Below are 72,089 nucleotides of genomic sequence, written 5' to 3'. Positions count from 1 at the left end.
CCCAATGATCCAGATATTTGAAACCCTCCCTCCTACACCAGCTGTTTAGCCACATATAGAGCTATATTATCTTTCTATTTCTAGCCCCCTTGGCACGTGACACAGCGAATAATCCTGAGATTACAACCCTTGAGGTCCTGCTTTTTAACTTTCTGCCTAATTCCTTAAACTGCTGCTGCACGACCTCATCACTCTTCCTACCTATGTCATTCATACCAATATGTACCATGACCTCTGGTGCTGCTCCTTAACACCACATCTTCCACTTCCCACTTCTTAGTAAATGTTGCTGGGCTGACTTCTCCCAGAATGCTCCAGTGAAGTCCTTCAACTGCCTCTACCAACCACTTAAAGGCAAGGTGGCACTGCTGCTTCACAGCGCCAGGGACCTGGGTTCATTTCTGGCCTTGGATGACTGTCTGTGTGTAGTTTGCATGTTCTCCTCGTGTCTGCATGGGTTTCGTTCAGATGCTCCGGTTTTCTCCCACAGTCCAAAGATATGCAGGTTAGATGGATTGGCCATTGCTAAATTGCCCCTTAGTGTCCCAAGATGTGTAGGTTAGGGAATAAATGGGATAAATATGTAGTCTTATGCGGATAGGATGGGGGCAGTTCTTGGTAAGATCTGAAAGAGAGATGGTGCAGACTTAATGGGCCGAATGGCCTTCTTCTGCACTGTTGAGATTCTATGATCACTTTAAATGCTATGGTTGCTAATTCAATTGGAATTTTTAAGACCAAGATCAGAATATTTCTGTTGGGTAAAGTGAATCCAGGAATACAAAGAATAGGCAGGTTAACAGGAATTGAATCTAATTGAATGGTGGTACAGGAATGAAGGGCTGAATGGTCTATTACTGTTCCTATGTCCCTCACAGTGGTCAATAAATGATCAAAAATGATGCTACTCTTCTCACCATTTTGCCAACAAAGTATTCATGCATAAAGTATACCAGTAAGGACACTGGATACATGATGGATTCCTAATTAACCTGATGAGGATAAGGGCAAATGTATTGGACATTACAATGTTTGTAGAGTCTTTCTCTACACCCTAACTTTGATTGTAACATCTTGAACTGTCTCATTTCCTTCTTTATGAACGGTATGCTTTGTCTGTATAGCACACAAGAAACAATACTTTTCGCTATATGTAAATACATATGACAATAATAAATCAAACCAAGTCAAATCAAATCAAATCTTGCAGGAGAAATTCATTCATTGAATCTGGGGACAAAGAGTAGTAATTCTACCTACCAAACTGAGTAGAGCATTAGTCCTGCTCACATTGCTCTATGTATGCGAGACTTGTGAATGGGCATCATGCCAAGATGCTCAACGCCTTTCACTTGAGCTACTTTTGTGTTCATCTGAAGATCAGATGGCAGAGCAAAAAAATCAGAGCTGCCATACCAACAATTAGAACTACATTGGGCTGGCCAAGTAGCCAGAATGCCCAACTCTGGTTTACCAAAGTGAATCTTCTATGGAGAGCTTGAGACTGCGTGCACTCTCATGGTAATTCAAAGAAGTGTTACAATGACACTTTAAAGGCTTCAATTAGTAGTTTTGATATTAACTCTACGCTAGGAGAAGCTTGTCCAGGATTGCTGCATCCAAATAAAATGGTTCAGCCTTCTTCGAAAACAAGCTCAGATCAGAGGCTGGAGAGAAAATGCAGAGAGGGCAAACTCCAAGCCAACAAGTCATCCAGTCTCAATTTGCCTACAGTAGCCTGTCCTGTTTGCTGCAGGTCACAGATTGGCCTTAGCAGTCACCTATGTTCCCATTGCAACTCTTCCAAACACCACAGTTGATGAACATGATCATTTTTACCTCAAAGGATGAACAAGACTTTGACAAAGTATGTGGATTTGCCTCAATTTACTGAGGACCAACTGGTGAAGTGTGTCACCAAATGTTTCTCAGTGATGGTGTGCAAGAAACAATACTTTTCACTGTATACTAATACATGTTACAATAATAAATCAAATCAAATCAAAATATCAGTTCAGATTACTGTATCAACCACAGAGGGAATACCTATAGCCTGGGGCCAATTGCTGCGCCCCAGGTATACTATTGTAGGACTTGCCAATAGACTTGGCTCCAATGAGTGAACCTGTGATACATGTTCATCAGTCCTGCACTAAAATTGGCTGAAAAAATCTGTACAAGTGTATTCAGGAGTAAGTGAAATGTTTGACAGTGTAATATGTGATAATTAATACTGATCAGACTCTCTGATGCTAAAAAGAAAAATTTTACAATTTTCGAATAGCATTCCTTCAAATGAAAATTAATATTGGAAACTTTTTAAAAATATATTTTTTAATTTTTTCAGTCTGTCTCTTTATCTCTCTTCCTGAAACCTACCTTATTTCCAATCTTTATTTTGTGTACATCAATTAAATTTAATTTACCTTCCTAGCTTTATATTTCCTGGTTTAAATTCTATAAAATGTTATTCTTCGGCCGGAATGTTACCACTGTTCACATTAATGGATTTTCCCATCCTGCTGCAGTGAATGGAGATTTGGCTGGGCGCCAAATTCTCTGACCTCACTGCAGCAGGAGTGTGGCATGAATAGCAGGTAAGATCGCGCCCTTCATACCTCACTTCAATCTGATTGTTAAAGTGGCTCACAGTTGTTTGACTGTCTATGGGTGCCATCGATTCACTGTTGGGGCACCCAATTCAAGGGATCTCTCCTGACACGCCCATGAGAGGTCTGTGGGCAGTTGTCAGCGAGGTGACAATCTCATCGGGATTGATTGCATTGGCCCCTTCAGCCTGTACTTGAAGGAGATCTGAACTTGCACTGATGTTTACTGACCAGCAGGATCTGCAGCCATGGTAAAAGGAATGGCAGATTTGCAACTCCTTTCTCACTGGAATAGGGAAAGCAAGGCCTCACGGCTAATGCATATCGTTGCAAAACTCAAGTCAACGATTTTTAATCCTCATCTTGAATGTGGCAAGAAGTCCATTTGTTTGGATGCAGCAGGAGGAAGATTTCCAATTGATCTGGCCAAATGCAACTTCTGAGACCAGAGAGAGTATTAGGGACGGGACAAATGATGCTGCTGCGGTACAGCTGTGTAGAATAGGCATATAGAATTGCCTACTGAATGGCATGCCAGTATAACAGTGGCAACCTCTGTTCTGTTTCCTATCACACTGTGAACAGAAGGAAGCAGCTGCAAGATGAAGGAAGGAAATACAAACCTAAATACCAGATTTGGAGAATAGTCACGAGATTGATTCTCATTAGTATAACAGTCAACCAAAATTTATTTTTATCTCACAGATTTAGATGGTAAGTTGGGGAGAATGGTTGGGAGGAATTCTGTGCCCAGACAGGATGAGTGTTCTCATGATCTGTCAATACCAGGAAGCAAGTAAATAACTTTCAAACTAATTATCAAAAAACACAGGATTGGAAAATAGTGGAGAGGGATTACCGGCTGGAATTATCCTATGTCACATGCCCTGCCGCCACTGCGAGTGAGAACGGTGAATTTGGCGCTTGGCCTAATCACCATTTACTGCAGCGGGACTGGAGAATCCCAGCCATGGGCGAGACTGGAGAATTCCAGTTACTATTCCGGGAAAGAACGGCAAAATTTTGTTCCTGTTTTAAATGTTTAATCTGTTTGGAAGGAAATGATGTTTCTTTAAAAAAAAGCTAAATATAAAAATAAATTCCAATTTCCAAATTATGCAATAACAAACTTTACTGTAAATTTCTAGTGAAAGTCACTGGAAACTTGAATTAGGTGAGCCCTCAGACTAAAGACACATCTTTAACTTGCAGTAATCTAAGACTCAATATTTAAAATAAAACACTAACATTTTAAGATATTTAAAACAAAGGAAAGTTTCCATTTATGTAATGCCTTTCACAAGGTCACATGTTCCAAAGTATATCGCAACAATAAAGTACTTTTGAAGTGTTGCCACTGTTATTAGTAAGCAATGGTTCAGAAGTGCACCCATAGTAAAAGAATTTTGACAGGAGACTTTCTCGAAAGCTGTTGAAGGACAACGTGGTTTAACAAAAGGAAAAATCTAAAAGAAAGCAATAATGATACCAAATTCCAGAAGTAGCCACAAGCTTAAGGACTCAAAATTGAAGTATTTCATTAATTTGATTTGATTAATATCGCCAGGGAGGCACAATGTGATTAACATAAATTGCATTATTTGCAAATCAACAATTAATAGGCGTTAGATAGAGGTAGACTCCAGCAGCCGCATGGTGGCACGGAGGTTAGCACTGCTGCCCCACAGTGCCAGGGACCTGGGTCTGATTCCCGACTTGGGTCACTGTCTGTGTGGAGTTTGTATGTCCTCCCCATGACTGCATGGGTTTCCTCCGAGTGCTTAAATTTCCTCCCACAGTCCAAAGACATGCTGGTTAGGTGCATTGGCCATGCTAAATTCTCCCCTCAATGTACCCAAACAGACGCCAGAGTGTGGCGACCAGGGGATTTTCACAGTAAATTCATTGCAGTGTTAATGTAAGCCTACTTGTGACTGATAAATAAACTAAAACTTTAAATTCTTTAGCCTCTAAAATTCTTTTTACAGACAGGACCCGGTGGTTTACAGCATTTCTGGTTTAAATTCTTCATTGCTGAGGTGGCTTATGTTACAACAGAAGTCAAGAAATGTTTTGTGCTGCTTTGATAAAACATGGCACGAGTCCAGAGACACATGCATAACAGGCTAGCAACTGGTCCGTGCTGCACTTTCAATGTGAGGTCACAATTTGTGATCTGTCCTGCCTGTAGCCATCAAGCACACAAACCTGGTGCTGTTTCCTCATTTACCTGACTGTAACATTAGTTCAAGTGACGCCTGTGCTGCTAGCTGTCCTGCATTCAGCAGGGAGACAAACAGAGCACACAGACAGCACTTGGTGCGGCCAACCTTCTCTTCAATGAAAACAGACAATGCTGGATAAACGCAGAAGGTCTCACAGCACCCTTGGAGAGACAAACAAGGTTAACATTTCTTGCACTCCAATATGACTTCTTCAGAAACCATCCACAGTATTTTGCTTCTATTTTACTGCTCCACTTAAAGGCAGCTTGTCTTCTTTAGGGGAGTTCTGCTGAATTACAGGAGGCTGTTGCTGAATGATGTTGCTGCATTTCAGAAGAAGGAACATGAAATAGCAGCACAAGGAGTGGGCTCCCAGATTCATGAATATGGTGTTTGAGACCTCATGGTTGTAGGGTTGTGGGTGGTGTTGGGTTGGCAAAGAGGCACTCCAGGATGACCCTCAGAAGGGAGGGGGAGCAATTTTGTTTTCGTTCATCCATGGGACATGAGCATCGCTGGCTGGCTAGAATTTATTGCCCATCCCTTGTTGTCCGAGGGCAGTTGGGAGTCAACCACATTGCTGCGGCTCTGGAGTCAAATGTTGGCCAGACCAGGAAAGGAGGGCAAATTTCCTTTCCTAAAGGACATTAATGAACCAGAGGTTTTTTTTCTGGCAATCAACAACGGTTTCATGGTCATCCAGAGATTCTTAATTCCTGATTTTGTTTATTGAATTCAAACTCCACCATCTGCCGTGGTGGGATTCGAAACCAGGTCCCCAGAACATTAGCTGAGTTTCTGGATTATTAGGCTAGTGATAATATCACTGGGCCGTCATCTCCTTCCTTTCCAGTGTCCAGTCCTCAGAACCCAACAGCAGTGCCACAAGAAGTCCAATGACCTCACACAGATACCATATCTTATTGTGATTTTATTTTATCTAAATGTGATGTCATTTTAAGGCATCTTAAAATAACACCTTCAACCCACTACCCACCAACTTCTCATGGTGCCCAATGTACCACATCCTCATCACTCAGACAGCACCTCTCCTGGGCTCACAGGCTTAACATCCAAGTGTGCAACTCAGCCGTGCAAAAAAAAATCTGGAATTAAGAATCTGCTGATGACCATGAAATGAAAGTTGATTGTCGAAAACACCCATCTGGTTCGCTGATGTCCTTTAGGGAAGGGAATCTGTTGTTCTTACTTGGTCTGACCTACATGTGACTGCAGAGCCACACCAATGTGGTTGACTCTGAAAGCACAGAACCTCTGGAAAGGCCCAGCAAGCCGCTCGGTACATGGGCAACTAGGGATGGGTAATAAATGCTGGCCAGCCAGTGATGCCCATATCTTACGAAAGAATAAATACACCATTTCCAATGCTTGTGCTGCTTCGATATACCTCCAGTTATTTATTTGAATCAGGCACATCACCCAAACAGAGTGTAACAGAAACACTGACATTATGCCCTCCCTCTTACAGTGCAAGGTAACACAAAATAGAAGACATTTGAGTAGAACTGAGGGACAAAGGCACCTCCTGAGCCCTGTATAGAACATGGTTCTCTATGTTATGAGATTGATTGCTCATAGCGTCCAAAGTCACAGAATACTGAAGGTGAAAGTATGTTACTGTGTTATACCCCTCCTCAACTTGGAGCTTACCTACTACTCACCTGGCATGATGAGTGAAGGGAGAGACAGAAAGCTGCAACACTGACAAAGAGGACCCACCACTTCATCTAACATTAACAGCGGATAGCACTGAATGGTACGGGCACAGTACACACCCGGATTTTAGTATAAAGTTAGAATCAGCATGTGATAAGTTGCCAGACATGAATAGGCTGTAGCCAGATTGGGGTTAAAAAGGATGATTTGTGTACCAGTCCACCACATAGTAAGAGTGCAGTTGATTACTGCTCAGCTGAGAACCTGGATGGAGAAGCACACAGGGTGGTGTGGTGGCACAGTGGTTAGCAGGGACCTGGGTTCAATTCTGGCCTTGGGTCACTGCCTGTGTGGAGTTTGCATGTTCTCCTCGTGTCTGCATGGATTTCTTCTGGGTGCCCTGATTTCCTCCCACAGATAAGAACATAAGAACATAAGAAATAGGAGCAGGAGTAGGCCATCCAGCCCTTCGAGCCTGCCCCGCCATTCAATAAGATCATGGCTGATCTGTCGCTGCTCAGTTCCACTTTCCCGCCCTCTCCCCATAACCCTTAATCCCCTCTCCTATCAAAAACCCATCAACCCGCGTCTTAAAAATATTTAGCGAGGCAGCCTCCACCACTTCAACGGGCAGAGAATTCCAGAGATTCACCACCCTTTGAGTGAAGAAGTTCTTCCTCAACTCCGTTCTAAACCGCCCCCCTTTTATCTTGAGGCTGTGCCCCCTAGTCCTATTGTCTTTTTTGAGCGGGAAGAGTCTTTCCACCTCTATCCTATCCATCCCATTCATCATCTTATACGTCTCAATGAGATCTCCTCTCATTCTTCTAAACTCTAACGAGTACAAGCCTAGTTTATTCAGCCTCTCCTCATAGCTCATAGATGTGCTGGTTAGGTGATTTGGCCATGCTAAATTGCCTCTTACTGTCAGGGGACTAGCTAGGGTAAATGCATGGGGTTATGGTTGGTGCAGACTCGATGGGCGAAATGGCCTCCTTTTGCTCTGTAGGAATCTATGATAATGTTGATGAGGATGCACATAGAAGTTCTGGATGCATTGTCTGACCCATCAAGGAGCATGGAGGAATCAACTTTCAACTTGCCACAGGGCATCACATGGAATTTGCAGTCTCTGCAGTCTCTGCTCCACTTCTCTGTCGTGCTGTAGAGCCAGAGGCACAACAGCTGCTGCCCCTAGACATGTTGCAGCCTTTGTGTGGACAGGTCATCCAATCCTGTGTCCTCCCCGATGAGGATGCAGCAACACTCTGTCAAATCCAGGGCACTTCCAGAGACATTGCAATATTATTTTGAAGGGCCTTATCTGCAAGTTGGATGCCTAACTGTAGTGAATGTCCCCGTTTAGGGCAACACAGCAGAGTAAGGGTCATCTGGTCTGGGTGACCAATCGGGACTCAGATTCTGGGAATCATCCCCTTGCTGAAAGAGGCATTTTGGGAGTTAGATACAGTCATTTGATTTGATCTGATTTGATTTATTATTGTCATATGTGTTACATGTATGCAGTGGAAAATATTGTTTCTTGCGTGTTATAGAGACAAAGCACACCATTCATAGAGGAGGAAATGAGAGAGTGCAGAATGTGGTGTTATAGTCATAGCTAGAGTGTAGAGAGAGTTTAAAAGAGTTAGAATGAAGTTTTAGAAGCATGAGAGTAAAAGATGGAATTAGAAGGTATGCTAGGCACAGCTTGCAAGAAGCTGCCTTGCTCCAGCACCATGAGGCCACTATACAATTCTTATTAACAAATACCTTTTGTGTTCATTAATGAACTCTGTGAAGGTGCATCTTCAAACCAGCCCTTTTCTGGGTTCCTCTTGTAGCTGAAAGGCCTGTTCGTAGGTGAGTGACAAGTGAATACATTGAGTGGACCCATTGTGGCCATTGTGGCTGAGTGGCATCATGATGATACCGGTTCAGGGGTTCTGGGGCAGGCAGTCAATATCCGTGCGGATGTCCTTCCCAGCATGGAGCACCATGCAGGCACTGTGGAGGCCTGGTTTATCCCACTGGGGCAATCTCTGGCATCAGTAGCACTGTCCCCAATACAGTTTCAGTGTCTGAAAATGTAACCCTACAAAGAGTTTTCTTGTAAAAGTCAACTGTAAATCTGAGCCAGGGCTTGAGGCTAAAGCTGAGCAATGATCAGGGAAAATTGGACTTAACTGAGCAGGCTTTGCAGTTTGGAAGCTGGAAGAGTGAACCAGACCATGTATATGATTTTTTTCTTTGTTATTTAACTGTATAATCTGACCTATTTTAGACTCTAATCTCAGAGGATTAAGTAGATAATTCAACCCAAGAAGAGACAATCGTGTTTTTAATAACATCTATTCATGGGAGTCTAAAAGGTACTTCAGCCACGCAAATTAAAATAGAAGATAATAATTTAGGTTAAGCTTTAAATCTCCATTATATTGCTTAATTATTTATGCAAGCTTATTACTGCCATCCAGTGGTAATATTAAGAAGTCTCATTAGAAAATAGAGAGGCGATGGCCTCGTGGTATTATCGCTAGACTATTAATTCAGAAACTCAGCTAATGTTCTGGGGACATGAGTTCGAATCCTGCCACAGCAGGTGTTGGAATTTGAATTCAATAAAAAAAAATCTGGAATTAAGAATCTACTGGTGACAATGAAACCATTATTGGAAAAACCCATCTGGTTCACTGATGTCCGTGAGGGAAGGAAATCTACTGTCCTTACCTGCTCTGGCCTACATGTGACTCCAGAGCCACAGCAATGTGGTTGATTCTCAGCTGCTCTCCATGGGCAACAAGCAATGGGCAATAAATGGTGGCCAGCCAGCGATGCCCATATCCCACAGATAAATAAGAAAAAGATTTGTATTTATTTTTCATCTTTCATGGATTTTGATTGTCCCAAGAAACTCAACACCTTCCAGGGCTAAGCAGCTCTCTTGATTGGCATTCAATCATTCATTCCCTCCACCACTGACGATGGTGTGTACCATCTACAAGGTACTCCAGCAATTTACCAAGGTTCCTTATGCAATACCTTCCAAACCCACAAACAGGCAGACAGCATTTGGAAGGGAGAGGGTGAACAGCTAGAGGTCGTGGTATGTATTGGTACGAACAACATAGATAGGAAGAGCGATGAGATCCTGCAGCAGCAGTTTAGGGAGTTGGATAGAAAGTTAAGAAGCAGGACTTTTGGGCTGCAATTGCAGGATTGCTCCCTATGCCACGTGCTAGTGAGGCTAGAAATAGGAAGTTGGTACAGCTCAATACATAGCTAAACAGCTGGTATAGGGTTTCAGGGTGGGACCTATACAAGAAGGATGGGTTGCATCTAAACTGGAAGGGCATAAATATTTTGGATGGGAGATTTGCTTGTGTCACACGAGAGGATTTAAATTAGTTTGGCAGAGGGGTGGGAACCAAAGGTGAATTAACTGAAGGGGAACTAGAGAATAGGGCCAATAAGGCTCAGAGAAAGAGCAGGTAGGGTGAGGTTGCTAATCAAAGAGGTTCTGGTGGACTGAAGGGCATTTGTTTCAATGTGAGAAGTGTAACAGGGAAGGCTGATGAACTTAGAGCTTGGATTAGTACTTGGAACAATGATGCTGTTGCCACCATAGAGACTTGGTTAAGGGAGGGACAGGATTGGTAGCTTAACATTCCAGGATACAGATGTTTCAGGCAGGATAGAGGGAATATAAAAGGGGAGGGGGAGTTGCACTACTGGTTAAGGAGAATATCACAGCTGTACAGTGGAGGACACCTCAGCAATATGAGGTGAGACAATATGGGTAAAACTCAGGAATCAGAAGGGTGTGGTCACAACATTGGAGGCTTGTGTGGGTTTTCTCCGGGTGCTCCGGTTTCCTCCCAAAAACGTGCTTTTAGGCTGATTGGTGTTAACAAATTGTCCCTAAATTAGACCTCCCTTAATCTGGCGCACATATACAATTCTCTAAATTTGCACACCTTTATTGTGGAGTCCAAGAGGCGTAGGCAAAAGTCATTGGTAGAAGAAGGATTGGAATGAGGCACTCACTGAATGTTAAAATGGCGGCGTGGGCTTGTTGGGCTGAAGGGCCTGTTTCCTGTGCTGTGTTGTTCTTTGTTCTTTGGACCTGGTATTGGGGAATGAGCCCTGCCAGGTGGTCTACGTTTCAGTAGGGGAGCTGTTCAGGAACAGTGACCCCAATTCAGTAAGCTTTAAAGTATTGATGGATAAAGATAAGTGCAGTCCTCAAATGAAGGTGCTAAGTTGGGGGAAGGCATCTGTCATGTGGGAGGCTTTCAAGTGTGAATTGATAGGAATTCGGAGCTCGCACATTCCTGTAAGGATGAAGGATAATTAATGCAAGTTTCAGGAACCTTGGATGATGAGAGCTATTGTGAGCCTAGCCAAAGAGAAAAAATAAGTATATGTCCAAGGCTAGGAATCTGGGAACACATGAAGAAAATGTGGAGTACAAGGAAGGTAGGAAGAAACTTAAGCAAGGAGTAAGGAGGGCTAAAGGAGGTTACAAAATGTCATTGGTCAGCAGGATTAAGGAAAATCCCAAGACTTTTTATACATATATAAAGAGCAAGAAGGTAACCAGGGAGAGGGTTGACCCACTCAAGGACAGGGGAGGAAATCTATGCGATGGGCCAAAGGAAATGGGTGAGGTATTAAATTAATACTTTATGTCAGTATTCACCAAAGAGAAGGATCGGGTGGATGATGAGTCTGGAGAGGGAAGTGTAGGTAGTTTGGGTCATATTGAGATCAAAAAGGAGAAGATATTGGGGTTCTTGAGAAACATTAAGGTAGACAAGTCCCCAGGGTCTGATGGGATATACCCCAGAATACCAAGAGAGGCAAAGGAGGAAATTGCTGGGACCTTGATAGAAATTTTTGCATCCTCACTGGTTACAGGGGAGATCACACAATAAGAAGTCTCACAACAGCAGGTTAAAGCCCAACAGGTTTATTTGGTAGCAAAAGCCACTAGCTTTTGGAGCGCTGCCCCTTCGTCAGGTGAGTGGGAGTTCTACTCATAAACAGGGCATATAAGGACACAAATTCAAAATGGGAGGACCTCCCCAGTCGATTGGAGAATAGCCAATATTGTTCCTTTGTTTAAGAAGAATAGCAAGGATAATCCAGGTAATTACAGGCTGGTAAGCCTTATGTCAGTGGTAGGGAAATTATTAGAGAGGATACTTTGAGACAAGATTTACTCCCACTTGGAAATAAGTGGACGTATTAGTGAGAAGCAACATGGTTTTGTGAAGGGGAGGTCCTGCCTTCTTAACTTCAAGGAAGTGACAAAGATGATTGATGAGGGTAGGGCAGTGGGTGTTGACTGTATGGACTTCAGTAAAGTGTTTGACAAGGTCCATCATGGCAGACTGATACAGAAGATGAAGTCACGCGGGATCAGCGGTGAACTGGCAAGATGGATACAGAACTGGCTCGGTCATAGAAGACAGAGGAAAGCAGTGGAAGAATATGTTTCTGAATGGAGAGCTGTGACAAGTGGCATTCCTCAGGGATCAGTGCTGGACCTTTGCTGTTCATACTATATATAAATGATTTGGAGGAAAATGTAACTGATTTGATTAGTAAGTTAGCGGACGAAACAAAGGTTGGTGGAATTGTGGAGAGCGATGAGAACCATCCGAGGACACAGCAGGATATAGATCGATTGGAGACTTGGGTGAAGAGATGGCAGATGGAGATTAATCTGGACAAATGTGAGGCAATGCATTTTGGAAGATTTGATACAGATGGGAAATATACAATAAAAGGCAGAACCCTTAAGAGTATTGATAGACAGAGAGATCTGGGTGCACAGGTACACAGGCCACTGAAAGTGACAATGCAGGTGGAGAAGGACATTGAGTTTAAAAATTGGCAAGTCATGTTGTAACTTTATAGATCCTTAGTTAGGCTGCACTTGGAATACAATGTTCAATTCTGGTCACCACACTACCAGAAGGATGTGAAGGCTCTAGAGAGGATTCAGAAAAGATTAACCAGGATGTTGCCTAGTATGGAGGGCATTAGCTGTGAGGAGAGATTGGAGAAACTTGGTTTGTTCGCACAGGAATGGCAGAGGTTGAGGGGCAACCTGATAGAAGTCTACAAGATTATGAGAGGCATGGACAGAGTGGATAGTCAGAAGCTTTTTCCCAGGGTGGAAGAGTCAATTACGAGGCAGAATAGTTTTAAGGTGAGAGGGGCAATGTTTAAAGGAGACGTACGGGGCAAGTTTTTTACACAGAGGGTGGTGAGTGCCTGGAACTCGCTGCCGGAGGAGGTAGTGGAAGCAGATACAATAGTAATTTTTAAGGGGCATCTTGATAAGTACATGAATAGGATGGGAATAGAGGGATATGGTCCCCGGAAGGATAAGGGGTTTTAGTTCAGTTGGGCAGCATGGTCATTGCAGACATGGAGGGCTGAAGGGCCTATTCCTGTGCTGTAATTTTCTTTGTTCTTTCACCACTGCCACCTTGAAGGACAAGGGCAGCAGGTCCATGTGAGCACCACCACCTGGAAGTTCTCCTCCAAGACACACACCATCCTGACTAGGAGATATATCACCATTCCATCACTGTGGCTGGGTTCTGGAACTTTCTCTCTAACAGCAGTGTGGGTGCACCTACATCTCAGGGACTGCAGTGGCTCAAGATGGTGGCTCACCACTACCTTTTCAAGGGCAGTTAGGGATGGGCGAAAAAAGTGCTGGCCCACATCGCATGAAAGTGAAAAAATGTTTAAAAGCTAATGAAATACTTTCAAAGTGTAGGAAATGGGACAGCTAATTTAAACATAGCAACTCCCACAAGCAGCAGTGAGATAGCTGCTGAAATTTTCCAACCTTCCCGGCCAGCGGGATCTCCCAGTCCCGCTGATGATGAGCCCTGCCGTAGGTTCCCCAGTGGCAGTGCAAACAATGGAAAAATCCTTTGACAACAGTGGTACTGGAAGATTCTGGCACCAGCCAATGCTGGGCCATCTCTGTTGCCACAGAAGATTTGACCTTCCACACACCTGACGAAGGAACAGTGTTTCCGAAAGCTAGTGGGTTTACTATCAAATAAACCTGTTGGACTTGAACCTGGTGTTGTGAAACTTCTTACTGTGTTTACCCCAGTCCAACGCCGGCATCTCCACATCATGGCCGCAGAAGATGCCATAGAACCATAGAACATTATAGCACAGAAGCAGGCCTTTTGGCCCTTCTTGGCTGTGCTGAACCATTTTTCTGCCTATTCCCACTGACCTGCACCTGGACTATATCCCTCCACATGCCTCTCATCCATGTACCTGTGCAAATTTTTCTTAAATGTTAAAAGTGAGTCCGCTTTCACCACTTCATCTGGCAGCTCATTCCAAACTCCCACCACTCTCTGTGTGAAGAAGCCCCCCCCAATATTCCCTTTAAACTTTTTCCCCTTCATCTTTAACCCATGCCCTCCAGTTTTTTTTTCTCCCTTAGCCTCAGTGGAAAAAGCCTGCTTGCATTCGTTCTATCTATACCCATCATAATTTTATACACCTCTATCAAATCTCCCCTCATTCTTCTACACTCCAGGGAATAAAGTCCTAACCTATTCAACCTTTCTCTGTAAGACTCAGCTTCTCAAGTCCCGGCAACATCCTTGTAAACCTTCTCTGTACTCTTTCAACCTTATTAATATCCTTCCTGTAATTAGGTAACCAAAACTGCACACAATACTCCAAATTCTGCTTCACCAATATCTTATACAATTGCCATTGGGGGGTGGGGGGAGGTGGGGGGGGGGGGGGGGGGGTGCTGCAGGGAGGGCACACGGAAAATCCCTAGACAATGACCGGATAATATTTTCTATGATGTTCATTTGAAGGAAAATCTTCAGGACATCAGGAATAAACTCCCTATTCTTCTGGAAAATATCGCCGTGGGATATTTTACATCTACCTGAGGGGGGAGCCTTGACCTCCGCTTACACTGAGCTGGAATTTGCTGGAAATGTGCACTAAGGCAGACTAGCGTTAGTCAACATTATGTGCCCTTATTCAAAAGTTTAACATTGATTTATTAGTCACAAGTCAGGCTTACAGTAACACTGCATTGAAGTCACTGTGAAATTCCCCTAGTTGCCACTGTCCGATGCCTGTTCGGGTCAATGCACTGAAACGTCACCTCTTTCAGGCTATGGGAGGAAACTGGAGCATCCGGAGGAAACCCATGCAGACACGGCGAGACTGTGCAGCCTCCACACAGACAGTGACCCAAGCCGGGAATCAAACCTGGGTTCCTGACACTATGAGGCAGCAGTGCTAATCACTGTGCCACCGTGCCGCCCACAAATGTCAAAGATCCAGGACTAATGTTCTAAATGTGTTATACCGTTATTTTGCTGCAATATGCTATCGTTTTCTAGGACTTTTACTCCGCTCCACTGACTCTTTTGCTGAAACTGAGAAGTGTTAATGATCGTAACCCCGCTCCAACCAATGCAGTCAAGGACGATCGCAAAGGTCCATTCTATATATCTTAGGAAGAGCAAGGATCCCAATGCTGAACCCTAAGTCACTCCACTGTGTGCAGTTCTGCTCATCCCACGATAGGAAGGGTGTGATTGTACTAGACGGGAGGCAAGAGAAGGTTCAACAAGATGTTGTCTGGGTTGGAGTATTTGATCTAGAATGAATGATTAGATAGACTTGGATTGTTTTCTTTAGAGCAGAGAAGGCTGAGGGGGGACATGATTGAGGTGTATAAGATTATGGACAGAGTGAATAAGAAACAGCGTTCAGCGTGGTTGAGGAGTCAATCACGAGGAGGCATAGTTTTAGGGAAAGGAGAGATTGTTTTTGATCTTTGATTTGATTTATTACTTTCACATGTATTAGCATACAGTGAAAAGTATTGTTTCTTGCACACTATACAGACAGAGCATACTGTTCATAGAGAAGGCATACACAAGGGGATTTTGTTTTCCCAAATACCCTTGCACATGCTTTCTCTATGGAATCTGGGATGCTCTGCCTGCAGAAGTAGTTGAGACTGGAAACCTTACAACCTTCGACAAGTATTTGGATAAGCAATTCAAGGATATGGGGCAAGGAAAATGGGATTAATGTGACTTTAGTGATAATTACTGCTGGTGCAGACTCGATGAGCCGAAGGGCATTTTCTGCAGTGTATGACTCTATGGATGGGATTTTCCAGCTGCTAAGATTCCCATGGTGGGCAGGATGGGAAAATTCAGCCCAATGACTCACCAGTCTATAAAACATACATTAACCATTATTCTGTTTTCTGTCACTTTGCCAGTTTTGCATCGATGTTTCCATTCTTCCTTTTATTCCATGTAAGAAGTTCTCACAAGACCAGGTTAAAGTCCAACAGGTTTATTTGGAACCATGAGATTTTGGAGCGTTACGCCTTCATCCAGTGAGTGATTCACCTGATGAAGGAGCAGCATTCTGAAAGCTCGTAATCCCAAATAAACCTGTTGGTCTTTAGCCTGGTGTTGTGAGACTTCTTACTGTGCCCACCCCAGTCCAACGCCGGCATCTCCACATCATGGCTTTTATCCCATGAGCCATAACTTTGATCGCAGGCCAGTTAAGCAACACTGCATCAAATGCTTTTTTGGAGTCTATGAACACCACATTAACATTATTGCCTTATCAACCCTCTGTGTAACCTCTTCAAAAAAAACTCCAAAAAGTCAGGTAAATAAATTTTATTCATTAACAAATCCATGCTGGCTCTTAATTAACATTTGTCCATGCAACTATTAATTTTGTTATGAGGTATATTTTCTAGTGGTTTCCCCACTACCAAAATTAAGCTGATTGGTCTATAGTTGCTGGGCTTATCTTTGCAATCCATTTTGAAATGGGTGTGTAACATTTGCAATTCAGGCACTCCCTCTGAGTTGAAAGAAGACTGGAAATTAAGGCCAGTGCCTCAGCAACTTTGTTTTCAAGTTGCCTTAAATTGGTGTCCTCTAGTTCTCAACCTTTCCTCCACTAACTCTCAGTCTACTCTGTCCAAACCCTTTATGATTTTCAACACCAGTTGATATGTTCTCACGCTGGGAGCCAGTGAGCGCAGGACGAACTCTGCAATGCTGGCTGAAGAATCCTGCATATTAACAGAGAGCTCAGGCTAAGCAGTCACAGCATCTTTGCCTTTCACTCTGCCAGTACGTGTTATTCAACAGGGAGGAGTAAATAGATGGATTCTGCAGACAAGGCACACATGGCAACCTGGACATGGGACTGAAGGTGGACAAGATCCCAGGACCGGATGGAATGCATCCCAGCGTTCTGAAAGAAATGGCAGAGGTGTTAGTGGATGCCTTAGTAATTATTTATCAAAATTTGCTGGACTCTGGGGAAGTGCCGGAAGATTGGAAAACGGCTAATGTTACACCGCTGTTTAAAAAAGGTAGCAGACAAAAGGCAGGAAATTATAGGCCGGTTAGTTTAACGTCTGTAGTTGGAAAAATGCTAGAATCTGTCATCAAAGAAGAAATGGCAAGGCACCTAGAAAAGAATGGCTTGATAGAGCAGACGCAGCAAGGATTCGTTAAGGGGAAGTCATGTTTGACGAATTTATTGGATTTCTATGAGGATGTGACTAGTGCGGTAGACAGAGGGGAACCGGTGGATGTGGTGTTTTTAGATTTCCAAAAGGCATTTGATAAGGTGCCTCATAAAAGGTTGCTACAGAAGGTTAGGGTGCACGGAGTTGGGGGTAAGGTGTTAGTGTGGATAGAGGATTGGCTGTCTAATAGGAAGCAGAGAGTTGGTATCAATGGGTGCTATTCTGGTTGACGGTTGGCAACTAGTGGAATGCCGCAGGGATCAGTGCTGGGGCCTCAGCTATTTACTATTTATATAGACGATCTGGAGGAGGGGGCTGAGTGTAGGGTAACGAAATTTGCTGATGACACGAAGATGAGTGGAAAAGCAAATTGCGTGGAGGGTGTGGAAAGTCTGCAGAGAGATCTGGATAGGCTGAGCGAGTGGGCAAGGACCTGGCAGATGGAGTATAATGTTAGCAAGTGTGAAGTTATCCACTTTGGAAGAAATAATAGTAGGAGGGATTATTATTTAAAAGGTGAAAAGCTGCAACATGCTATGGTGCAGAGGGATCTGGGGGTCCTTGTGCACGAGTCGCAAAATCCCAGTCTGCAGGTGCAGCAGGTGATCAAGAAGGCGAATGGAATGCTGGCCTTTATAGCGAGGGGGATAGAATATAAAAGTAGGGAGGTCTTGCTACAACTGTACAGGGTACTGGTGAGGCCGTAGCTGGAGAACCGTTAGCAGTTTTGGTTGCCGCACTTGCACAAGGATATATTGGCCTTGGAGGGAGTGCAGAGGAGGTTCACTAGGCTGATACCGGAGATGAGGGGGTTGGACTATGAAGAGAGGCTGAATAGACTAGGTCTGTACTCGGAGTTTAGAAGGATGAGGGGGAATCTTATAGAGATGTATAAGATAATGCAGGGGATGGATAGGGTAGAGGTAGAGAGATTCTTCCCGCTTAGAAAGGATAGCAGGGCTCGAGGGCACAGCCTCAAGATAAGTGGAGGGGGGGGGCAGTTTAGATCAGAGTTGAGGAGGAACTTCTTCACTCAAAGGGCGGTGAATCTCTGGAATTCTCTGCCCGTTGAAGTGGTGGAGGCTATCTCGCTAAACATATATAAGTCACGGGTAGATAGGTTTCTGATAGACAAGGGAATTAAGGGTTATGGGGAGAAAGCGGGAAAGTGGAACTGATCCACTTCAGGTCAGCCATGATCTGCAGGGCAGGCTCGAAGGCCGAGATGGCCTACTCCTGCTCCTATTTCTTATGTAACCTGGGAGGTGGTGGAGAGGACCACTGGGGCAATTAAAGCACGCTGTAGGATTGCTGGTGAATAGAGTGCCCCATGATGAAGTGGTGTCCTCCACATAGAGAACAGTGATGCCTAGGATTGATCCCCATGGACCTGTGAGCACAAAGGACAACGGACAAGGCTGCAACATTCAATGGGACTTTTATTCAGTTGAGTAGTGCAATGCAGCAAACAGTCAGCAAAGATCACCTGATGAAGGATCAGTGCTCCGAAAGCTCAGGATACCAAATATACCTTTTGGACTTTAACCTAGTATTGTGAGACTTCTTACTGAACACAGAAGCAGTAAACCTTTATCCAAGACTAACATTGAGGCACATTGATTCAACAAGAGCCAATAAAAATCTATCAGTTTAAGACCAAAATGATCTTGTGTAAGTTATGTGATCGGCACAGGCAGACATCACTGTGGGATATGCTGCCACCATGTGTCAGAAGCACGGTACTCCAGAATGTCACCAGAGTCTGTGTCACTGGTAAGTAGGAAGGCATGTTGTGGAGATGACAGCGTTGGACTACTGTAAACACAGTAAGAAGTCTCACAACACCAGGTTAAAGTCCAACAGGTTTATTTGGTAGTAAACACCACTACCTTTCAGAACGCTGTTTCTTCGTCAGGTGAGTGGAGAGTTCTGGAAGAGGCATGGAATACACTGACTTTATCAACAGGATGGCTGTCAAAGCCTCTGCCCAACCTCCTGACAAAGGGTGTTCAGCCCACTGCAAACCAGGCTCAAAAAGTGTTTGATAGAGCTCAGAGTTTGCAAGTAGCTGTGGTGTTCTTGCAGCAGATCTGTTCTCTGGCATGAATAGCTGTAATCCTGCTCCCAGTCCCGAGCTGACATCAACCAGGTCAGGCCTGCATCTTGCCTGATTTTATGGATATGTGTGAATTGCAGCTTTGCCCCCAAATCCACTGCCCTGGCCTAGCCCAAGTATGAATATCCCATTCATTCATGGGATATGGGTGTTGCTGGCAAGGGCAGCGTTTATTGTTCATCCCTAACTGCCCTTGAGCTGAGTGGGCTTGCCAGTTAAGGGTCAACCATATTGCTGTGAGTCTGCAATCACATATAAGCCAGACCAGGTGAGGACAGCAGATTTCTTTCCCCTAAGGGGGCATGAATGAACCAGGTGACTCTTACAACAAATTTCATGCTCACCATTACAGAAACAAATTTTCAATTTCAGGTTTACTAATTGAATTCCACTAGCTGCTGCTTTGATGGTGGGATTTGAACTTAGAGCCCAAAGCATTAGTGTGGACCCCTGGAATATTAGCCCACTGATATTAACACTGTGTCACTATCTTCCATCAAAAGTGGAAGGTGGTCTGGGCCAAAGTGGGAAGGGCTGGGAGACAGTTGCTGATGAGGCATCACTCTTGAGTAGGGTATACGATAGATGTCCACTGTCTTCCGTTCCTCCACATGAGAACCATCATACTGCAGTGTGAGGATGGGAAAACTGTACTCAATTCACCTTCCTCACCTTGCTGGTTCCTCCTGCAACCTCCCTGTAAGAAAAAAAGGTGCAACAGACATTGGAAACTATCTTTCAGTGTTTTACCACAATCTGTTTTAACTGAAGTTAAAAAAAAGTTTATTTATTAGTCACAAGTAAGGCTTATATTAACACTGCAATGAAGTTACTGTGAAATTCCCCTAGTCTCCATGCTCTGGTGCCTGTTCGGTGCCTAACCAGCATGTTTTTCAGACTGTGGGAGGAAATCGGTGAACCCGGAGGTAACCCACGCAGATACAGGGAGAACATACAAACTCCACTTAGACAGTGACCCAAACTGGAAATAAAACCTGGGTCCCTGGTGCTGAGGGGCAGCAGTGCTAACCACTGTGTCACCGTGCCAGGTTAAAAGTTAACTTTTAAATGTGGATCTATGGTGCTTTCATGACAGGAAGCATCAACTTCTGTTATGACATATGTTCTCAGCTTATGTTTGGTTGAGGAAGAAAAGCCATTGACACGAACATGGCAGTGAATTTTACCATCTTGTCTGCCACAGGAATTGGAGCAGGCAAGGAGAGTACCATGGTAATGTCCGTAGACCTCAGGTGGGATTTTCCGTTTTTGGGGCCAGCAATCCCATCCCATGGTCTCTGATTTGTTATTGAGATCACTGTGCTACTGCTCAAAGTAATTGGTAAAACTGAACCAGAACCAATTGCTACAAAGAATTCAACCAGCTATGAATTTGGTGGATTATTTGGCACATTGGTTTGATTCTAATTGAGGAACTAGATAATGTAAGAGTCACAAAGAGCATTATTGTTTGGTGATTATACATCTTATTTACAATTGCTGAATTTCAGACTTGACGGCCCGCAGAATAGGTTTTGGCATGATTTACATTGAAATGTTCTCTAAAGTGAATTCACAAGTGCAGTTTGTAGCTAGGGCTGGAGGAAAAAGGTTCACATGGCAAGCCAAATGAGCTAACCATCTCTGCTTGCAATGTTATCTCTTCTCCAATGGTGAGGCCAAATCTAGATTGCTGGATAACTCAGTTGTCTCAAAGCAGGACCCCAGAATTCTGTTCTCTTGCCATTTTTAGTTCTCTGCCCCACTTTGATCTCAATCTCCAACACTGTCCCAATAGAGCCCAATGAAATTTTGAGGAACATTATCATATTTCAATTAGGCACATTACAACCTGCAAGCTGGATTTCCATAACTAGTTCATAGTCACTGTCCTCATGTTTACACACAGCAACTTGCTGGTTCTGCTATTGCCATTTGTTGCTCCTCTAAACCCATCTTTTGGCTTTTCACATACCATTGCTTCTCCTTTTGCCTTGTACCATCATCTCTTTTCTTGTTCATCATTCTTGCTTTTCATCTCATCATGGATTTTCCTTTTTGTTTATTCGCTCTCCCCTGAGTGGATACTTGCAACATTTTTGCTCTTTTATCTCAATCATTGAAGCCATGGTCCTTAATTAGATGATAGAACCCGACAGTGCAGAAGGAGGCCATTCAGTCCATCGAGTCTGCACCGACCACAATCCCACCCAGACCTTATCCCATAACTCCATGCATTTACCCTAGCTAGTTGCCCTGACACTAAGGGGCAGGTTTAGCACGGTCAATCTACCTAACTCCCACATCTTTGGACTGTGGGAGGAAACCGGAGCACCCAGAGGAAACTCACACAGACACGGGGAGAATATGTAAGCTCCACGCAGACAGTGACCCAAGCTGGAAATCAAACCCAGGTCCCTGGTGCTGTGTCACCATGCCATTCATACTTGGAACAATGGGCAGTTTCATTAACCCTGCCACACAAATTATTGTGTTGAGGACAGTATCCATTTGGAAACAGCCAAAAACCATTCATTCAAAAATTAATATCACAGAGGATGAGTGATAACAGGCTCAGTTACACCTTCCTTCCATCCCGTCTCAGCTCATCTGCTGCTGAAACATTCATCCATGTTTTTACAGTTAACTTGACAATTACAACACACTCCTGGATTACCTATCATATTCTACCCTTTGTAAACATGAGATCAACTCTACTGCCCATGACTTAACCTGCACCAACTGCTGTTCGCCCATCGCACGTGTGGATCCAGATCTACATTAAAACCAAGCCATTGCTCAACTGGGAGTCAAAATTCACATCCCTCCAAGATCTCACCCCTCTGTGTCTCTGCAATCTCCTCTAGCCCTATAATCCTCAGAGATATCTGCACTCATCTAATTTTAGTTTCTTGTACATCCCTGATTTTAATTGCCACCATGGCAGTGCTTCCAGGGTCCCAAGCTCAGGAATTCCCTTCCTAAACCTCTCCATCCTCCTTTGAGATGTTCTTTGAAGTTACCTCTGTAAGATGTTAAAGGTTTGGGGCAGGGGAGGGGGGTGCACAGATACCCAAGTAGAAATCAAAAGTAATTTTAAGATAGTTTAAGTTGCAACAGTTTGGATATGATACTGCAACTAATTAGACAGAAAAAGTGTATAAGCTCCGATTTATAACTGTAGTTTACTGGTTCCAGACAGTAGACAACTAGTTGACACAGTTAAACTCAGAATTCTCCTCTTTCTCATCCATTTTAAAGTTTACGTTTATTTATTAGTGTCACAAGTAGGCTTACATTAACACTGCAAAGAGGTTACTTTGAAAATCCCCTGGTCACCACACTCCAGCGCCTGTTCGGGTACACCGAGGGAGAATTTAGCATGGCCAATGCACCTAACCACCACATTTTGCGGACTGCGGGAGGAAACCACAGCAACCAGAGGAATCTCAAACAGATACACGCAGTCTGAAAGATGTGCTGGTTAGGTGCACTGACCTGAACAGGCTCCAGAATGTGGTGTCTAAGGGATTTTCACAGTAACTTCATTGCAGTGTTAATGCAAGCCTTACTTGTGACACTAATAAATAAACTTAAAAACCTACCAGCTTAGGAATGGCAACTAAGTGATCTTGTCTGTTTTTACAGATGGTTTATTCAAGACTCCAATTTCTTAGATCTCATAGAAGCCCTACAGTGCAGAAGACCCATTTGGCCTATCGAGTGTGCACCTACTTTCCAACGTAGGATTTTACCCAGGCCCACCCCTGCCCCATTTCCTCAACACACCTACCCCTAACCTACACACCTTCGGAGACTAGGAAGCAATTTAGCATGGTCAACCCACTTGATCTGCACATCTTTGGACTGTGGGAGAAAACCAGAGCACCCGGAGGAAACCCATACAGACACAGAGAAAACATGAAAACTCCACACCATCATCCAAGGCCAGAATCTAACGCAGGTCCCTGGTGTGGTGAGGCAGCAGTGCTAACCACTGTTCCATTGTGCCTTAACCAAACATTTGTTCACCAGTCCTCAAATCTGCTTGTTCAATACCATATTTTATGTAATAATGCTTTTGCAAAGTGTTTTGGAACATTTTATTACATTCAGCTTAATGTTTAATTCTGCAGATATTTTGTGAGGAAAGACTGAACAGGTTGGGCCCATACTTACTGGAATTTAGAAGATTAAGGGGTGATGTTATTAAAGTATTAAGATTCAGAGGGGGCTTGGCCAAATAGACGCTGAGAGGATGTTTCCCCTTGCAGCAAAATCTAGACCTGCAGCATAATTTAAAACTAAAGGGAGCTCTTATTTAAGATTGAGATGAGAAAGAATTTCATCTCAATTTTTTCCTACTGTCTCTACAAAATACAAATGTGCATACAATAAGATAAACATGGCAAATGAAAAGAAAATTGAGAGAAAACCCAGATTCTTGACCCAATTAATTGAGAAACTGCAACAAGGAATATATGAAATGTTCAGGATTGTTGAAGAGAAAACCCATGCTTGCAAATGTAGTACACATTAGACCGAGACCAGTGGTTCCCAATGTGGTCCAAGGATATTACAGGTGGCCCGGAGGGAAATGTGTGTGTACTTTATATGTATAATCAATGTTACATTATTCACAATGTAATTTGCTTCACAAACACCTTGGTGTACTATAATCCACAATATATTTGAGTGTACATCATAAACTATTAGAAATAGCTGTCTTTTTAATACCCATTGATATACAAGTTCAACTCCCATCAGCCAGAGGTTTTGTAAAAAAAAATTTAAAAAGGCTTGTGTGCTTTGTGGTTCACAAAAGCTTTTGATGACGATCTATGGTACACATTAAGCAAAAGGTTGGGAACCACTGATCTTGACAGCAATATGTTTTATTAAAAAATTATTCAGAAAAAAGTTATAAATTGTGTTTGGAGAACTGTATCTATTCCTGGAAAAAGACCTTGTTGGAGAGTTCATTGGATAGACAGAAGAATCCCAAGAGTTTAAATGAATGTGTGATCTGAAAACTGAGCAGCTTGAAGCTACATAGTGGAAATTCTATAGATTATTCTTGTGCACCCCATGAAAGGGGATTCTTGGATCAATTATGCCAGAGCATGCACTCGCGACTGTTTACAATCCCTAACAACATTGTTTCAAAGTTTAATTTTTCTCCAAGGCACATACAGTTTGGTTGTGATGAGGAGGATTATTGTCCCAGAACAGCAAACCCAAGCATGAACAAGACTGTCTTTTTCCTTCCCTCTGTCATGCACCTGGAAGTGCACTGGAACATTTCATTGGTAATCTGGCTGAGGTCAGTTCACACAACAGGAACCAGATCGTGACCTACAACCTGCTATTCCCTATGGCTCAGTATGACAAAGTGCAGTGTCTGTAGGGGTCTTGGAATCAAACAATGATACCAGCAGGAAAAGAAATCGTTTGGCATTTTGTGCGTGCACTGGTTCTTTGGTAAAGCTATCCAATTAATCTCACTTTCCAAGCCCTGGGAATTTTTATCATTTCAGATGTTCATTAAATTCCCTTTCTAATTTCAGACAATACATTCCAGATAACAACAGTCTTACAGATTTTATCAACAATGACAACGTAATGTTTTTAAAAAGTAATCTTAAATAACTTTAACACTGAACATCTGCGATCATTATACCAAAACATTTGGCATAGCTTCTGCACCTCCTACGCTACCAGTGCATTTACTAGAATTTCAGGTCAGTCCAATGGTGGCTGTGTTAAATAAAAAACTTCCTTGGATTGGCAGTCAGCAGCAGACTGCCACTCTGTACCAGCTTAACTGCGCTTAAATTCTAAAGTGCCTGTCTCATCGGGCCTATTCAAAAAAGGCTGAGACTCAAGCAGCAAAGCAGGGCTCCCAGTTTCAGCAGCGAAAGAGGACATATCCCCTTTTGTACAGCAGTAGCTGCTGTAAGACAGATGAGTTTAAAGGTGCCATTGAAAGGGAGAAGGCAAGTTTCTAAGATGCGAATGGGATTTGGACAGTGATGGTTATTCGGCTGAGGGGGGTGGTCAGACCTGGCTGGATCAAGTCATCGTGTGGAAGGGGCGGTTGGGAAGGGGTTGTACTATGTGAGGCTGGGTCTTTATAATAGTGACTCTGAAGTTAGCAGTGATTTTTTCCTTAGCTGGGAGCCTCATAGGGATTCTACAGCACACTGTTGGGCATTATCTCCCAAATCCAACACTGGGGAGGCAGGAAGTTATGGGCCCATTTTTCTAACAAGTTTATCTGAGCTATGAAAATGATCCAGCTGTGCAATTAGAAACTTGATATACACCTAAAGTAGGTTTTTCAGTCTGTATAACAAAGTAATGGTTACAGGTCTGCCACTTGAGTTGTAGAAACAATCTGTTACAATGAACTAAAGCTGTTACTTCCTTTTTAATATTATTTCACAGGTGGTGGGCAGAGATGGCTAAGCCAGTATTGCCGCCCAATCCTAATTTTCCTTGAAAGGTAGTGGTGAACCATTTTCTTGAACTGTTGCAATCCACTTGGTGTAGATGCTCCCAAACAGCAACGTCAAGGAGAGAGTTTCAGGATTTGGCCTAATGACTTCTATTAAGTTCCAAGTCAGGATAGTGTGCAACTTGGATGGGAACCCGCTGATGGTGGTTGTTCCCGTGCAGCAGCCCCTGTCCTTCAAGATAGCAACAGTCACAGGTTTGGAAGGTGCTGTTTTAAGAAGCAAGTGAGTTGCTGCAGTGGATCTTGTAAGTGGTACATTCTGTTGTCACTGTGAATTGGACATGGATGGAGTGAATGATTAAGGTGGCTGTACTGTCCTGCAGGGCTTTCAGTGTTGTTGGAGTTGCACTCATTCAGGCAAGTGGAAGTATTCCATCAGTCTCCCGATTTTTCCTGGTAGACTATGGAAGTCAGAAAGTGAATGACTCTCCACAAAGTCCCCAGGTTCTGACTTGCTGTTGTAGCCAAAGTATTTATATGGCTGGTCCAGTTCAGTTTCACGTCAGTGGTAAATGTTAGGATGTTAAAAACATTTGAGCACCAAAATACTAAATAAGCTAGGGACAACTCATACTCTCAAACACACTTGCTTACGGCAGCTTGAGCAAACATTTTACCTGAAAAACAAAGTTAAGGCTTAATGGAAGTTTTAATCACAATAGGACATGGTCTTTGTACTTAGATCTAGTTCTGTTAGTGCTCTTCCATCCAATTCTTCAATACCATCACTCTTGGAACTTCCTTCATTAGAAAATTGTCCAGAATCTGAACTGGTTTGACCACTTTGATCATTTTTCTCATTCTCAATATTTGATAAAGTTAAGGTACTGGAGTATGAATTCAAGCTTTCGGTTTCAAAAATGACTTTGAGCTGGTCACAGCACTCCTCGTCATCTTCCTCCGGTGCCAGTTCAAGGAAGGCATTCTGGGGAGGTTCACTGAAATACTGAAACAGTAAAACAAAGGGAAGAAGGCAATGAATATGACTGATCGATTTAATGACTAGTTGTAATTTTTTTTGTATAGCTATGATTGTGTATTTCTAAAAAGTTTTTTTTTAGTTTATGGGATTAGTGTTAGCAGTTGGCTTACATTAACACTGCAATGAAGTTAGTGAAAATCCCCTAGTCGCAACACTCCTGTTCAGGTACACTGAGGGTGAATTTTGCATGGCCAATGCAGCTAACCAGCATGTCTTTCAGACTGTGGGAGGAAACTGGAGCACCTAGAGGAAACCCACACAGTCATGGGAAAACGTGCAAACTCTGCATGAGTGACCCAAGCCACAAACCAAACCCACGTCCCTGGCACTGTGAGCAGCTGCGCTATTCACTGTGCCACAGTTGGAAAGGACTTCCATTTGCATTCTGTCTTGCACAAACTCAAGACATCAGAGTGTCTTATTGTTGATTAAGTATGTTTTGAAGTGTGCTCAGTGTTCTAACGAAAGAAACTATGGCAGGCAATTTGGTCAGAGCAAGGTCACACAAACTGTAATGAGATACAGGACAGAATTTATTTTAGTGATGTTGGTTTACAGAAATATATTGGATTGGACATCAGGAGCATATCTGGCCCTCCTGTGAGGAGTACCCGAAGATCTTCGATTTCCACTTGTGGGGCCATATTGTACTTTGGTTTAATATCTCAATTATAAAATGTACTTCCAACAGTGCAGTAGTTTCTCAGTGATACTGCAAACTGTTAACCTGTATTATGTGCTCTAGTCTCTGGAATGGAGTTTGAACCGTCCTACAACCTTTTGATTTAGAAATAAGAATGCTGCTATTAAACCAAGACTAACACCCTTAACAGAGAGGTAGACTCCACTCAAACTGTGACCTGCTTTTGCTTGTTTGTCTTTTGCTACTAAATTAGATGTGATCAAATTACAGATCAGTTGTTGGCTCAACAAGTGGCCCTTCAGGGTCCTGATTATTTCAGTAATTTATCGCCAAAAACCCCAATGCCATATATACATGGGGAATAGTTTTAAATGCAAACCTCTGGAGTTGATGAAAAAAATGTTTGCTACCTAGAGATCTTTAAATAAAAAACTTCTGTGAACCATACTTCTAAACTGTACTCCACATTTCTTAGGAAATTTACTAAATGCAATTCTTTACCTTCCTGAAAAGATGTAGTAAACCAATTAGTCTCCAACTAACCAAAAATGACAATGCACCAGATGCAGTATTTTGATTGTAATGTTGCCACTTTACAAGCTAGATGTCGACACTCAAAACATTGCTACACCATACTCAGCGTAAAAAAAAGCTCCTCAAAACTGTCAATCGTGACAATAATGTACCATATTTATGACTTCAAATAAATTATTTGTTTCTTTTGTTTTTATTCCAATTCAATCAAATCAAGTCCAATTTAGAGTCTGAACAAGTTGAGACATTCCCGATCCAAGCTAACAGGACAGGGCTCTCACCTACTGTCTTAGGCTTGATCTACATGATCCAAGTTGATTACTGTAGGCATAGCTCCTCCTCCAAGGCTTGATCTCATTTGCATCTTAGCCAAAAGGCCGAGATGCAGCTTTTAAAAATTGTTTAAAAATTTAAAAATGAAGCTAAAATATAACCTAATGACTTCAAGCAAGCACAGCATGTCAATACTGCACTTGATCTTAACCATAGGCTGAGGGAATCAAAGGATATCAGGGTTAGATGGGAACGCAGAACTTGAGACAAACAGATCAGTCATGATCTTGTTGAATGGTAGAGCACAATCAAGGGGCTAAATGGCTTACTGCTGCTCTGATTTTGTATGCCTGCATGTAATTTACATAAACATGCATTAATTTTTCAACAGTTTGTTCCACAATTTCAGATTTTTCCTTCTTATTTATAAAAGCAAGTTTTATTTTGAAAACAAAATTCAACATCCAGACTGGAAGAAAGGATACGTACCTCTTGTAAATGCTCTGGCAAAGTATGAGGAGGAAAGAAGACATACTTTATGCCCCTGTTTGTGTAATATATAAAGAAGAAGCATCCCACTACCACACCAAAAACAATCACTAGTGAGATGAGGAACATTACAAAAACTTGCCACAATGGAGCTGTACCTGAAGAAATTTAAAAACATGATCAGTTTTACTTTTTCAGTTATGAATGGTTACTATTTCTTGAGAATCATTTCACAACAACTTATACTTATAGAACATCTTTAAAATAAACCTTTTCAAGACGCATTATCAAAATAAGCCATGTAAGGAGATACGATAAAGGCAAAATATTGTGGATGCTGGAATCTGAAATAAACACAGAAAAATGGTGGAAAATCTCAGCAGGTCCGACAGCATCTGTAGAGAGAGATTAGGGTCAATGTTTCCTGACTTGAAACAATGGCTCTATTCTGTCAGACCTGCTGAGCTTTTTCAGCATTTTGTTTCGAATCTGGACGACTCTTTGTCAGAGCTGAGAGCAAAGAATATCAGATGAGATTTATACTGTGAGGGTGTTGAGGGGGGAGGAGAGGGTAATTGCACAAAGAAAAACTAAAGAGTGAGAAAGGTGCTAAAAGTGTCCATATGTCCAGTAAGTGATCAGAATGTGTGAATGGCCGAACAGAGATATAGATTAAGGGACTACTTAAGGAATCTGTCTGCTGCCCTGAAATGAGGAGATGTATGGATTTGGAGTCAAACTGAATATTGAATTTGGAGAAATGGAAAAACAGAATAAAAAGTGATAAAAATGAATGAATGAGATAAAAGAAGAAATGAAATGAAATACATGGAAGTGGGGTGGAGGGTACAGTTCATGCTCTGTAGTTGATCTCAGGCATTCAGTCCAGAAGGCTGTAAAGTGCCCAAAGGAAGATGAGGTGCAGTTCCTCCAGTTTGCGTTGGGGCTCACTAGAACATTGCAAAAGGCAAGGACAGTCACATGGGCAACAGAGCACCGTGGTGTGTTGCAGTGGCAAGCCACAATAAGACCTGGGTCCTGCTTATTGACGGACCAAAGGCGTTCTGCAAAGCGGTCACCCAGTCTGCGCTTGGTCCCTCTGATGTACAGTAGGCTGCATCGGAAGCAGCTGACTTCAATATCCATCACCAAGAGTGGCCTGGTAACACTACTATTGACAAACTGGTTGAGTCCTAACAGACATAACTGCTAGACTGCGTCAGCAGCAGGTAGCGAGGGAATCAACAAGATGCGAAAAGCATTCTTGATTTGATTTATTATTGTCACTGTATTAGTATACAGTGAAAAGCATTGTTTATATAGCATGCAAGAAACAAAGAATACCGTATATAGGGAAGGAAAGATGGTGCGGAATGTAATGTTACAGTGATAGCTAGGGTGTAGAAATATGTCAACTTACTATAACGTAGAGATCAAGAGTGAAAGATAGAATTAGAGGGTATGATGGGCATAGCTTGCAAGAAGTCACCACCCTCCAGCGCCATTTTGATTTCATCCTCACCAATCTGCCTGTTGCAGATGTATCTAACCATGACAGTACACCTGATGGAGACGAAGTCTGGTCTTCACATTGAGGATACCCTCAATTGTGTTGTGTGGCACTACCAATGTAGTACTAATACTGGGTGTTTCAGTTCAGCTACAACAATGTGGAAAATTGTCCAGATATATCTGTACATAAAAAGGACAAATCCAACCTAGCCAATTACTGCCCTATCAGTCTACTTTCGATCAATGAAGTCATAAAGGATCATCAACAGTGCAATCAAGCAGCAATAACCTGTTCATTGTTCACTGACACGCAGCTTGGGTTCCACCAGAGCTACTCAGTTCCTGACTGTATTACAGATTTGGTTCAAACTGGGACAAGAATTGAACTCTACAGGTGAGGTGAGAATAATTGCCCTTAATATCAAGGCCACATTTGACAGGGTGGCAGCAAGTTACCACTGACCAGAAACTCAATTGGACTAGCCACAAATACTGTGGCTACAAAAGCAGGCTAGAAACTAGGAATCCTATGGCAAGCAATTCACCTCCTGTCTCCTCAAAGCGAGTCCACAATCTGTGAGACAAAAGACAAGAGTGTGATTGTGGAAGGAGATTTTAGGTCAGCTAGAAGATTTTTAGTTTTAGTAATAACTTGGAGGGGAAGAGTTAAAATGATTTTCTTTACACAACAAGATGTTAACAGTTTGCTCATATGTGAATGCAGTAACAGAATTAAAAGTGAGATATGATTTTTAAAGTATCTATATATTAAACTATTAGTGATGTATTTTAACATACTTGAGCATTTTTAATATATTTAATGTATTTGTTCATCTTAGTCAAAACATAAGCGCTGCAGAAACGATGATAGGAACTCAAATGTTCTGTAGCTGGAAGCCATTAGTCAGCAGAATATACATTATAATATTGAATCCCAGGACAATTATTGAAACACAGTGTATTGAATAAAAAGTATCTATTGTCCAGACATGAAAAAGGGTCTATGAACCCAAAGCAGATACGATCAGATTGTTTTGGCAATACGCCTAGGGAATAGAAGTAGGATAGAGGCATCCTTAGCAACATAGCAACAGGAAGTGAGTCTTGCCAAAGGGAATAGAATATCATGTCAAGTAGCATATTGCAACTGGCTGAGGTAATCTGTCATGTTTTGGACTAACATGTTGACATGGAATCAAATTGAATCTATGCTAATTACAAAAAGTATCTTAGATAACAAAAGGTATAATTGTACTGCATTTTGGCTCAAGGCCTCAGATCTTGAGGGGTCTTGTAGCACTGACCCAGAGCTACTTGACCAACCAAAGGCTTCCTGACAGCCATAGATTAATGTTTTGCTTGTCTTGTATGATTTTTATTTTGGTTACATCTTGAGCAGGGACCTTGCCTCTGCTAGTTTAATTCAAAAGTAATTTTCAAGTTTTTAAGAAGTTAGGTCACCATCAAAGAATCCTCCACTAGAGTGATGAAATCCTCGCCCCTGACCTGGAGAAGTGCAACTCCAACAGTGCTCAAAAAACTTGACACTATCCAGGACAAAGCAGCATGCTTGATTGGCATCCCTTCCACAAACATTCACTCCATACCACTGAGGTACAGTAGCAGTCTGTACCATATACCTGATGCACTGTAGGACTTCATCAATGCTCCTTAGACAGCACCTTTACAACCCATGACTACTATTATCTAGAAGGACAAGGATATCAGACAAATGGGAACACCACCACCTAGAAGCTCCCCTCCAAGTCACTCAACATCCTGACTTGGAAATATATTACTGTTCTTTCACTGTTGCTGGTTCAAAATCCTGGAACTCCCTCCCACACAGCACTGCGGGTGTACCCATGCCTCATCAACTCACCACCATCTTCTCAACAGCAATCAGGGACTGTCACTGAATATGGCCTAGCTAACTAAGCCCACATCCCTTGAATGAAGAAAGAAGTCAAAACGAATGCTCCACTATCATAAAAAGCTAGCCTGTTCTTTCATCAATGTAGCCCAGATGGGAACACAAAAAAAGTTGCAGTACAAAATTATTCTGCAACTACAACAGTGGCCTGCTCAATCATTTGGCTAGGGAATTACTTTTTTAGCTTCCACGTCAAATGTAAGAGAATGAACTACACCTTAAGGTAAAGGTGGAGGTGAGAAAGGAGATTTTCCATTACTTGATGCAACTTACTACTAATATTTCAGAAGATAAATAATTAAAAGCATACCTTTAGTCTTTTCACATACAACACGACTAAATTGTCCATTGACGTCAAATGTAACGCTGAAAACCTGAACATGCAGGCAGTATGTTGTCCAAGGCTCGAGTTTTAATGATACCAATTTAACAGTGCTCTCTTTCACCTGTAATTTAAATAAATAATTTAATACAGAATTATTCAATCATTTTAACAGTTTGCTCTGTTACCTCTCCAAGATTAGTTTAATACATTAATTAGGTCAAAAGAATTTGACTCTCCAACGTCTATTTAAATAGATTTCCTACTTAATGCAAAGATTTTAGAGCAACATTTTTTTGCATTTCAAACAGTCAACACTGTGGTGCATATGACAACAGTTAAATATGTCTAAGCTGACACAGTCACAGAAGTATTGTGTTTTCCTATGGGGGTATGGCTAAGAATCATTATATTACTAACTCACAGCATTTGTGGCTCGCAAAGGAAAGGACATTATCAAGTTTAACTCATTGAAATAATAGTTTGGTGCACAATCATAAAGCTAACTATAACATAATGCTCAGTAATGTCCTGACAGCTGGAATGTTTCTCAGTGAAGTTAGTTTCCATCATCTTAACCCAATGTTTTTCGTGACTAAAACCAAAGGGGAAGTGTAGTCACTGGGGGGAAAAAAAAATGGAAATATATTAAAAAAAAGCCAATATAGTTCCAGCCACTTGACATGAAGTGAATGCTCACATTTTCCTTTACCACAAAAGTGGCAAAAGGTTATTTGACAGCACTGGACGACACAGCTAAGGCCAATCCTGTCAACATACAAGACAGCAGAGCTGGAAGTGAGCAGTCTCAGTGGAAATTAAGTGGTCTTGAAGAAAGCATTTTTAAAATATTTATCAACTCATGCTGACAAGCTGTGTCATGCACTTGGAAGTCAGTAAACAGAAAGTACGTCTACACCAAAAAGGCATATATTTCTTTCATGATTGAAGGAAATCTCAAAGCACTTTAATGAAATGCTCTTTTTGAAGTTAGTCATTGTTGCAATCTAAAAACAGTGACTACAGGTCAAAATTAAAGTGACACCTATTAAAAATAATGGGTTAAATAAGAAATATGGCGTTGTTGTTAATGACTCTTTAATTGTATCAAAGCAACGTGAGCAGGAAAAAGGGAAAGCAAATTATGTTCAGTTTGTATTACTTGGAGCAACAATCAACCACAGAAGAAGTATTACACTTAAACTATACAAGGCTCAGACAATATCTGCAGTTGAGACTTTGTCAAACTTTGATTCTTGCACATAACGAAGGATGGTAGTGATGGCAGTACAATGGCCCAATAATTAGCATTGCTGTCTTGGGCGCTGGCTGTATGAAATTTGCACATTCTCCCTGAGACTGCATGGGTTTCCTCCGGGAGCTCAGCTTTCCTTCCATAGTCCAAAGATGTACAGGTTAGGTTGATGGGCCATGCTAAATAGACCCTTAGTGTCTCAAGATGTGTAAGTTCTGGATATTAATGGGATAAATATATGGCATTATGAGGATAGCGCCTGGGTGGGATGTTCTATCAGAACGTCAGTGCAGGCCCGATAGGGTGAATGGCCTCCTTCTGTACTGTAGAGTTTCTATGTTGATATGCACGTTGTGGAGATGCGGCGTTGGACTGGGGTAGGCACAGTAAGAAGTCTCACGACACCAGGTTAAAGTCCAAAAGGTTTATTTGGTAGCACCAGTTTTCGGAGTACTGTCCCTTTATCAGGTGAGTGAAGGGGCAGCGGTCTGAAAGCTCGTGCGACCAAATAAACCTATTGGACTTTAACCTGGTATTGAGAGGCTCCTTACTATGTTGATGTGACACAGGAGGGATACCACAATGAGTTTAGGGGGAGATGGTGGTGTATGGGACCTGTAATCCAGTGGTCCAGCCTAATGTTCAGTAGGTATGGGGCAATTTGTTAATAAATCTGGAATATAAACCTAGTCTCAGTAATGGTGATAATGAAACTATAACCAATTGTTGTAAAAAACCCATCTGGTTCACCAAATAAGAGAAGGAAATCTGCCATCAGTACCTGGTCTGTTGTAAATGTGATTCCAGATCCACAGCAATGTGGTTGATTCTTGACTGTCCTCTGAAATGCCTACCAAGCCACTCAGCTCAAGGGTAATTAGGGACAGGCAGTAAATGTGGCATTGCCAGCAACTCTCATATCCCAAGACAGAATTTTTAACATGATTCAAGTCTCTGAATTACTTGGATAGCGTTAAAAAGGACATTTTCTTGGCACAATTTCCAGATTAGACAGATTAAATGTGATAGAAAGTCATGAACACTGGGGTGAGATTTTAATTCATTCAACTACACAAGAGTTAAAATCAGGCCCATTATCTGTTTACCCCTCCACAGCTTTCTGACCTGCTGAGTGTTTCCAGCACTTTCTGCTTTTCCTTTGAATTTCATACTTTTAATAATTAACTCAGACAGGTGAGCCTATGGAGGGATTTGGAAAAAAGAGGATAAGAAGAACTTTTAACACAAGGGGTTGTCAGTTTGGGATCTAACTTAGGTGATTATTGAGTACATGGGAATAGGTGAATGCAATTTAGGTTATTAGGAAGAGTTTTGAATGGGGGCGGGGGGGTGGTTTAAATTGGACGTTTAATATTTGATTTTAATTGCTCCATATTGTCACCACACTTTCAGCTGTCAAGATGCTTTAAAAGTGGAAATAAACCTCTCTGTCTCTCTTCCCTATTATAAGATACTCCCTGCATACCTCTCTCTTTGGCCAAGCAAATATTGCCCATGTACTGGGCAGCACAGCGGTTAGCATTGCTGCTTCAGTGCCAGCGGGCCAGGTTCTATTCTGGCCTCAGGTCACTGTCAGTGTGGAATTCGCACATCTTCCCCATGGGTTTCCTCCGAGTGCTCCAGTTTCCTCCCACAATACAAAGATGTGCGGGTGAGGTTGATTGGCCATGGCAAAATTTGACCTGAGCCTCAGGAGGATTAGCAGGGTAAATCTGTGGGGTTAGGGCCTGGGTGGGATTGTGATCGGTGCAGACTCGATGGGCCAAATAGCCTCCTTCTGCACTGTAGGGATTCTATAATCTATTTTATATTGGTGTCAAATTTTTCTTGAAAACAGTCGTGAAATGCCTTGGGATTTTTTCACTACTTGAAAGACAGAAGATAATGTGAACTGTTGTTCCTTTGGCTTGGCACTGCTTTTCCAGAGAAAGCAACTGCAATAAGAAGCACTCCCTACATTTCAAACATGGCTAAATACATACATATGTGTTTTTAACCAAGTGTTGTGTTCCATAGCATCATAACACACTAGTAAATGTGGGAAAGAGAACTGTTCACTTTTCTAACATTAAGGTTAACAAGTTATAATACAAATCTGCTTCTCAGAACATACATCTCTAATTTCATGAGAAGATTCTTTCCAGTAAGTTATTCTGTATTTAATAGCTTTGTAAGTCTCCAATATGGATTTATTACTTTCCACTTGGGGGTCCATGATGTTGACATTAAGAAAATTATCTTTTGAATTCAGATTTATTGATGGAGGACCAATTTCATCTGTAATTTAAAGAAAAGTTTAAATTCAATAACCAATCGCATCATTATAATAAATTAGCACACACAAAATAGGTAAATAAATGATTTACTTCATGAATAACGAATATAAATGTTTCAACCATTTTACAACGAGAAATCTTACTACAAAGATTTTACAACCTGATCCTGGCTAACTACCCATTTCAAAGTTCCAGATCTACCCAAACTGAGAATTACTTGTTGATGAAAAGTCATTTACTTAAAAGGTTAACTCCATTTCTCTATTTGCAGATGCTACCGGTGTATTCTCAATGTTGTGAGACTGATAGTCAGGTGGAGCTGAATGTTGTCAGCATGTATGTGGAAACTAGCATTGTTTTTGGATAATATTGCCAAGGAGTGGCACATGGATGAAAAATAGGAGAGGCTAAGGATAGACTTAGTTGAAGATTGCTTCTGACGACATCACATAAAAATGTAGTCACCCAGCTTGATGGGCTGGAGGACTTATTCTGTGCTGCATTGTTCTTTGTACAGCTCCATGGTGGTGGAGAGGTATTGAAGGGGTGGCGCAGAAAACTTTGCCAAAGGCTACAGTCAAATCAAAACAGAACAAAAGGAGATGCTTCCCCTCAGTCACAATCACATGGGATGCCATTTGATAAGTGCAATGTGGCAGAATCCTGATTGGTAGGGTTCAAATATGGTGCTCTGGGAAATACAGCCATGGATTTGAGAGGCGACAACACATTCAAGGAATTAAGACAAAAAGGAAGGTTGGTGATAGGTGAATGTTTGCAAGGACAGTGGGGTCAAGGGTTGTTACTTTTTAAGGAGAGGGATAATGATGACAAATTTATAGCAGAGAGATACCAAGAGAACCATTAACAATATTAGCCAATGGCAGAAGAAAAAAGTAGGATTCAATAATACTTTTTGTAGTCCAGCAGTGAGTGGTTAAACTAGCTGTCCACCATATGTATTCAAAATTGCACCCCTGAACTTAAAAGGTCAGAGATAAAGGGTGTGTTGGAGAAACAATGAGAATGAGTGCGTATAATGTTTTAGTCAGGGCTAATGACAAGAGTAAAGAGGGTTTGGTAAAGCAGATCAGTAGCTGCAGAAACTTTGGGGTTGGATGGAGATTAAAGGCTAGATAGGTTAATCTACCATGTCTCTGTTCTTGTACATTTCTAGTAGTAATTATTTTTCATCAAACATTTGAGAAGACAATTGACTTTCAACATTCTGGAAGTATTACAGTAACCGCTTGGTTGAATATCTAACTTTGGCCAATTCCAAGGTTTACATGAAAATGTCACTGATGAAGAAAATAAGTCAATTCCTCAACTAGGGAGCTGAGTGACATATGATGTAACAAAGATCCCTCCAACAGACTGATGGTTTCAAGGATTTGGGTGTGAAATGGACAATGTAAAACATTTGAAGACAATATAGAAAATAGGAGGCAATGGGTGGCCATTTGGCCCTTTGAGCCTCCTCCACCATTCATTATGATCATGGCTGATCACCCAATTAATAGACTGATCCAATCCCCCGACATCCTTTGATCCACTAAGTGCTATATCTAACTGCTTCTTGAAAACATACAATGCTTTGGCCTCAACCCACAGGCTGACTACTCTGAGTGAAGCAATTTCTCTTCACCTTCATCCTAAATGGTCAGACCATAACTCTGGTTTTGGATACTTCACCATCGGAACATCCTACTTGCATGGACTCTATCAATTTCTAATAAATTAGCCCCGCGTTCTTTTGAACCCCAGCAAATACAATCCTAACCAATTCAATCTCTACTTATACGTCAGTCCCACCATCCCAGAAATCAATCTGGTAAACCTCCCCTGCACTTTCTCTAGAACAAGAACAACTTCAGGTGAGAAAACTGCACAAATATTCCAGGTGCAGTGTCACCAAGACTCTAATTTCAGCAAGATATTCCTTCCTCTCGCTATGAAGGCCCACATACTATTTGCCTTTTTCACTGCTTGCTGTACCTGCATGCTTACCTTCAATGACTGGTGTACAAGGTCACCCAGATCTCTTTCCACATTCCCCTCTCCTAATTTATGATCAGATAGTTATCTGCCTTCCCATTTTTGCTACCAAAGTAGATTAACCTCAAAATTTATCTGAATTATATTGCATCTGCCATTCATTTGCCCACGCACTCAATTTTTCCAAATCACACTGAAGCATTTCTGCATCCTCCTCACAGCTCACTTGCCCACCTAATTTGTGTCATCTGCAAATTTAGAGATATTACATTAAATTCCCTCATCTAAATCATTTATATAGAGAATAGCTGGGGTCCTAGCACCAATCCTTGCTGTATCCCATTGGTCACTGCCTGTCTTTTGGCAAAAGAACCATCTATTCCTACTTTTTGTTTCCTGTCTGCCAACCAGCCATCTCAAATCACTACTGCCAATTGCACACACCTTAATTTTACATGCTAATATCTTATGTGGGACTTCGTCAAGTTGCTAGTATTCATGGACCCAAAGTGCTCCTAATTTGGCAATCCTACTCAGGGAGTTCACAGAACGGATAGTGCAGAAAATGGAAAAATATTGTACTGTTACAGTATCTTTAGAGGTAGAAGCAGAGGAGAAAGACCTTTTCCTTTGCATCTAATCATAATTTATCAGAGCTGATGGTGTATAATATTTTAATTAAGGCAGTGACTGTATCAATTGTACTAACATTAGCATCCCTCAACTTTGACAAAATGGAAAATTAATTTGAAAAAGCAATATATGGCATGCCAAGACAAAGACATCCTCACCTCATACGCTTATGGACTTAAATTATATGTTCAGTTTAAGCATACATGGATGGAACCTATAAAAATATACTTTACATGAATGTGTTATACTATAAAATACTATTTTTCTGTAAAACATATTCACTTAAACAGCTTTGTTGGTGTACAGGCAAAAAAAAATGTTCACTAATGCTGAATATACACTTGCTGTAGGATCCTTAAAGCCACTGGAGTGGTTTCCATCCCACTGGAATTGTCTAGGATTGAACTCAGACCTTAAAGGCGAAAGCCACAGTAGTCAAATATGGAGTGAATTTTAACTTTGAAAAGTTTCTTACTGTGCTTATAGGGAATAAAGGCTGTTGAATTCAACCAGGTTGATGTTTGATTCCCTTGTCGCGCTTGTAGGCGGAGTATATATTGTCCCAAAAATTCCACGTCTGTTGAAGTGAAATCACACACTGTACGGCTGATGCTTTCACATCCCTTCACATCTCTCCAGCTTCCAACAGGACTAAGGAGAAACAAGTAACAATTCTATAAATCGCTACAAATGAAGTTTATGAGATGATCATGTTTTGCGATGGCGTCTTTAATTTAGGATAAAAATGAAAGTGGTTATGTAATCTGTTAGCCGAACAACAGGCCTGGGTGACGTGCCTGTTAAAGATGAGCCCCCAAGTAATTTAGTTGAGAAAGTGTAGACAGCTTCTGTGATTATAGTGGTTAGGCTGCTTTTCTCCAAAGAAAGATGTTGAGAATGCTGGATTCTAAATGGCCACACTTTAAACTGTCCATTTACTTTCAGAATGGAATAGAGTTGGGGGTCTAAAAATGTTAACCAGCATTTCCTCCTGCACACAAGATGCTTTTTTAAAATTCAACTTAGAGTGTGGGCGTCAGTAGTTACGCCAGCATTTATTGCCCATTGCTAATTGCCCTTCAGCAGTGGTGAGTTGCTTTCTTGAACTGCTGCAGTCCCTGAAGTCTAGTATTTGGACTGTTGTGAGCAGTTTTGGGCCCCATATCTAAGGAAGGATGTGCTGGCCTTGGAAAGGGTCCAGAGGTGGTTCACAAGAACAATCTCCGGAATGAAGAGGTTGTCGTATGAGGAACGGTTGAGGACTCTGGGTCTGTACTAGTTTAGAAAGATGAGGGGGGATCTTATTGAAAAACTTACAGGATACTGAGCGGGCTGGACAGAGTGGACATGGAAAGGATGTTTCCACTAGCAGGAAAAACTAGAACCAGAGGGCACAACCTCTGGCTACAGGGACAATCCTTTAAAACTGTAATGAGGAGGAATTTCTTCAGACAGAGAGTGGTGATCTGTGGAACTGTTTGCCACAAAATGCTGTGATGGCCAAATCATTGAGTGTCTTTAAGACAAAGATAGTTTGATTCTTGATTAATAAGGGGACCAGGGGTTATGGGGAAAAGACAGGAGAATGGGTATGAAAAAAAATCAGCCATGATTGAATGGCGGAGCAGACTCGATGGGCCAAGTGGCCTAATTCTGCTCCTATGTCTTATGATCAAAAGATGCTGTCTAAAGAATCTTGGTGAGTTCTTGCAGTGCATCTTGTAGATGGTACATATGGCTGTGATTGTTTGGTGGTGGAGTAGAGATTGAATGTTTGTGGAAGAGGTAGTAATCAAGAAGGTTGCTTTGTCCTGGATGGTGCTCAGTTTTTTCCTAATGCTCTTGGAGCTGCACTTATCCAGGCAAGTATTCCACTACACTCCTGGCTTTGTGCCTTGTAGATGGTGGAAGGGTTTAGGGACAATCAGGAGTTGAGTTATTTGCCACAGATTCCTAGCTCTAGCCTTTGACCTGCTCTTGTAGCCACAGTATTTAGATGGCAAGTCCAGTTCCGGTTAATGCTAGCCCCCAGGATGTTGATAGTGAGGCAGTGATGGCAATGTCATGGGTTGATGGTTATATCTTCTCTTGTTGGAGATGGTCATTGCCCAGCACTTTGCAGTGCAAAGGAGACTTGCCACTCCAAGCTGGACATGAAATGCTTTGGTATCTAGGAGTCGTGAATGGTGCTGAACATTGTGCAGTCCATCTGTGAGCATGCCCACTTCTGATCCTATGATGGAAGGAGGTCATTGCTGAAGCAGCTGAAGATGGTCGGGCCTAGGACATTACCTTGAGGAACCCTTGCAATGATGCCCTGGAGCTGAAATTAATGAACTCCAACCACAACAACCATCTTCCTTTGTGCCAGGTATGACTCCAATCAGCGAAGAGTTCCCCCCTCACACTGATTCTCCTTGAGTCCAGTTTTGCTAGAACTCTTTGATACTCAGTCAAATGCTGCCTTGATGTCAAGGGCAGTCACTCTCACCTCACCTCTAGCATTCAGCTCTTTTGTCCACTTTTGAACCAAGGCTGTAATGACGTCAGGAGCTGAGTGACCCTGGCAGAACTCAAACTAAGTGTCTGTGAGCAGGCACTTGCTTACTAAGTGCTGCTTGTTATCACTGTTGATAACCCCTTCCATCACTTTACTGATGTATGGAAGTAGACTGATTGGGCGTTAATTGGCCTGTTCGGATTTGTCCTGTTTCTTGTGTACAGGCCATACCTGGGCAATTTTCTATACTACAGGGTAAATGCCATTGTTGCAGCTGTACTGAAATGAGCTTGGGTAGGGGTACGGCAAATTCTGGAGCAGAAGTCTTCAGTATATTCCTGGAATATTGCCAGGGCCCATGGTCCTTGCCTTCAGCTGTTCCGTAATGAATCAAATTGGGTGAAAATTGACATCTGTGATACTGGGGACCATTGAAGGAGGCTTGTGATTCACCTCGCTATGGAGATAAGTTTTGGGAGGGGCAGGGTTTTTAAGAGTTCCTTAAAAGCTCTCAGACACAGGCAGTCTAGCAACATTGATGAAAGAGACAAGAAATCTAGAGGCCAAAAGTCTCTACGATTCACTGTGCCAGATGGTAGCACATGCTTGGATTAAAAAGACCAAGGATCTGAAACAAGGCCAGAAGATTTGTTTAGTTTGCACTAGAGGTAGAATCACTGGGAAAGCTAGGTCTAGAATTAAAAGTTACCAGGCTGGAAAAAGAAAAAAATGGAAGTATATGGAAGAATATAAAAGTAGGGAGGTCTTGCTGCAGCTGTATAGGGCACTGGTGAGGCTGCAGCTGGAGTACTGGGTGCAGTTTTGGTCGCCGCACTTACGCAAGGATATCTTAGCCTTGGAGGGAGTGCAGAGGAGGTTTACTAGGCTGATTCCGGAGTTGAGGGGGTTGAACTATGAGGAGAGGCTGAATAAACTAGGCTTGTACTCGTTAGAGTTTAGAAGAATGAGGGGAGATCTCATTGAGACGTATAAGATGTTGAATGGGATGGATAGGATAGAGGTGGAGAGGCTCTTCCCGCTCAGAAAGGACAGTAGGACTAGAGAGCACAGCCTCAGGATAAAGGGGGGGCGGTTTAGAACAGAGTTGAGGAGGAACTTCTTCACTCAAAGGGTGGTGAATCTCTGGAATTCTCTGCCCGTTGAAGTGGTGGAGGCTGCCTCGCTCAATATTTTTAAGACGCGGGTTGATAGGTTTGTGATAGGCAAGGGGATTAAGGGTTATGGGGAGAGGGCGGGAATGTGGAACTGAGCCACGACAGATCAGCCATGATCTTATTGAATGGCGGGGCAGGCTCGAGGGGCTAGATGGCCTACTCCTGCTCCTATTTCTTATGTTCTTAAGTAAACCACCAAGTGCTAAGAATTCTTTGGACTTGCTCCAGGAGAAGTGAATGTCTACTTAAGGGATAGAGTGAAGTATAACTGTGAACTAAAAGGTTTTTGGTTGAGTTAAAAGTAAAAGGTTAAATTGCTGTTCTGTAGTTTAATACAATATGTTGCCTACTAAAATTATGTTTAATCAATTTTGTTTTTACTTGGCTGCAGTAAAGTTTCTAAAACCTGAAATCTTTTGTGATCCTTCAAGTTGTTTATTGGGAACTCGAATTACACTCTGAAGTTAGGAATTGGTCTCTATGTGGTTTGTAGCAAAATGATAAACTTGACTGCACTGAATAGATAAAGACAAGCTTTATTTTCAGAGAAGTTGAAGTAACTTTAAGGCAAGCACAGCTTAATTCAATAACATGCAAAATAGCAATGCCATGCACCAAGACAATCTCATGCTGTTGTTCACGGTAAATCTTATACATGCTAGTCAGGACCACAACCAGAGTAAGTTACCCCAATGATTAGGAAAAACTTGAGTGAACAAAAAAAAAGTTAGGAAATATGCTTTCAGGTATCAAAAAGAACACGGCATAGAAAAAGCAGGCATGCAAATTAGTAATGGAAACCGAAGTTTGAATATTCTACCCACACCATCATGAAAAGTAGATTCTGCAACATTAAGTTTTAATTATGTTCGCAAAGTTTTACACAAGCATACTTACATATCTTTGTTCACTGTGTAGTTTACCTGTAGTGGTTCCGAGTACAGTCTAACAAGACCAGAAGAGACAGTTTGAATAAACTGAAAATATATTTTATACTTACGAATAGAATATACCGACAGGCAGGTTCATAGTAGAGGAGTTGAAACACTCTTACAACATAGAACATTACAGCGCAGTACAGGCCCTTCGGCCCTCGATGTTGCGCCGATCAGTGGAACCAATCTAATGACCCTCTAATCTAAACTATTCCAATGTTATCCATATGCCTATCCACTGACCATTTGAACGCCCTTAGATGCTAGCCTGGGAACATTACAGCAAAAACGGACAATCTTTTGGTTCTTTCTCATCCCACAATATCCTTATGTAGCAAATGTTCAGCAGGAACTTTTTAAATTCTTACATGTAATGCGTGCATTGCTAGCAAGGATACTATTTGTTGCCCATTAATAACTTCCCTGGAGAAGGTTGTGATGAGCCACTTTCGCGAATTGCTGCAATATACCTGGTTTTCCTTTTCAATAGCGAGTCACTATAATTAAGCTGTTTCTTATCCATTTTAAAAAGTTTTCTTTCATTCATCAAAGGGACATGAATGTCGCTGGCTGGCCAGCATTTATTGCCCATCCTGGGGTGCCTTTAGGAAGTGGTAGTGAGCTGACTTTTTGAAATGCTGCAGTCCATGTGCTGTGGGTTGACCCACAATGCGGTTGGGGAGGGAATTTTATGACCTTGACCCAGTCACTGCAAAGGAATGGCGAGTGCCTTGGAGGAGAACCTGCAGGTGGCAGTGTTCCCACGTGACTGCTGCCCTTATCCTTCAAGCTGGAAGTGGAAGACGGTTTGGGGGGTGCTGTCCAAGGATCTTTGCTGAGTTCCTGCAGGTATCTTGTAGATAGTACACTGCTGCTACTGAGTGTCGGTGGTGGAGGAAATGGATGTGGTATCAAGGAGCACAAGTCTTCAGTGCTTTTGCCGGAATATTGTCAGAGCCCAATGTTTTTGCAGTATCCAATGCCTCCAGCTGTTTCTTGAATTGAATTGGCTGGATATTGGCATCCGTGATGCGGGGGACCACTGGAGGAGGCCGAGATGGCTGAGTGAAGTTTAAAGTCAAACACATTGGGCCTGGAGTCATATTTGTTTCAGACCAGATAAGGACAGATTTCCATCCCTAAAGGATGTTAGCAAACCAGTCTTTGAAACAAACAATACGGGGACTGGCCTTCCAATTTCAGATTTTTATCATTCAACATTATCGATCAAGTTTAGAAAAGACAGTTTACAGAGTTTACAGCACAAAAAAGGAGGCCCTTCAGCCCATCATGTCTGCGTCACTGAAATTTTTCTTCTTGTATTCATCAGGACATTATGCAAGAATACAAAATGTGAAGGGAACATAAGAACATAATAAGAACATAAGAAATAGGAACAGGAGTAGGCCAATAAGATCATGGCTGATCTGTCGTGGCTCAGTTCCACTTTCCCGCCCTCTCCCCATAACCCTTAATCCCCTCTCTTATCAAAAACCCATCAACCCGCGTCTTAAAAATATTTAGCGAGGCAGCCTCCACCACTTCAACGGGCAGAGAATTCCAGAGATTCACCACCCTTTGAGTGAAGAAGTTCCTCCTCAACTCTGTTCTAAACTGCCCACCCTTTATCTTGAGGCTATGCCCCCTAGTCCTACTGTCTTTTTTGAGCGGGAAGAGTCTCTCCACCTCTATCCTATCCATCCCATTCATCATCTTATACATCTCAATGCGATCTCCCCTCATTCTTCTAAACTCTAACGAGTACAAGCCTAGTTTATTCAGCCTCTCCTCATAGCTCAACCCCCTCAACTCCGGTATCAGCCTAGTAAACCTCCTCTGCACTCCCTCCAAGGCCAAAATATCTTTGCGCAGGTGCGGCGCCCAAAACTACACACAGTACTCCAGCTGCGGCCTCACCAATGCCCTATACAGCTGCAGCAAGACCTCCCTACTTTTATATTCAATCCCCCTTGCTATTAAGGCCAGCATTCCATTCGCCTTCCTGACCACATGCTGCACCTGCAAGCTGGGTTTTTGCGACTCATGCACAAGGACCCCAAGGTCCCTCTGCACCGTCGCCTGCTGCAGTTTTTCGCCACGTAAGTAATAGTCCTTCCTACCATTATTCCTACCAAAGTGGACCACCTCACACTTGCCAACATTAAATTCCATTTGCCATTTCCTGGCCCATTCGCCCAGCCTATCTAGATCCTTCTGCAGACTCTCCACACCCTCCGCACAATTTGCCGTTCCCCCAATCTTGGTGTCATCAGCAAATTTCGACACCCTACACTCGGTTCCCTCCTCCAGATCATCTATATAAATTTATACTTCATAAATGTGCTAACTCATATGCCTTCCTTTCTACTTTCTCCACATGCATTGCCACATTGTGACCTTTGTACCTACACACCTAGATTCCTTTGCCTATCAATACTCTTAAAGGTTCTGCCATTTGCTGTATATTTCCTATCTGTATTAGACCTTCCAAAATGCATTACCTCACGTTTGTTCGGATTAAACTCCATCTGCCATCTCTCAGCCCAAGTCTCCAACCGACCTATATCCGGCTGTATCCTCTGATAGTCCTCATCGCTATCTGCAAATCCACTAACCTGTGTTGTCCGCAAACTTACTAATCAAACCAGTTACATTTTCCTCCAAATCATTTACATATTTTACAAACAGCAAAGGTCCCAGCACTGATCCCTCAGGAACGCCATTTGTCACAGGCCTGCATTCAGAAATGCACCCTTCCACTGCTACCCTCTGTCTTCTTTGATTGAGTCAGTTTTGTATTCACCTTGCCAGCTCATCTCTGATCCCATGCGATTTCACCTTCTGCACCAGTCTGCCAGAGGGACCTTGTCAAAGACCTTACTGAAGTCCATGTAGACAACATTCACTGCCCTACCCTCATTAATACCTTTGCCACATATTCTTGAGATACAAACACTCACCTGTCTCACTGCTTTGTTCCCACTCTGTTAAAATGCTAATCTTTATCACATCAAAAACTGATTTCTCCAATTTCATCTTCCTGGTCTCGTTGCCTTCACCCATTAAGTAATGGTAAAGTCACCATCATCCCAAATGACCACAGGCTGCTGTCCATTGTGAGGGGAGAGCTCACTGATAGTGATTTAACCTGAAGATCATCATACCTCAGGCGAGGGGCAAGATTGAGAAGGTGCGCCTTTATGAATAACCTCAGCTGGTACATGAACTGAATGCACGCTGTTGGCATCGCTCTGCAACACTAACCAACTGAGTTAAGTAAAACTTGCTCAACTTGCACTCCCATCAGCACTGTTCTGATCAAATTCCACCTTCTCCTTATGCCCTAATAAATTTCTGTTCAAGACTTTCTCCACTGTTTTAAATTCCCTCCATGGATTTGCTTTACCCCAGTTCAATGATTGGTTCCACCACGCACATGTGCTCTTGGCTTGCACTCCTCTGAAGCAGATTATACCTCATTGGTCACATTTTATTACTGATATCTGTTAATGTTTGGACCCTGGAGCTCTATTAATCTCTCTCCCAAACTTCCTCTGGGAAACCCACCTCTCCCGTATCCTTTTGGTTCCTGCTTGGATTTGTTTCCTTCTTCTCTGGTGTAATTTCCACCTTTGCTTCTGCTCCACAAAGTGATGCAAGGTGTCTTTCAGTATCACAGGACTGTTACAGAAGTGCAAGGTGGTAAAACAGAATTTAGGAATAGTAATAATTATTGCTTACCTTTTGTACTGTACAGTATAGCGTACACTATAATTGTTTCTCTGGACATCATCCCATTTAAGAAGATATTTTAGGTTAAAAGCATGAATTCGTATATTTGTAGGCTTCTGTATTTCTCCAAATGCTGTCAAAAAGAAATACAAGGCACTGAATATCATACGTATTTCAAAATAAACACTAGACAATTCTAAAAGCTCTGCCATACTCCAAACAAGTCAAAGCTTAGTTTATTCACAAGATTTTCAAATAAAAATGAACATTCCCTTTCTTCCTCTTTTTCTAAAAGATCAAGTTAAAACAAAGATTAATAGCAATAATGTTATGTACTGATAAAGTGAACGTGCACTCACTCCCAGATACTGAGCTTCCAAACAATTTTTTTATTCATTCATGGGGTGTGGGCATCACTGGCAGGGCCAGCATTTATTGCTGGCCATAACTACCTCGAGGAAGTGATAATGAATCACATCTTGAACTGCTGCTGTTTTTATTCAATAGCAGGCCAAATAGAGATTAGGCACTCATATATATGATGGGGTACAGCTGGTATAAATGAGAGTCGTCCTTAGGTTACTTTCAGACAGACTAACAACAGCATTAGCAGAAGTCTGTGAGCAGATCATTGCCTGAATTTTATGATCAGAGAAGCGACATTGCTCAACACTGACCCTCAAAGAAAGCTACCCGCAAAGATCTGAGTTTTCTCTTTTCCCCAACATTATTTTGAATCTGATGTCACGTCAAGGGGGTTTCCAAGTTTCCAGCCGCAGTGATTTTGGCTTTCAGGGTAAGCAGCCTTGAGGAACTCTCACAGGTAGTGAACTAGGAAATAAAATAGTGATTATCCTTTCACTTTTTACAACATTTTATACAGAGTGAAATGGATGATTGTGACACACATATTAGAACAGCAGTTGCCAAACTGCGGGCGGCACAGTAGCATAAAGCCCTCCAGAGACCTGGGTTCGATTCCTGGCTTGGGTCATTGTGCAAACACCACACAGACATTCGCCTTGTGTCTGCATAGGTTTCCTCCCATTGTCCAAAGATGTGTGGGTTAGGTTGATTAGCCATGCTAAGACTGCCTCTTAGTGTCCTGAGGTGCATAGGTTAGAGGGATTAGTGGATAAATACGTAGGGATATGGGGGTAGAGCCTAGGTGGGATTGTGGTTGGTGCAGACTCGATGGGCTGAACGGTCTCTTTCTGTGCTGTAAGGTTTCTATGAAACAACTTCATTTGGGGTTATGGAAGGTGTGATTGGGGTCAAGCTGGAATAAATATCCTGTACCATCTCTGGAACACTGATACTGGGGATAAACTATCCCTTTGCTTTGCTGTCTTCAGCATACATAATCTTGGGCATTCTGGCAAAAATTAGAGAGTTGGAACGGGCGGCAGGTTTTGGGGTGGGGAGGGGAGGGGAGGAAATCTGGCAGCATTCAGTAACCAAGTCAAATGAGGGGAGCATGTTACTGGAAGAGCAATGAAGCTGTCATTGGACTGTTCACGTGAAGGTGAAGGTGCAGGGTTGAGAATAAGCCACTGAAGCAAGTTCCAGAGCACCTATTCACCTTATGCAACTCTGCTCTATATATCAAGTCATTTTAATCATTAAAAGCAACCTTCATTGCTTCCAGTTTTTGAATGAATCTACCTTCTAATCTTGCACTGTGCAAAGTTTCAGACAATATTTTCTCCCTTCTAAAAATGAAAATAAATTGGCATTTACCTGTTACTAATCCCATCACTGAAAGTGACACTTACTAAGTTTAATGCCAACAAGGAATTTTTTTTTTGGTATTGTTACTCATGTTGAATATTAGGCTGGTTTCACTTTGGTCTTGCAAAGTATAGCCTGAACATTTAAAACAACGGCTGATCTCTTCCCAACCCCACAAAACCTTTGGTAACAATGGTTTACAAATCAGCAGGTGACTTTCACATGTGATTGATTTTTACATTAACATGTATGGTAATTTTATTGTTCCTGCACACAAAATATTACACTAGTGATGGAATCTGATGTTGTATTACTCAATCTTGATAATTTACCAATTTTGCCAAGAACAAAACTAGATTAAATGCAAGGACCGCAATTGCAATTCATGATCAATAGGAAATATTTAACCTTGAGTACGTGAAACAGATTATGATGGGTGAAATGATCAAGTTAATAACTGTAGAAGAGAGGGGTGCTTCCTGTTATTTACGGTGGACATGTCATGACAAAGGACACTTTGTTGGTGGAACTGAAATCAATGTGCAATCTGAGTATACAGATATTAGTCTTCACATGTACTGTACAGCAGTTCTTTAGGCACAGGAGTGAAAACAAGTACAAGCTACGAAAGCAATCTTCTTCGGCTGATTTACGTCAGACCAGAGATCAGTAGGCGGTGGAATAAAATTTTTCATACATGATTTTTCCCTTCTAAAGATTCAACTGGATGATTGGGAAGACAGGCAATTGGGGCAGACAGTGGAGGCATCTGCAATTTCATTATTAAGATAAATTAGTTTCAGATTTACCAAGTATTTTGCTAAAAAAAAATCTATGCAAAACTCCTATCTCTGAGTGTCTGAAACCAAGACAAAGTGCCAGACTCAACAGGCTGAAAAAATGCTTCTGGTTTTGACAAGTAGAATGAGTTTCAACTGGAACATTCAATGACTGGTAATGAGCAATAAGAAGCATTTGGAGCTGTTCTGATACCACAATTCACAAAGATGAAGTTATGCACATATATCAGCAGATGCTTAAGACTGCAATACTGCTCATTATTAGCATTTCTTTATAGTATATACTTTTGAAAAAATTTGTCTCATGTTAACTAGTGTTTGGTATGAGCAGTATGATATTGCTGCACAGATCCAAAATCAAAATGTACCACATGGTTAATTTTATGTACATAGTTCCAAACAGCTCAATTTAACTGTAGCTTCATTCATTGCATTTGAATAAACAAGTTGATTGTCAGGATGAGGAAAAAGTCCCTTGCAAATCCGGTTAAAAATAGAAAATTTTGGCAATAACAACAGGGCAATCAGAATCTGAAGAAGTTTATTCTCTTGACAGAACTTGAGGGATTAATTTGGATGAAGGATTACACTAAAAAGTCTCAATTGTTCAGATCAACCAGTTGTATTTGCCTAGTATTTTCTCTTCAGTTTCCTAATGAGCCACATTCTTCAACAAATTCCATTTGCTTCTTTCTGCAAAGATGACAGACTGATCCATAAAAATTAAGATCCCCACCAATAAACTGGGTAAGATCACAACATTACTAATCTATAAAAAGAGAAAAATGAAGTAAATGCAGAACTGAGTTACATTAAATATATCACAAGTTACACAACAATCAGCTGACAAGTAAAAACAAGGATGGCCATTTGGCTCATTTTAACACCCAGAATTCATCGTATTTTTAAATGGTTCTAGAATTTCTGTCTCTACTCCCCTATCTGGAATTTGATTCAATTTGTGAAAACTTCCTGACAGCGTTTTAAGTTGCCTTTTAATAGTCTGGACCCATCTGCTGCCATCTTATTGTTGCATCTTTTCCACAGTGCTAACCATCGTCTACCTCTTCGCTAACCATCGTATACCTCTTCACTATCCATCGTGTATCTCTGCACATTCTTATAAAGCTGAAAAGCTAGTTTTCAAGAGTTTCCAATTCATTCAGTTAGGACTTGGATGGTTCACTTGAGGCACAGTGATGAAAACTAGACACACAACATTAATTTTAGCAAAACTGCTGACACTGCATTCTGCGTTCCAGTTACGTGGTTCAAAATTCGGTTTACTTTGTTGATTGATGTGCTGCTGTAATGAGGCATGTTGGGTGAACTAAAACTCTTGAGCTCTCTCAATTTCAGCCTGAGCTATTTCAACACCATTCACATGGTGCTTGCATCTCGCTACTTTACACATCCCTATTAAAATTTCACAATCTTACTTGGAATATTTTCAACGTAATTTTTGAATAACTAGCATTTCATTCGCACAGATAGTATATTCTCTTGAGATTATAAATGATTAAATGTTACTACTTTTCTATGACCTCTTATTTCTTTATTAATCCAATACTTACACCCTCTCTTTATTTCACTTTCTATACCCTGATTTGACTATTTCACTTACTTGGTAATTCTAATTCACTGTGTTGTTCCTGTTTCCTTCAATCCCAGAATCTTACTATTTGAGGGGATAAACTGTTGATCCCATGCTGTTGTCACCTCATACAACTTAACAGGCAAAATAAGTCTTGAGCTGAAGGATGCAAGAAAAAAAGTCTAACACCACACACAAGATTCCTTGATCTAACTAACAAAAGTACAGCTGACATTTCAACAGGAATTAACTAGGTTTGGCAACTATGCCCTCTATTCTCCACTGATACACACTTAAAAGAACAGATGACTCCATGAGGTACCAGATGACTGTCAGCATCTGAAGGGCAGATGGAAAAGTTGTAGGTGAGAGAAAGTCAGCCAGCAATTGTTTCCAAGCCTTTTAACTAAAACAAACATTGCAAATACACACCAAAAGGTTAACCATGCTGAGTACTGGAAATCTGAAGACAAAAAAGGCTGGAAATACACCCCAGGTCTGTCATCAGAAAAGGTTTAAGCATCTGAACAGGGGTCTATTTCCAAATCCATCTTTGACATATATGGCAGGGTGGGGAGTAGCCTTGTATTTTCTATTTTTAAACACACGTTCTGTGTTCAATACGGGTTTATATCTAAATAGAAGCAAAATCTAAAGCTACGATCCTTTGACTGGTTAAACACCAATTTGATGTAAATAAACAACAATTAAAAAGGACAGTAAGAAGTCTCAAACACCAGGTTAAAAATCCAACAGGTTCATTTGGCAGCACAAGCTCTCGGGGCACTGCCCCTTCATCAGATGAGTCAATTTTAAAAGGAACAGAGAATGCAGGGCAATCTACTAGCACCTGGAGGGAGAGAAAAATAACGTTTGGAGTTTGTTTGGCTGAACAAGTTTTGTATTTTCAGTTCAGTCGTTTACTTAAAATTAAAAATCTGTGTTTAATAAAAAAAAGTCCGGTGCCGCCCAGTTGATTCCAGGCTAGAAGAGCAGAGTGCGATCCCGCACAGTTGCTGGAGCCAGGACCTGATCCCAGCCCGGGGGCGGGCGGCGAGGAAAATCCAGGCCTTACCTTGGAGTGTTAACGTTGTGGTTAGACAGGCCCAGAACCATGCCGCCGCCATGCTGCTCTCCTTTTCCTGCCTTCGCTCGCTTCCCCGCTCTCTAAATACACCTTTTCTTTAGCTTCCATGTGATTTACAGGAAACACTGCGCCACAAAATAAGCTCATCGCTGAAGATGTCTCACCAACATCCGCACAACAGCCCAGTCACTGCGCCACTGCCCCTAGCGCCCCAGCCTAGTCACTGCCCCTAGCGCCCCAGCCTAGTCACTGCCCCTAGCGCCCCAGCCTAGTCACTAGCCCTAACGGCCCAGCCGAGCCACTGTGCCACTGCCCCTAGCGGCCCAGCCGACTCATTGCGCGACTGATTCTCTCAGTTGGAATGCCTCTAACAACCTGCAATTCAACTTGTCCTCTTGATATTCAAGGTGTTACTGTTGCTAAATTCCCCAGCTACCAAATCTTTGATTTGATTTGATCTTACGTGTTATCTATAATAAAAAAAATCATGCACCTGTCCACCACTTTTTTTTTCTATTCATTCGTGGGACATGGGGGTCACTGGCTGGCCAACAATTATTGCCCATCCCTAGTTGCGCTTGGAGGGTAGTTAAGAGTCAACTGCATTGCTGCGGCTCTGGAGTCACACGTAGGCCAGACCAGGTAAGGTCTGGACGAGAACGAGGGAGATGAGGTTGGTGAGCAAACTGCACACAGTATAGTGATGCAGCAGGACATAGTCAAAGAGAAGGTGAAAAGGAACGTAGTAGTAATTGGGGATAGTGGGGTTAAGGGTATTGACACTGTCCTTTGTCACAATGGCAAAGTGCACAGAAGGGTGTGTTGTCTGCCTGGTGCTCGGGTCCGGGATGTCACATCTGGGCTGCAGGGGAACCTGGAGTGGGAGGGTGAGAATCCAGTCGTTGTGATACATGTGGGTGCCAATGACGTAGGCAAAATGCGAACTGAGGATCTGGGGAGGGAGTATGAAAAGCTGGGGTTGGAATTAAAAAGTAGAACCGACAAGGTGGTTATCTCTGGGCTACTGCCTGAACCGAGTGCAGACGGGCGTAGGGTTGATAAGATTAAGGAAGTGCATGGGTGGCTCAGGGATTGGTGTGGGAGGAATGGGTTTGAATTTATGGGGCATTGGCATCAGTATTGGGGTAGGTGGGACCTGTTCGGGCGGGATGGGGTTGGTCTGAACTGTGCTGGGACCAGAGTCCTGGCGAATCATGTAAATAGGACTGTAGGTAGGGCTTTAAACTAATTGGGGGGGGGCGGAGGGTGCGAGGGTAGGTGACATTACGGGGTCTAAAGTTAAGGAGAGGGTACAGGTAAGGGAAGAGGCCGAGGATGTCCCAATAATAAAGGGAGTAGGGGGCGTGAGTATGGTTGGTGGCGTTATGGCAAATAGGGTCCAGGTGAAGGCTGGGATGAAGGCACTTTATCTGAATGCACGAAGCATTCGGAATAAAGTGGATGAGCTGGTGGCGCAGATCAGCACAAATGGATATGATCTGGTGGCCATTACAGAGACGTGGCTGCAAGGTGACAGGGACTGGGAGCTGAATGTCCAGGGGTATCAAGTGTTTAGGAAGGATAGGCGAGAGGAAAAAGAGGGGGGCGTAGCTCTGCTGATTAAGGATAGCATCAGGGTGGTAGTAAGGGATGATATAGGAACCAAAGAGCAGAAAGTGGAATCGTTGTGGGTGGAGATTAGGAACAGCAAAGGGAGGAAGACACTGGTGGGTGTCGTCTATAGGCTCCCGAATAATGATCTGGAGGTGGGGCGGGCTGTTAACGCGCAAATAAGTGCGGCGTGCAGGAATGGGACGGCCGTAATTATGGGAGATTTCAATCTACATATTGATTGGTCGACCCATGTTGGATGCGGTGGGCTCGAGGAGGAGTTCTTGGAATGCTGCTGGGATAGTTTCCTTGAACAGTGTGTGTTGGAGCCGACGAGGGAGCGAGCTATCTTGGATCTGGTGTTATGTAATGAGGCGGGTAGAATTAGGGACCTTGCGGTGAAGGATCCTCTTGGGGAGAGTGATCATTGTATGGTGGAGTTTCTGGTGCAGATGGAGGAGGAGAAAGTGGGTTCCCGGACACGCGTCCTTTGTTTGAACAGAGGGGAGTACGGTAGGATGAGAGAAGAATTGGCGAATGTTGACTGGGGGAGCACGTTGGAAGGTAGGTCTGCTGAGGAGCAGTGGAGGATCTTTAAGGAGATCTTTCTTGGTGCTCAGCAGAAATTTATTCCGATGGTTAAAAAGGACCGTAGGAGGAGAGGTAATAAGCCGTGGATAACGAAGGAGGTGAAGGAAAGTGTTAAATTAAAAGTGGAGGCGTTTAGAGTAGCTAAGAATAGTGGGCGAGAAGAGGATTGGGAGAGGTTTAAATGTCAACAAAGATTGACAAAGAAGTTGATAAAGAAGGGTAGGAGAAACTATGAAGCTGGGCTAGCGCTTAATATAAAAAAGGATAGCAAGAGTTTTTATAAATATATAAAAAGGAAGAGGCTGGCTAGGGTGAACATTGGACCCTTAGAGGATGAGAAGGGGGACTTAGTGGTAGGGGATGGGGAAATGGCTGAGGTCTTGAATAACTTTTTTGTTTCGGTCTTCATGGAGGAAGACGTGAATAATTTGCCGGGTGTTAGCGATGGAAAGGTGGTAGGAGTGGAGGGTCTCAATGACATTATTGTTACTAGAGAGGCGGTGCTCGACACACTGGAGGGAACTGATTGTGGACAAGTCCCCAGGACCGGATGGAATGCATCCGAGGGTTCTGAAAGAAATGGCGGAGGTGATAGTGGATGCCTTGGTGGTTATTTTCCAAACGTCGCTGGATTCCGGGGAAGTGCCGGAAGATTGGAAAGTGGCTAATGTGACGCCATTGTTTAAGAAGGGTGCCAGGCAAAAGGCAGGGAATTATAGGCCGCTTAGTTTAACGTCTGTTGTAGGTAAAATGTTAGAATCCGTCATCAAGGAGGAAATAGCGAGGCATCTTGAGGGGAATTGCTTGATAGAGCAGATGCAGCATGGTTTCGTTAAGGGGAAGTTGTGTCTGACAAATTTATTGGAGTTCTATGAGGATGTGTCTAGGGCGGTGGATAGAGCAGAGCCGGTGGATGTGGTCTTTCTTGATTTTCAGAAGGCGTTTGACAAGGTACCTCACAAGAGGTTATTGCAGAAGGTAAGGGGGCATGGAGTTGGGGGTAGGGTGTTAGCGTGGATAGAGGATTGGTTGTCAAATAGGAGGCAGAGAGTGGGGGTCAATGGGTGCTATTCGGATTGGCGGTTGGTGACTGGTGGAGTGCCCCAGGGGTCGGTGCTGGGGCCTCAGCTATTTACCATTTATATAGATGATCTGGAGGAGGGAACCAAGTGTATAGTATCGAAATTTGCTGATGACACCAAGATTGGTGGAACGGCAAATTGCGCGGAGGGTGTGGAGAGTCTGCAGAAGGATCTAGATAGGCTGGGCGAATGGGCCAGGAACTAGCAAATGGAATTTAATGTTGGCAAGTGTGAGGTAGTCCACTTTGGTAGGAATAATGGTAGGAAGGACTATTACTTACGTGGCGAAAAACTGCAGCAGGCGACGGTGCAGAGGGACCTCGGGGTCCTTGTGCATGAGTCGCAAAAACGCAGCCTGCAGGTGCAGCAGGTGGTCAGGACGGCAAATGGGATGCTGGCCTTCATCGCGAGGGGGATTGAATATAAAAGTAGGGAGGTCTTGCTGTGGCTGTATAGGGCATTGGTGAGGCCGCAGCTGGAGTACTGTGTGTAGTTTTGGTCGCCGCACTTACGCAAGGATATTTTGGCCTTGGAGGGAGTGCAGAGGAGGTTTACTAGGCTGATACCGGAGTTGAGGGGGTTGAGCTATGAGGAGAGGCTGAATAAACTAGGCTTGTACTCGTTAGAGTTTAGAAGAATGAGGGGAGATCTCATTGAGACATATAAGATGATGAATGGGATGGATAGGATAGAGGTGGAGAGACTCTTCCTGCTCAGAAAGGACAGTAGGACTAGGGGGCACAGCCTCAAGATAAAGGGGGGGGTGGTTTAGAACGGAGTTGAGGAGGAACTTCTTCACTCAAAGGGTGGTGAATCTCTGGAATTCTCTGCCCGTTGAGGTGGTGGAGGCTGCCTCGCTAAATATTTTTAAGACGCGGGTTGATGGGTTTTTGATAAGCGAGGGGATTAAGGGTTATGGGGAGAGGGCGGGAATGCGGAACTGAGCCACGACAGATCAGCCATGATCTTATTGAATGGCGGGGCAGGCTCGAAGGGCTAGATGGCCTACTCCTGCTCCTATTTCTTATGTTCTTATGTTCTTATGGCAGATTTCCTTAAAGGACATTAATGAACCGGGTGGGTTTTACAACAATCATGGTTTCATGGTCATCAGTAGATTCTTGATTCCAGATATTTTTTATTGAACTCAAATTCCACCATATGCTGTAGCAGGATTCAAACCTGGGTTCCCAGAATATTAGCTGAGTTTCTGGATTAATAGTCTAGCAATAATACCATTAGGCCTTCGCCTCCCCACCTACAAGGCATAGGTCAGCATTGTGATGGAATACATTCCACTTGCCTGGATGAAATGGTTCCAGATAACTCAAGAAACTCAAAATGCTTGATTGGCATACTGAACATCACTGCCACACACTGACTACTTGGCAGCAACCCACCAAGGCTTCTCTAAAGGCATCTCCTAACCTTTGGCCTCTCCAGCTAGAAATGGTTACACATGGGTACACCACCACTTCCAAGTTCCCCTCCAAGTCACACATCATCCTGACTTGAAAATATATTGCTAATCCTTCATAGTCACTAGATCAAATATAGAATATGGTGAATATGTGCCTCCAGAAAGCCAAGACAATTATTTTTAGGGCATTAGCGGCTTCTGTTTAATGTTTCCGAGGATGGAATCTTCAACAATGCCTCATTACTGCAATTGAGCACCAACCTTTTCTTATAGGTCCAAATCCCATTGGTACCTGAACCCACAAACGTGATTGAAAAGTGAACCAAACTGGAACATTTTGCTCACATATGGATAGCAGAGGAAGAGAAAGATAAATAAACCAGATTAACATTCTACTCATTGGATGTACATTGAGATAAATTTTATTATTCATGGTATATTTATACCTTAATTGATTGTACAAATGTTGAAATGACAAAGGAAGGTCGATGACAAGAGACAATCCTATATATTTATCCCCTGTACTCAAGGATGAGCATTTTTCTTTAACAAATTGCATTCAGAGGATGATACTTTACCTAGATTATCTGTTTTATTTCTGTAAGTTTCTTCTGATGAAGGGGTCTGAAATTTTATCTATTATTTATTACACTTCACTAAAAGCAGATATCCTCTCTCTCAAAGTGTTATTGTTGTCTCTTGCTTTTCCTTTTCCTTTATTCTCTTTCCATTATAGTCCCAACAATTTTCTATTTTGCGGCTGCATCAGCCATGATCAGCCACGATAGTCTAGCACGGCAGAGATGACTCAAAGGGCTGAATGGTCTAATCTTGCTCCTATTTCTTATGTTCATATGCTATTAATGCATTGGAGAGTTTCTAATTGTGCCACAGATACAGGCAAAACACAAAGGCCAGGATTATTGTGGAGTTGTGGAGACTTGCCATTAGGAGAAAGTGGGTGGGATGTGGCTCAAAGATGAAGAAAATCCAAACTCAGCAGGGCCATTTGAACTGAGTGCTGAGTTCAAATAGATCTCATTTTCAATGTAGCAGCTGACTTAACTGACAGTGTGGCGTTATGGATTTTTAGAGTAGTCATAAATGTTCTTGAAGGGTGGATAAGGTTTGTAGTATTGTCAACCTGTGAAGTTACTTAAATTCCTACATCCTTAAAAACTGATACAAACGGCCTGCCTATGTCAGAGGGATTGAAAAAAAACTCAACCTGTCAAGTTGTTTAAATCCCTAGCCCTTTAAAAAATAAAAATAGCTGACTGCATCTATGAAAGTTGAAAAGGATTGTTTTAGCTTTTACAGTAGCTGTTTATTGACATAACCTTAAGAACTATCATTATCTCATTATTGGTTGCTTTCTGATTATTTTTAATGTGAGGTTTTGAATACAACTGTTTGCTTTTGTAATGGATTAAGTACTATCATAGATTTAATTGTTTTGAATGGCATTTCATGAATGGGAGTGTTTTATATAGTGAAACCTGTAACAGACATTTCAAATTTTATTTCATTTAATCTCAGCATGGCTCCCGAGATTTGCTGATGATGGATATTGAGTGAGCTAACACTAAGGTGGCATAGGGACTTTAAGGTACCATCAAGGAGGCATGAGTTGGCATTAAGATAGTGTAGGACTATAAAGGACCATGGCGTAGGCGGTGGACATGAGGTGGCATAGGAGCTATAATGAATCGTGGTAGGGGCATAGATTGGCATCAGTTGTCATTGAGGTGGCATAGATGCTGTAAGCAGCTATGTGGGTAAATGGGTGAGAAGCATGGGCTGACATTAAGGTGAGAGAATGAATGCAAGGGGCCATAGAAGCCCACAGTCCAAAGAAGGTTGTGAGAAATGAGTGGCATAGGGGCTATAAGCAGCCTTGGGGATAGGGGGACGATGGGTGGCATGTTGCCACATGAGGAATGGAGATGGGTGAGATGGTGAGGGGGGTGTGGCGGGGAGGCTAAAGGACCTAATATTTAAGATAACAACAGGGACTAATTCCCTAAGAACTGAAGGTGGCCTTTTAACCAGCCTCCTCAGCGTTCAGCAACTCCTTTGACTGCCTCTGATCTGCATCCGGAGGCAATTCCGTCATGCATCACCACCATCTCTCCCCACCCCCGCCTCCTCAGAACAAAAGGTCCACCACTCAGCGGAGTTTCTTCCAAGGTGAGTCTGGCAAGGCAGGAGATTTCTCTACAGCTGTTACCCGATCGAAGAGCAAGAATCTGGGCTGTTCTCCATTAGCCAGGCATGAGATAAAGATGCTGGGAAAGATTAGGTGGAATAGTGCAATACATATAAGCTACAGTTCCTCAGATATATCTCTAATTTGAGCATAGATAAATTTGCTAACAGTGAAGTGTTAGCTTGATGTAACTCCAATATCCATGATATAGAAGCATACAGCACAGAAGGAGAGCATTCAATTCATCTGGTCTTTGCCAGCTAATTGAAAGAGTTCCATGCCTCTGCTCTTTTCCCTGAAACAAAATCAATTCAAGTATTCATTGAATATGCTCCCACAATTTGGCAGATAGTGCATTCCAGTTATTAACAATGGGTTGTGTAAAACAAACATTCTCCTCACCCGCCCTCTGTTCTTCTGCCAATTTGCTTAAATCTGTATTTTCTGGCATTCTAGATGCAGCACAAAATGTTAATAAAACAGTAGCCAATCATCTTTGGCATGACACATGGGAATCAAGAACTCAGGTAGCCTTCAGCTGGAGTGGAGTTAGAGTCAAAGGATAAGTCGGACCAGAGAAACAGAGATATGTTATATAAATATATAAAATACATATGTTTCTTTGTTGGAATAACAGAATGATAGAATACAGTGCAGAAGAGGCCAATAGGTGTATTGGGCCTTCACTGACTGTCTGACAGAGTACCTTATTCAGGCCCTCTCACCACCCCATCCCCATAACCCCACACACTTATCACCGCTAATCCCCCACAACTTGGGACACTAAGAGGCAATTTAGCATGACCGGTCCACCTAACGAAGGAACACTACTTCCGAAAGCATGTGGGATTACTATCAAATAAACTAGTTGGACTTAAATCTGGTGTTGTGAGTCTTACAGGGGAGGGCCCAGAGGACTGGAGAATGGCCAATGTTGTTCCTTTGTTTAAGAAGCTTAGCAAGGATAATCCAGGTAATTACAAGCCTGTGAATCTTACATCAGTGGTAGGGAAATTATTAGAGAGAATTCTTTTGAGACAGGATTTACTCCCACTTGGAAATAAGTATTAGCGAGAGGCAACATGGCTTGTGAAGGGGAAGTCTCAAGAACTTGATTGAATTTTTGAGGAAGTGACGAAGAGATTGATGAGGATAGGGCAGTGGATGTTGTCTACATGGACTTCAGGAAGGCCTTTGACAAGGTCCATCATAGCAGACTGGCACAGAAGGTGAAGTCGCATGGGATCAGAGGTCAGCTGGCAAGATGGATACAGAACTGGCTTGGTCATATAAGACAGAGGAAAGCAGTGGAAGAGTGTGTTTCTGAAAGGAGAGCTGTGACAAATTGCTTTCCTCAGGGATCAATGCCAGCACCTTTGCAGTTTTTATTTCTGTAAGTTTCTTCTGATGAAGGGGTCTGAAATTTTATCTATTATTTATTACACTTCACTAAAAGCAGATATCCTCTCTCTCAAAGTGTTATTGTTGTCTCTTGCTTTTCCTTTTCCTTTATTCTCTTTCCATTATAGTCCCAACAATTTTCTATTTTGCGGCTGCATCAGCCATGATCAGCCAGGATAGTCTAGCACGGCAGAGATGACTCAAAGGGCTGAATGGTCTAATCTTGCTCCTATTTCTTATGTTCATATGCTATTAATGCATTGGAGAGTATAGATGATTTGGAGGAAAATGTAACTGGTTTGATTCGTAAGTGTGCAGACGACGCAAAGGTTGGTGGAATTGAGGATAGCGATGAGGACCATTAGAGGATAGAGCAGGGTGTAGATTGGTTAGAGACTTGGGCGGCGAGATGGCAAATGGAGTTTAATCCGGATGAATGTGAGGTAATGCATTTTGGAAGGTCTAATACAGATGGAAATATATAGTAAATGGTAGAATCCTTAAGAGTATTGATAGGCAGAGGGATCTGGGTGCACAGGTACACTGGTCACTGAAAGTGGCAACACAGGTAGAGAAGGTAGCCAAGGCATATGGCATGCTTGCCTTCATTGGCCAGGGCATTGAGTTTAAAAATTGGCAAGTCATATTGCAGCTTTATAAAACCTTAGTTAGGTAACACTTGGAATACAGTGTTCAATTCTGGTCGCCACACTTCAGAAGAATGTGGCAGCTTTGGAGAGGTTACAGAAAAGATTTACCAGGATATTGCCTGGTATGGAGGGCGTTAGCTATGATGAGAGGTTGGAGAAACTTGGTTTATTCTCACTGGAACAACAAAGGTCGAGGGGTGACCTGATAGAAGTCTACAAGATAATGAGAGGCATGGATAGAGTGGATAGACAGAGAGCTTTTTCCCAGATGGAAGAGTCAATTACTAGGACGCATTGGTTTAAGGTGTGAGGGGCAAGGTTTAAAGGAGATGTACGAGGCATTTTTTTTTACATGGAAGGTGGTGGGTCCCTAGAACTTGCTGCCAAAGGAGGTAGTGAAAGCAGATATGATAGTGGCTTTTAAGAGGTGTCTGGACAAATCCTGGAAGGGTTTTAGCTCAGTCGGGTTGTGCTGTAATTTTCTTTCTTCTTCATATGCCCTGAGGAAAGCCACGCAGACATGGGGAGAATGTGCAAACTCCACACAGGCAGTCACCCAAAGCTGGAATTGAATCCGGGTTCCTGACACTGTGAGACAGCAGTGCTAACCACTGTGCCACCATGCAGTCAATAATATTTAAAGTTATGCAAGGATAAGGAAGCAGACAGTTTCAAGTAGATAGTGGTCTAAAGCAAAGGGTCACACATAGAATATTTAATGAAAGAAGGTTAGAACAGAGGACAGGAGAAAACTTTTACCAGACAAAGTTGTGGAATTCACTTCCAGGACTATTACTGAGGTATGTTGGACTTTGCTACAAAGGGATTGGAGCAAAAGAGCTAAGAAGTCTCAGTGCAGTTGTGCAAGGCTGTGGTGAAATTAGACTGACTATGCTATGCACAGATTTGATCTCTTTAAATTGAAAGAAAATGTACGGAGATATAAGAACTGTAATATATTAATAGATGCTTTTGAGGCCGTTTGCTTTTCATTTCTTTCAGCTGCTCAGAATTTTCCATGGATGGGATTTCCTGAAACAGAATTTTCCAGGTGTGTGTGTGTGTGTGTGTGTGTGTGTGTGTGTGTGTGTGTGTGTGTGTGTAAAATCGCAGCCCATGTTTTAGACAATGTATAAATATAAATTCCAAATGAATAAATGAATATTAATAACAAATCATATTTGTTTTGTAAACAAACCACAAACAAAATTTGAAGGTTGCAAAGGATCTTCGACAAAGATTTTCCAAAATCACACACTTCATTGTTTCTCTGCTAAAATACAATAAGTTAAAAGTTTCCTTCTTTTACTCGGATCTGTAATGAATGCTCATAGATTGCTGAAAAGGAGGTGAAAGAAAACATTACAGGCCACATATGTTGTTATCTCCATGGACAACTGAACAAAATATAAATCCTGTGTCACAAAAATCCCAAAGAGAGAGGAAGATCCGTGTGTGTGTGTCTGACATTGCCTTCAAGCATCTCTTCAGCTTTGATTCACTCAAGCAGCACGATCCGGCCGTGTCTGCATTCTTCCATAAAGGTTGTTGTTGTTCTGATTTTGCACTCCTTAATCTTCCTTTTCATCAGCGGTTGCCTGATTATCCTCCTTCTCAGGCCGTTTCTCAATCACTTCCATGTTTGTGTTCAAATCAGCATTGCTGTTGTTAAAACTTGCTTGAATGTCTGAAATTATACTCAGCTTGTCAAATGATTCTTCACTAAGATTCTTACTATGGGGCAGCAGGAATTGAGAATTCAATGAAGGTTTTTCAAGGTACTGTACAAAAAAAAAGTCAAGCGTTTAGGACTAATAATTCTTAATTCAGTAATTGAGAATCTCCCATAAAATATATCCAGTGTCACATCTGTATTTTTTTTGTGATGATTTACTGGGATGTGGAGTATTTAGCTAGGATTAAAAAAAAGTGAAATCCTGACAATGAATTGGAAGATGGGTGTTTGGAAAGCACATCTAAAGTGGAGACCGGTATATAGGATGATGTGCACATAAGAAATATTTCCATGAGCAGTTATTTAAGTTTTTATCCACTCATTTCTCTTAATCATGTATCTATAATTTCATTTGAACTTGATGAGCGAAGTGAAGTAAAAGGATATAGCACGGTGGCACAGTGGTTAGCACTGCTAGCTTACAGTGCCAGGGATCTGGGTTCAATTTCAGCCTTGGATCACTGTCTGTGTGGAGTTTGCACATTCTCCCCGTGTCCACATGGGTTTCCTCCGGGTGCTCCGGTTTCCTCCCACAGTCCAAAGATGTGCGGGTTATGTTAATTGGCCATGCTAAATTGACCCTAGTGTCAGGGGATTAGCAGGTAACTATGTGGGATTGCAGGAATAGGACCTGGGTGGGATTAGTGGTTGGTGCAGACTTGATGGGTCAAATGGCCTCCTTCTGCACTGTAGGGATTCTAAGATTCTAAGGATCTATTGCTAGCTGTGGATTGCTGCTGGAATAGAATGGCCTTCCATTCTGCCTTCATGAGGGAACTCTGAACATCTATTAATGTGGACAATATTATGATGTATGTCTGGAATGTGTGACCATGCCCCACCCCCAACCATTTCCCTGGAGACATGCAATGGTTACCTGCCCACCAATTGTGGTCAGTCAATTAAGGTAACTCAAAGGCTAATTAAGGCAAATTATAATGGAATTATTTTAACCAAGAGTTTCTCCTCCACAGTGATGGCCTGGCAGCTTTGTGCATTTTTTGAATAAAACATGTTAAAAGTTGCTGAGATTGCACCTCAAAATGGAGGCATCTTTTCTCTTCCTTGCCTTCGACTGTAGGCCACTCTTCCTTCTGTGCTGGGGAGCTTCCTTTTGGCCGTTCAGCTTCCAGAGCTTGCCTACTATCTTTGATTAAGTGGCAAGAGCTTCCAACTCGGGGGAATATCACAGCCAGGTGACTACATCTGACACAGTGCAGGGTTAGGACTCCCATTTGATCCAACAGCAAGGATCCAACTCAAAACCCAAAATCCAACCCTATCCCCTGCTCTTGTGTTTGCTGAAATATCAAGCATTCACAGAAAAATTAATGCAAAAAGTCATGGAAAGGAGTTAAACTTCCCTGAATAACAAATATATTGGATTTGGATACTGTGCAAATAGTTTGAAATTCAGGGTTCGCTTAGAAAGCTTGGAATTAACAACTTTGAGTGGAATTTAAAGCCCTTCCCTGGGGCAAGTTTAGTTGCAGGGATCATGTAATCAGTTAGGGGGGACCTGTCCTTCATGCTTCCACCCTGATTAAATCTAGAGTTGAAAGGCCTTTGGATAACAATGAGTGAAGATATATACAATGAGTATTAACTTAGACAGGCAGAGAAACCGCATGATTGTGTGAGGGCTTCAGGGGGCCTATTCAAAGGCACTCAGTGCCTGATTGAATGACCCAGCATCAGGAAGAAGTGTTGGCCTAAGAATCATTCCCTCAGCCTTCCTGTTGACCCCCATTTTCTGCAACTCCCAGCCTCCCACCATCACTTAACTGTGGCCTGGGATCTAGCGATGATGCTAGGCCTTGAGGAGATGTTTTACTGGCAGCAACCATCCCCTTCCTGATAGTGCTGTCAGCCTCTGATTGGCGCTCCAGTTCAGATTTGTTGATCCTGGGGTTAAGCTTCCCAATGACTTGTCGAATGGCTGAGAGGCACATGATACTGCAAGCTTTCCATTAAGTAGGCAATCTGGGGCTTTGATTAGCTCTCCAGTTGTCAGAAGAGGTCCGTTCATTGCCTTCATTAAATATTGTCCTGTGTTGTTGCCATGTGATGACTTCAAAGTAACAGCAGTTAATCTGGTAAAGAATGGCTAATTTTATTTGAAATTTTTAGGGGAATTGTCCTGTGATGGTCAAGTAATTCTGGTACCCCTTCACGCTGGAAACCACTCCCCAGTATCCCCCCCCCCCCCACCTCCCACTTCCCCATCCCCACTCCAACCATCTGTAAAACTCTACCGTTGCATTACAGTGCTGTTTATCATGGTGGCAGTGGCAACTGTTACACTGAAGCCATGTTATTTCTCAACTTTCAATCTTATTAAAAAGAAGACTAGCAGCTAGAAAGGCAATTTTGGATAAGAATTCCCACAGAGCTGCTGTTATAACTTTGTGGAAAGTACACTGTATAAATGGGGCTTCAGGCAAAGCTACAGCGGTGAATTTGTGAGTAACTCTGAGCAAATTTCCAGCTTTTACCATCGTGAAACCATATCACACCCTTGTACTCCCTTGTTAACCTCACTTTGGTAAACCTCAATGCTAGAGCAGGAGAGTTGCAATTTGTATGAAGTTGCATGAGGTTATATTTGATAGTTCATAAATCAGGAATGGAGATAAATGGCTGGAATAACACATACCTCTTTTATGTGTTCAGGGAGATTGTAGGAAGGAAAGAAACTATATCTGACAGCCTTGTAGAGATAAAGCGATGCATAGAAAATTCCCATTGTCACACTGAAGACACCAGAAATTGACGCAAGGAGAAGCATAATCACTTGCCACTCTGGAACTCTACCTGCAGGTACAAAAAAGGGGAGAACTTTCATAAGTAGAAAGCATCATTTGGCCACAGAACTTAAGTCCCATCTCTGGTGTGAACTGAAACTACAGTAATGAAATTAAAACATCTGAGGCCAAAGACATAAAAATTTTAAAGTTTATTTATTAGTTACAAGTCAGGTTACATTAACACTGCAGTGAAGTTACTGTGAAAATCCTTATTGACACACTCAAACGCCTGTTTGGGTACACTGAGAGAGAATTTAGCATGGCCGATTGTGGGAGGGAACTGGAACATCTGGAGGAAACCCACACAGACATGGGCGAACGCGTGGACTTCGCGCAGTCAGTGACTCAAGCTGGGAATTAAACCCGGGCACTGTGACCCGGGCAGTCAGTGACCCAAGCTGGGAATTAAACCCCAGCACTGTGAGGCAGGAGGCAGCAGTGCTAACAACTGTACTACCATGCTACCCCTATGCTGTAATAAATTGTGTTGTAAGAATGGATTCTGTTAGTTGGCACAAGGCAATCAAGTTGCTCTGCTCCAGCTTTCCATCTGTGCTGAGGGGATGGCAGAGGAAGAAAAGTTCCCCTGAATAGAAGGTGGAGTTGGGCCTGCTGCACTCTGGATCCATATTGGAGGCAACACAGGGGTAGCCAATTGTCAAGCGGAGCTGTTTAAAAGGCTTGCCCTGCTTTTCCTTGTCTCAGTTGTATCGTTAAATATTAGGAACTCTAGGCTAACACCCCATCAGTCCTCACTCATTCTGCATGCCCCATCCACTACATGTAATATACCTCACCATGCCAACTCATGCCCCCATCTGGCAAGCAGCTGCCTGTATTAGATATTTAATGGGACAAATAGAAGAAAATAGTAATACCGTTATCCATCGTAGTTTCACAGACAATTGAACTAAGGTGAGTCTTTCTGTTAGCCAAGATAGGTTCAACTTTCAGGCAGTAGGTAGTCCAAGGTTTAAGGTTCATGAGCGTTATCATCTTCTGACTAGTCTTAACACTCTCAATCTGTGGAATTCAAAATATCCATCAAATAGTCACAGGAGGCAAATAGCAGGAGCAAGGCAGATAAAGAGAAACATTAAATGAAAGCATTACAGATTGAATACTGTCAATATGGTCATAAAGCTACTTGTAGACTCACACAACAGTCATAGTCATCCTCAACATACTTTCCTGACATCATGGATGTATGCATGGAAACGCTTGTTGCATTGGATTCACCAGTTTAATAAATATTGCTGAAAAGTGAGACAAGTTGCCAAAGCTTTTCATCAGGACAAACAATCAGGTTTCAAGCAATAATTTTCAAAAAATCACGGCAATTGATCTTACAGGAGAAGAGGGAGTAGATTGTGACAGGTTGATTTGAATTAGCCAAAGCATTGCGATGGAGAAAGCACTGAGAACTATACGCTCCCCAAGCTTCTGGCTAAATGCACAGGTCTTGAACATCTTGGCGCCATGGTACCAAAGTGATTAGCGCTGCTGCCTCACAGCACCAAGATCCCAGGTTCAATTCCAGCCTTGGGTCACTGTCTGTGTGGAGTTTGAATATTCTCCCCGTGTCTTTGTGGATTTCCTCCGGGTGCTTCGATTTCCTCCCACAGACCAAAGATGTATGGATCAGGTTGATTGGCCATGCTAAATTGACCCTAGTATCAGGGGGATTAACAGGGTAAACATGTGGGGTTACGGGAATAGGGCCAGGATGGGATTGTGGTCAGTACAGACTTGATGGGCTGAATGGCCACTTTCTGTACTGTATAGATTCTATATTCTTTTTGTTTGCAGAGATCGAATGTTGCCTTTAGCAAATGTAAATGACCCATGTTACAAGCTGAACTAATTATCTTAGATTGTTTGTTAGTGTAGTTATTAGCACACTCAGGAGTGTTCAACGAGTGCTGCCCAATTATGGAATCTTGTTTTGGGTTTTGCCCACGTGAGCTGGTTGAGTATAGTCTATACCCTGCCTATTTCTGAACAATTGAAGAAAGATGCTTTTTGATTCAAACAACCAATTGCTGGGATATATGGCCGACATACCTGGCAGCACATCAACACTGATGTTCAGACACAATTACAGGGATTTTTCTGGCCTGGTGCAATGGTCACCATGGTGGATGCGGTGAGACAACCAAAGGTCCATTGATTTTGGCAGGAGCAGTGGATCCTGCTGGTGGGCAGGGCTGGAAAATTCTGCCCAAGATACAGAATGTCTTTTTTGTCTTATGACAACAACTTGTTCGTGGAAAATACCATTCGTGCAGCCACTGCTGCATAGTAGCAATATGAAACGGCTTGCTTAACCCATTGTTCAAATTTTGAAATACAGGAATTTCTGGCTGGAAAATTCCACCCAAGGTCAACTGACCTTTGCGCAGTCCATTGAATTTTCTACAATTCAATACAATGCTGAGTGGGGCAGGAAAATTCCACCTTTTGTCTCTCCAGGGTAATTTTTGAGACAGACTGGGCACTTTCCAGGTCCAAACATCGCAGCCATTGACCAGAAACTGATTTGGACCAGCTATATAAATACTGTGGCTACAACTAGTCCAGAGAGTCATGGAACATACCACACTTCACTGATGAGTGTAGCTCTAATAACAGTTCAGAAGTTCAATACCATCAGATCAAAGCAGCCTGGTTGATCAGCAGGCTATCCACCGCTTTAAACATTCATCCACCCACCCTTGGCACAGTATGTACCACCTACAAGGTGCATGATAATAACTCATCAAGGTTATTTCAATAACGCTTCACAAACCTATAACATACAACCATAAAGGGCAGTAACATGTGGGAACTCCGCCACCTGCAAGTTCCCCTTATTTTGACTTAGACCTTTCTTGCCATTCCTTCACAGTCTCTGAGTTGAAAACTTGGATTATCCCTCCTAACTTCACATTGAGCATACCTGCATCACAACCACTATGACATTCAACACCACACTTAAGGGAGATTAGGCATGATGTGGAGATGTCGGTGTTGGACTGAGGTGGGCACAGTAAGAAGTCTCACAACACCAGGTTAAAGTCCAACAGTGTTATTTAGAATCACGAGCTTTCAGAGCACTGCTCCTGCAACAGGAAGGAGAAGTGCTCTGGAAGTTTGTGATTACAAGGGACATTAGGGATTGGCAATAAATATCAACCTTTCCAGCAACATTTGCATCCCCTGAATGAATAAAAAAATTACATGGAGAGATTGTAAGAAACTGGACTGTTCTTCTCAGAGAAGGTTGAGATAAGATTTGATAGTGGTATTCAAAACCATGAGGGCCTTAGGCAGAATAAATAGGGAGAAACTGTTCCCATAGGTAGAAAGATCAAGAACCAGAGGACACTGATTTAAGGATGAATGGCAAAAGAACTAGAGGCAACATGAGGATAAACTTTTTCATGTAGCCAATGGTTAGGATTCAGAATGCATTGCTTGGATGTGATGGAGGGAAAGTTAACTGTGGCTCTCAAAAGGGAACTGGACAGTTATCTGACGAGAAAAGAATTGCAAGGCTCTGGGTGAAGAGCAGGAGAGTGGAATTAGTGGAGTTGTTTAGGAAGATCGCTAGCATGAACACGATGGGCTCAGTGACCTCCTTCTTTTCTGTATTCATACTTATTGACCTGCCAGGGGAGAGTCAATGATCAGGCAGGTTGATCTCTCAGGCTAGGGTAGAGGTAATGATCAGGGTAGCTGATGAGGTTAAACCCAAATGTTGCCAGATGCAATTTTTCAAAGCCATTTTGGTCTTTTGGCTAAGTGTCAGATCAAGCCCGGGAGGGGGTGCAATGCCTCACATCCTGTCAGCTTGGATCTTGTTTGTTTCTCTCGTGGGGACCATGAATTGGATTCAATTTGAATTTTTTTTTGGATGGAATAAACATTTTACAAAATCATTCTAATTCTAGAAACAGATTATGAACAGTTCACAGACATAAGTAGAACCAGGCTTTAAATTCAGGTAAATATTGTGTTCTGTAATATAGACATTTTACACATTGTTCTCAGTAAGGCTAATTTAACATTGATGAAAATGGTTAAAAATAGTTTTCAAAACCAGCAGGAAAATGATATGATTTGACATTATATGGATTAGTGTTAAATTATCTCTTACACAATTGTAATTAACTACAAAATGATCTTTCAAATTTTTGGCATACTTATGTATATATGTATAAAATATATATTACTTATATATAAGTATATACAATACATATCAGTATTGACACTTCAGTTGAGCTGGAACCTAATATAAAAGCATCAGACTCATCGAAATCATCAAAGCTCACTAGAGTTTACAATTACAAAGAAGCGGTTCTTTTTAACAAATGAAAAAAATATATTTTTTCCATTTTTCACGCCTGCAAAATTTACCTTTTCTTCCCCTTCAACTTTCCAGTAAGACACCTTGTAAGCCAAGTCCAGAAAATAGTCACTCATTGATGTATTATCATTCTCATTTACTGGCTCAGAGATGTCGATATCCAACATATCCAACCTTGGCTTCACAACCACTGCTAAAGGAGGTCCAATTTCAGCTGTATCACAAAAAGGCATGTTGCATTTGTAGCGTGCTTAGAAAATCATTACAAACACTTAATTTCAATGCAAATTAAGTGAAAAATATGATAAGTTAGAAACAATCCTACTGTCTGCAGAAGGTTCAAACTCCTTGATAATGGCCCAGTCTGATGTCTCGTTTTCATATTCAGTCCTCACACGGAGGGAATAACCAACCATGGTTTTCAGTACTTTGGACAAGTCACATTCTGTGATTCTGATGCTTGTGCAGCCTTTCTTAGGGTATTTCTTTTTATTATAATGCATGTCGTACAAACTGAAAAGAAATTAGATAATAAAGTTAATCTCCTGTCACTGGACTAGTGATAATGCTCTAGGGACTCAGGTTCGAAACTCACCATGGCAGATGGCAAAATTTGAATTCAATACAAATTAGGAATTAGAGTCTAATGATAACCATGAAACCATTGTCAGTTGTCAAAAAAACCCATCTGCTTCACTAATGTCATCTTGGGAAGGAAATCTGCCATCCTTACATGATCTGGCGTTCATGTGATTCCAGATCTACACAACAATATAATTAACTCTTAAGACCATAAAGAATAGGAACAGGAGTGGGCCATTCGGCCTCTCAAGCCTGTTTCATGATTCAGTAGGATTATGGCTGATCTGACTTTCCTCGTGTCCGCTCTCCTGCCTTTTCCCTATAACATTCAATTCCTTTGCTGATCAAAAATCTATCTATCTCAGCCTTAAATATACACAAGGACTCTGCCCCTCAGCTCTCTTTGGCAAAGAGTTCCAAACACTCACAACCCTCTGAAAAAAGAAGTTCCGTTTCATCTCAACCTTAAATTGGCACCCCTTTATTCTGAGACTATGCTCTCTGGTCCTAGACTTTCCCAAGAGGGAAAACATCCGCTCAGCATTTACCTTGTCAGGCGCTTTTGTTTCAATGAACTCACCTCTCACTCTTCCAATTTCCAATAAGCCCCAACCTGTTTAACCTTCTCTCACAGACAATCCTTCCATACTGGGGATCATCCAAGTGAACTTTCTCTGAACTGCCTCCAATAAGATATCTTTCCTTAAAAAAGGGGATCAAAACTGCTCATTGTATTCCAGATGTGACCTCACTGGTACCTTGTACCGTTGCAGCAAGACTTCCCTACTTTTATACTCCAAACCCCTTGAAATAAGGGCCAACATTCCATTAATCTTCCTTATTACCTGCTGCACCTGCATGCTAGCTTTCTGCATTTCATGCAAAAAGATACCGAAGACCCTATGGGTGGAATTTTACTGGCATGTCTGCCCGAGGTTTGTATAATCCCAACTGAGGCCAACGGGGAATGTCATTCTCTGAGTCTCACCCGTCCCCAGAATTGTGGTGGCATGCCAGTAAAATTCCGGCCTTTGTGTTGCAGCTTTCTGAAGTTTTTCTCCATTTAAATAGTACTCTGTTCTTTTGTTCTTGCTTCCATGAATAACTTCACATTTTTCCACATTATATTCCATTTGCCAACTTTTTGCTCACTTATTTAACCTATCAATATCTCTTTGTAAACTGTTTGTATCCCTCCTGCAACTTGTCTTTCCACATATTTTTGTGTCATCTGCAAATTTAGCTGCAATACATTTGTTGCCTTCCTTCAAGTCATTAAAAAATATTGTAAACAGCCTCAGTCCCAGCACTGATTCCTGTGGAATCCCACTGGTTACAACCTGAAAAAGACCCCTTTATCCCCACTCACTGTTTTCTGCTCATTAGCCAATTTTCTATCCATGCCAATAAATTGCCTTCAACATCATGGGCTCTTATCTTATGACTTATCCTTTTGAGAGGCACCTTATTGAATGCCTTTTGGA

The 72,089-nt window shown here is 42.2% G+C and overlaps 2 protein-coding genes across 3 annotated transcripts in view; both read right to left on the bottom strand.

Annotated features, from left to right (window-relative positions):
- Nucleotides 1–23,892: 23,892 nt before the first annotated feature.
- LOC145353164 (interferon alpha/beta receptor 1a-like) lies at nt 23,893–52,365 on the bottom strand. 2 transcript variants are annotated; one of them, XM_080203618.1, is made up of 8 exons: nt 52,158–52,365; nt 46,967–47,090; nt 43,188–43,235; nt 39,091–39,266; nt 35,822–35,985; nt 32,421–32,556; nt 28,666–28,823; nt 23,893–26,690 (listed from the first exon to the last, which is right to left on the bottom strand). In XM_080203618.1, exons 1-8 carry the CDS (start codon nt 52,207–52,209, stop codon nt 26,394–26,396), a joined length of 1,155 nt encoding a protein of 384 aa, XP_080059744.1. In that variant the 5' UTR covers nt 52,210–52,365; the 3' UTR covers nt 23,893–26,393. The 2 variants fall into 2 exon arrangements, with proteins under 2 accessions (XP_080059744.1, XP_080059745.1); XM_080203619.1 differs by lacking the exon at nt 43,188–43,235.
- Nucleotides 52,366–62,373: 10,008 nt separating this feature from the next.
- Nucleotides 62,374–72,089, bottom strand: part of LOC145353163 (interleukin-10 receptor subunit beta-like) — a 22,901-nt gene continuing 13,185 nt past the window's right edge. Inside the window, exons 3-7 of the mRNA XM_080203617.1 lie at nt 70,349–70,536; nt 70,074–70,237; nt 66,554–66,698; nt 65,525–65,682; nt 62,374–62,914 (exon numbers count right to left, since the gene is read on the bottom strand). Of these exons, the coding sequence (XP_080059743.1) occupies nt 62,705–62,914; nt 65,525–65,682; nt 66,554–66,698; nt 70,074–70,237; nt 70,349–70,536 (865 nt within the window). The 3' untranslated portion in view covers nt 62,374–62,704. The remainder of the gene's footprint in view (nt 62,915–65,524; nt 65,683–66,553; nt 66,699–70,073; nt 70,238–70,348; nt 70,537–72,089) is intronic.

Source organism: Carcharhinus amblyrhynchos, chromosome 15 (genome assembly GCF_965287045.1).
Source record: "Carcharhinus amblyrhynchos chromosome 15, sCarAmb.v2.hapA, whole genome shotgun sequence".
Taxonomy (NCBI): domain Eukaryota; kingdom Metazoa; phylum Chordata; class Chondrichthyes; order Carcharhiniformes; family Carcharhinidae; genus Carcharhinus; species Carcharhinus amblyrhynchos.
Note: the sequence above shows the minus strand (reverse complement) of the source record. Positions and strands in the feature narration are given on the sequence as shown.

Bases quoted from the DNA above. Each gene is read 5' to 3' on its own strand.
- LOC145353164 (XM_080203618.1), bottom strand. From the start codon at position 52,209: ATGGCGGCGGCATGGTTCTGGGCCTGTCTAACCACAACGTTAACACTC. The intron at 39,267-43,187 runs GTAAGTATGCTT...GTTTCTCCTTAG, and splicing joins TACACAGTGAACAAAGATAT to TCCTGTTGGAAGCTGGAGAG. The intron at 26,691-28,665 runs GTACGTATCCTT...TTACTGTTTCAG, and splicing joins TGCCAGAGCATTTACAAGAG to TATTTCAGTGAACCTCCCCA.